We start from the raw sequence: 72,089 nt of genomic DNA on the forward strand, positions 1-72,089 counted from the left end.
CTAGTCCTTTTTGAATTTCTGTCCTGTAGGGTCGGAGTATGCATAATGGAACTAGTATCCATCTGTTTCTCCATATCTATTAAGGTGTTTTCCAACCACTCTGGTTGGTTGGCATATTTTTCAATGTCTAGCCTGGACTCATGCATAAAAGGGCTCAATTTAAACTTGAGTCTTAGTTTATTTATGACTCCTAAAGAATCATACTACCATTTGAAATTATTACTGAATTTCATTTCCTGCAAACATTTTGCTGCTTCTTCTCCAGCCTCCCTATTATTGTAGATAAAAGGACCAAGTTGGTTTTTGGTTTTAAATTATGTTTTCTTCCTAGCTGATATAAAATTCACATCATCTAAATTTATAATCTGCCTGATATACTCTAATGCAAATATCCTCATGGGGAGATATTTGGGCAGGTTATATGGAGTGAGCTGGCATCCATAGACCCTTATATCAGTGTGGTCCCGGTATAAATACTAGTCTCCTATTCTACTGTGTTTGGATAAATGTAAAACTTTCTTTATCTCATCACTGATCTTGGGTTGATTGCTACTGCTTAGCATGTTAACCACTAGGTGAAAAAATGAATCAATGAACTCCTTGTAGCTGAAAATAGTGGAATATTTTTGGATTAAGGGTGTTTGAAAGATAATAGACCTAAGATTTCCCTTAGTGTCTAGCTTTTGGATGTTAACTGGAAACCTGTCTGATTGGAAATATAGGAACATATGGAACAATACTGAAGAGTATTTGAATACTCTTTCATCTGGCAATCTGATCAATTGATCATGGATTCTGTCTGCTAAGAACTGGGCAAAATTGAAAACTGTAGCTGGAGGCTTGCCTGGGAAAAAAATAGAAAGGAAAGCAAGTATAGGCTCATCTACATGCTCATCAATGGTATATCCTAGAATACAAGACAACATGGTTACAATCTGTCTGGCCCTCTCAGAGAAAATGGTGGCAGAGTATGGAGGACTGTCTATAGGGATATGAGCCTCTTCTAGGATGAAAGTCTGAAAAATTTGAGATCTCTTGGGAAGGTCTAGCTTTAGGTACAACTCAAGTAGGTTTTCAATAGAAAATGGGGTTTCATTGGGCTTTGGCTGGATATGTAACATCTCATTTATTGACTCTGCAGTGATTGTGAATAAAACCTGCTGGTTAGGAGAGACTATGGCTCTTTGACTTGGGATATAGAAGAGTTGGCATAGGTGGATGATTTAAGGGAACTGGTATACCTGTGGGAACAAGTATTTGGGTAAATTTGATTCCAATAGATGAACGTAATCATTCTAGTTGAGGAATTTGTCTTTACTCCAACAATGGAGTTTCAATAGATAGCTAGGGAAGGCTGTGTCTTTGATTTGGAAATATTTGTTGGCCAATGGGAGGTGGTCAATGTCCAGGTGAGGGGTTTGTAGGGGTTTTGCATTCAAAATGCTCTAGGAAGCCATAGTTCTGTTTATTTTATTGAATTAATTACTATCTGGCTTAAGGAGTAAGCTTAGGACCTCTGGAATAGTGTGAAAGGTGAATACAGTTTGCAGAAAAGGGTTTTTTGGATGCACAGTGGGTTTCTTTAGTTTGGAAAGGTTTTTAATTAGTTCAATTGATTAACCTATTATAAATATTGTGCAAAGCTTTAAGTACAGGGCCTTTCTGGTACTTTCAGGAATACTTGGAAAACGAAGATTTGGTATACAGACAAGTTCTCTGGGGGTAGTGGAGACTTTCTAAGGCTTCAATAGTCTTTATGCTACTTCAAATTGGAGTCTTCAACGTCTTTTGGTCGTAAATGGGGTTAAAATAGTTGAGCAGAGTTTTTGGGGTTTAGAATTGGTCGGCAGAGGTTCTTGGCAACAGAATAACAGTGAAAAGGGTAAAAAGGGTGGCTTTTTGGTTTTTAACCAACAATGGTTAACCTTTGGGCGCGGGATTAATGTTTGAACAGTTGGTGGTTTCATCTTATGCGGGGAGGTAGTATTTTGGCTTATTGCACTGCTTTTGAGTGTAGGGTGGTAATTTTTCAAAGGACGTGATATAACGTGGGGCTGCCACATAGCAAAAAGGCGATCGAGCAAAACCGCGAATCTCACGTGCTTTTGAGATATTAACAGTCGGACGATCGGAGCGTGCAATATGGGTATGGGCCGTTGGATCTGGAGGTGGGTGATCGGAGGGTTATCATGTGGCGGAGTTGTGAGGGTTGAGGGTGTGGGGTCGGGTTTTAATTAAAATGTAAAGGGAAGTAATATATACAATGGGTATTAATAAAATCCGGGATACGGGAAGAAATATACTAGGGATATAAGTTAAAAGGGTATCAGGGAGGGTTTTTCAATGGGGCCCGATACATTATTTAAACTTAGGATAAGGGGGTTTTAGTGGGTTTAAATAGAAAAGGGAAATTGATAAGGGGAGAATTATTTTTAAAGGGAAATGTCTAGGGAAAGGTGTGAAATAAAGGGAAAAAGGGTTAAAATGAAGGAAAGGGTTTTTACAATGGAAATGTGTAAGAATAAGAGGAAATGAAAAGGGAAGGGTCCTTTGGAATCAAGAAGGGGAAATTAGTGAATGAAAAGTAATGAAGGGGTAATGAAGGGAAATTAATAAATTAGACATGTAAGGGGTTTAGTGAAATGAGAGGAAATTAGTGAATGAGCTTTAGTATTCAGGCTTAAAACTATATAGAACATTTTAGGGTAAATACCCAAAGTAATATACAACTTTTGTGAATGTCATTTTTCTTTGATAATTCCTCCTGCACATGAAACATAGGATTAAGCATGATGAAGGTGCATTTGATCTAGCAACCTTATGCACTCCAAAGCCTCTTTCTTGTACTTCCCCTTTATTTACCCTAGCATTTTCTCTTCATTTATTGGGTGCATTTGATCTTTTTGACCCTTTATTTCTTTTCATTTGATAAGCAAACTATCTAATTCTAATCTTATAACTTCCAATGGCTCAGCTTAAACCGATGAGCTCATTATTATTCTCTACCTAACTACTGATATGCGAAGATTAAACAGCTTGGCTATATCTTTCTTCTCTATCTATTAGCATGAAATTTAAAGCATGAATGAATCAAGATTAAACTTTTTGACCATCATGGATTGTGGAATTTTTGACAAGCTGCACACAATCTTATTTTGCAAGGCAAAGTAAAAAGTAGTGGCATTTTAATTTGCATCACTTTCAGAATCTATTTTTTATCTCTTTTTGGTGGGGTTCATATTTTATTTTCTTTTTTGATCCTTTCCTTTTAGATATTTTGATTTTTCTTTTAGGACTTACCCTGTTTACATTTTTTATTTTTAATATGGGAAAACATTTTTCAAAAAGCAAAAGTATGTACAATATTACAAGACTAATCATAGCCAATTCAAAATTATGAATCCTATTATTATAGGACCCTAACAGATAGGTTGATAAGAATATTTATATGATGGAATCCTCGTTGCTGTCACAACCTTAGACCCCAAAAACAACCATCTTAGTGTTAACTTGGAAAATTTTATCTTAATTGGTTAATTTACATCGAGCTATGTCAAGGGAAAAGGTGCTATTGCAACTTTGGTTTCCCCCAAATTTCGTCAATCATTAGTATATGAGGAATTTATCCCACTTAAATACTTGTTTATACTTTGTTGAATTTGGGTTGTTGTATCCTTAGCCTACTCACGTCTTTACAATAAAAAATGTAGATGAATGATCCATCTTTCATAGATGGATTATTGATGAATTGTTGAAATCCCATTGATTAATATATGGGGATTTCATCAATATATGGTTTATTAAAGGAAAATCATGGAATGCACTTTCTACTAGGGTTTCTGAACGAAAACCTTGACATCTCTGCAATAGATTCACAACTGCGGTGCTATCACCCACTTGCACACACTACATCCTCACGCATTGATGTAAGAAATGAGTGCACCTGATGGGAGGTGAGAGCTCCCCTCCTTCCGGAACGTTGTGGTTGGAGAAACAAGTATTGAAGGCATAATGACTGCTGGTAACCAGAGCAGAAATGGGAAAAATCCCTCTGATTCTTGGCACCCTGTGGTAAGCTCACATGCAAGGTCAATGCCTCCCGCGGGCAGGTAAAAAACCAAGATTCGTAATACTCAGGAATAAATTGGAGACCTACAAGAAGTACATGAATGATCATGTATTAATATGCAAATTTAGCGGGGTATGGCCAACTGAGAGGGACTTTCTAAAGTGGATACAACACAAATGACAACCAAGAGGACATATAGAGTTGAAGTTGGTAGCTAAAGGTTTCTTTACAGTAATTTTCACCAATCTAGAGTATAAGGAAAGGGTTTCCGAAAATGGGCCTTACTTATTCAACAATGGGGGTCTCTTCATGAGGCAATGGGAAGAGTATTATAACCCTGACTAGGAGAAATTCCTGGCAGCACCAGTTTGGGTCAGACTATTTTCCCTACTGGTAGATTTCTAGGATCCAGACATCCTGGAAGGAATTGGGAACTCCATTGGAAGCGCTGTTAAGGTTGTAGACTCCACGCGGTGGGGAAGGTACACCTCCTATGCTAGGATCTGTGTATACATGAATATAACAAAGCCTCTACTTGAATTCATTGAGCTAGAGTATCATGACAAGGTTTTCCAAAAGCCCGTTGACTACGAACATATTCCCTTTAGATGTCGTAGATGCCATGAGTATGGGTATCTATTTCGTGAGTGTTCGCTAAAATGGTTTGAATCCAAAGAGAATCTTAATGCCAATAGCCAGATCAAATCACGAGAGGATACAAAGGTATTTCAAGAAGTTCAAAGGAAGAAATAGAATAAGAATAACTTGCAAACCCGCTACAGCCACCACCAAGCAAAGGCCTGTGAAACAACAACAGATATGACATCCTTCAGGAGGAGGAAGATGTCACGGAAGTCCAAACTATGTCTCCAGGCCTTGAAAATCACCCAACCTTATAGAAAGGATGAAATAATACAAAGAGAAACACTGAAGAGGAACCATAAGACAAAGAAGTCACTACACAACCAGTAGATCAGGCTTACATGAAGATCAATAGCCAAAAATAGGATATAAGAACAGAGGAATAGGTCATAAGATGACTGTTGAATGAATGGAGGCATTTGGATGAACGATTCATACCGGAGGATCAGAAAGAACTATATAAAAAAACCTTTCAACAATATAAAGCTAAGCAAGGGATGATAGATACAGATCAACCTAAACAACTGGGATCTCAAATGAGCCAAGGTGAAAAACAAGGATCTCATGGAAAAGGAGGAAAGAAGCACGAGAGAAAGAATCTGAATGAGTCCATACAGATGATAGGCGAAATATTGGTGAATTCAGGAAGGGTGGTGTCGTTGTCGGTGGTCTTCCACAAACTTAACAAACCTCCTAAATGATTATTACATCCTGGAATGTAAGAGGCCTCAATAGAAGAGGAAAACAAAGATATCTGAAGAATAGGCTCAAAAGGGGTAAACCCAGTATCACAGTGGTCCAAGAAACTAATATATTAGAAGAAAAGTTAAAGGAAACCCAGTATCACAGTGGTCCAAGAAACTAATATATCAGAAGAAAAGTTAAAGGAAACTATGCAGAGTTTCAAGTCACAGTACGGGGTAGTTTCCCAGGATGCCAGGGGTAGTGCTGGAGGCCTTGCTATCCTCTGGAACCCTGCATAAATACTCTTCAAGGACTAGGTCAGCCTCCCAAGAATCCTCTTCGGAAAATTCTGCCACATTGGATCCAGAGATTGGGTTCTTCTGTTAGGAGTCTATAGGCCTCACATTCCAGGAGAAAAAGGGGTTTTCCTCCAAAACCTTGCAAAATTAAGAAAAGTGTATCCAGAAGATCTCTGGATAGTAGGTGGGGACTTTAACATGATCTCGTCGTTGGACAGAGGCAAACATGGAAGAATTCAGCGACCTAATTGCTGATCTACACCTTGTGGACCTACCAACGAACAATGGAGTCTATACTTGGAAAAATAGGAGGGGGGGGGAGTACACTGAATTGCATCACGCTTGGAATGGTTTCTGACTTTGGAGCAGGTAATCAGTCGTGATATTTTCATTGAGGCTTCGGTCCTCCCATGCATGGGATCATGCCATTGGCCAATCTGACTAGAGATGTATCTAAAAATTGGACCCAAGAACCATCACATTTGAATCCTTCTAGATAAGGAATCCCAATCTCATGAAGAAAGTGGAGAGCTGGTGGAAAGGAAGCGAAATGAAAGGAAGAAACCACATGCATACCTTCCAACAGAAGCTAAAGGAGCTCAAGAAAAAGATCAAGAAATGGAACCAGGAAGAGTCTGGGCATATCATGAAAGACCAACATCAGCTGACCAACAAAATGCAGGAACTCTAATAGAAGGTCATCAATAAGGGTAGATCTGAGGACATAGTATAAGAGGAAGGGCGACTAATCAACCACCTGGAGGAAATAAGGAAACAATAAGATATATTATGGAAGCAAAAATCTCATGTCAAATGGCTTCATTAAGAAGAATGCAATACACGGTTCTTCCACAAATCCATGATTCAGCATCACCGACACAACAAGATCTACTCACAAAAGGACGAAGCAAGGAATAGACTGGTCCAACATGAGGAAATGGAGGACCTGGTAGTTAGCCACTTCCAATCCCTCCTCTCCGAACCGACTTAGGATAGGTCAGAGGCCATTCAAAGAATCACTTGAAACATCCCTCATCTTATCTCAAGGGATCAGAACCTCACCCTTATGATGGTTGTTATATTAGAATAAATTGAGGAGGTTATCAAATGAATGGTGCAAAACAAAGCCCCTGGTCCAGACAGCTTCACGAAAGAATTTTTCCAAGCAACCTGGGGATTTATAGGACAAGATATCCTAGAGGTCGTGGAGGAATCTCGTTGCAACCAAAAGGTATGTCCATGTCAAAATCCTACTTTCATTGCTTTAATTCCTAAAACATCTAAGTCTGAAGACCCCCAAGGGTTTAGACCTATTGCGCTTTGCAATGTCATCTACAAGATCATAACAATAGTCATTGTCAAGTGCCTCAAGCCCCTGCTCCTGAATCTTATCTCCCTTGAGAAAATGGGTTTTGTTGAAGGTCGCTAGATCCTTGACGACTTTGTCACTTCCAAAGAGATAATGCACTCACTGAAGCATCATAAACTCCCCGGAATGATGATCAAACTAGATCTTTCCAAAGCTTATGATCATCTAAATTGGGATTTCCTCACTAGCATCCTTAAGTATTTTGGTTTCGACAAGAAATGGATCAATTGGGTCCTCACCATGGTTTCCTCCCCATGTGCATTCCATTTTTCTCAATGCCCCCCCACTAGAACCTTTAACCCCTTGCACAGCCTGTGACAAGGAGATCCTATCTCTGACTTCCCTTTCATCCTGGTAGCTAAAGGTATGGGTCGTTACCTAAAGTCGGATGCTAGGGCTTCACAGATCAATGGTATGAGATTGTGGGGCAATGACCTCCCTGTCACGGACCAAAAATTCATGGATAAAATTATGCTTTTCTGTCATGTATCTTTGCGCGAAGCTCGACACATAAAAGACATCCTAAGAGCCTTTATGGATGCATCAGGGACAATGATAAATAACAACAAATCTTGCATCTTCTTTTTCAACACCCTAGTGAACATTCAGACCTTCCTGGCCCGAGTGTTGGGTTTCAACATTATTTTCTCTCCCCTCCAAGTATCTTGGTATGCCTCTCGTTGTCGTTCTATATTTTTGAGGTTGAGGGAGTAAAAACATAGGACAACATTAAAACCACTTTGGAAGCTGAAATCTAGCCTTGCCAGCTTCAGAGAGGGATTTCTTTGTAAAATTTAACTTTGTTTTATGTAAAATTTAGGCTAGTTATGATTGCACTGATTGTTTTGATTTGAATTGTTTGGTTGATTAAACTGTCATAATTCCATTGGGCTATGGAGTCTATAGATTAAATTGGACTTTGCATCAATTTTTAGAGGAGTTTTCACAAGGAAAGCTAGGTTGCACTATTTGGATATTTTCAGAAATTAAATGGATGGTGAAATAGAAGAAGTGTAAGGTTCAATAGAAATCAAGGAGAAATTAATAATTCCTTGATTTGACTTTAGTGGAAAACATTAAAATTACAACAGCCAAAATAGGGTGTTCCAAATAACAAATCCTATTTATCCAAGTTTCTGATGAATATTTCAGAGTTTTAGAATAACAGAGAAAGAAAAACAATGTTTAAACAAATAAACAGAAGGAACACGTCACCATTTAGTACACCACATGAATCCTGTGAAAGGTCCTTATATTATTTATGCTCCAGTACTTCGAAAATTACAATATGCAGAAGGAAATTACATTCAGAAATCAACCCTTAATACTTCAAAAAGTGAAGTATTTATACCGATTTTTACAAAATTCCTTTACAAAATCACTGTCAAACCGACAATGTATTATTAGCCTAATTACACACAATATGATTTAATCCTGGCAGAAAAATAGGCCACATAGACAGCTGAAAAAAAGGTGGCCCTGTTTTGATGGTTTCATTTGCTGAGTCAACTCGAAACTGTGTTGTGTCCCTGAACTGACTGTCGTGCTGGCCGTTGTCTTACTGCTCCCAAATTACCTTTTTAATCCAGTAAATCGACCAGTTCTTCCCATCTCTTTTCATTTGGTCTGGTCAATTTTGTTACCCTACGGTAAATTTCATCTACCTTTGTGTATTTGGAAAAAGTTGGCTTCACGGTAAAAATGTGTTTTGCCTCATTCTATATGTAGAAATCATTTGGCATGGTTTCAAAAAACACCATTGATTTCATACTACCCTTTATTCCACTGACCTTGATACTGCTTCTGGCCATTTCTTTCATCTTCAGGACATAGTCTTATTCAATGATTAATTTGTCGTTTATTTTATAAATAGTGGGTAGTCCTTTCTCGATCAATGCTTCAATTCTGTTAGTGAACCTGTTTACTTGCAACTCCAAGGTTTTACATATTTCTTCCAACTGATCAATAAGGTTCCTCTTTGTCAAGACTTTCTTGACTTCCAAAATAGTAGCAGTTCTATCACTGATTCCTACTTCTTCAAGTTCATATTTTGACTTAGAATTTAGGAACATAATAATGTTGGAAGCTTCTATGGGCATCTCTTAAGCTTCTCTCTTCCCTCCACAATAGTTTCTATAGCCTTTTCTATCAACTCTTTCTGCTCAAAGATGATTTGGATAGAAGGCCAAATCTCATTCATAGAGTCTGCTATATTCATCCAAATGGTTTCCTTGGCTTGGGCTAAGGTCTAACCAATTGAAGTGTCCCTTTCCACCTTCTACAACTTCTCCAACAATCTCTATGATTTTTTCATTTCAGTGACATGAGCATCTTCAACTTTGGCCTTTTGTACTTCTAAAGCTTTGAGCTGATCTTGAAAAGTCTTGATTTATTTTGACTGGAGTGACATGTTCTCCACTGTCTTGGTCGCCTGTTCAGCAATTGCAGTATGAATAGAATAAGTGGTTGCAGTGGTTGTTGCTATAGCTGGAAGCTGAGAATTGGGTATGGCATCCAGGGGAATAATGGCCATCTTCTGACTTTCTTCTTTCTCCTTTATCATTTTCTCCATCTATGCCTCCATCTGCCTAATATGTATTTTCTTCTCTATGATCAACTTCATCATGTCAGCCTTCTACGCTTTATTTTCTTCAATGTCCTTAGTCAATGGATCCTCTGTGGCTGGAAGATTGAGCTTCTTTCTCAAGGCTGCAATGTCTAGATTCTTCTTTTTAATAATCTCCTCAGCAACATTGACATCTTTAGGGTCATACCCTATCTTTAGCACCAAATATTTCAAATATTTGATCCTGTTATCTTTTTCCAAGGAGGACACTTTCTCCATTTTCAACTGTGACTGAACATTGGCAAACGAAACTTGCAATTTAGATAGTGACATAGCAGTGTTAGTCAATGTGGAAGATATGATCTCACCAGTTTTCTTTTGCGTCTCCATTTGATCAATGGGATGAATGTCTTTAATGCTAAACTCAAATGTGGTGCTCTTATAGTCTGTTGTTGTTTTTGGCTGTGGAACTTGGGCCTCAAGGAAGGCCATCTGCATGTTTCCATGATTTGTGTTTGTTGACAGGTATAGGGACTGAAAACAACCTACTCTGTGAGTTGTAGGTCTATGTCCAAAATTGAATATAAGTATCGTTTTTTAGAATCTCATTTATGAGCTTAATCTCCTTGTACTTGTCAAAAATTGTCTTCTCTTTTTATGTTTGTACATTCTTTGGCTCTAACTTAGTTTCCTTCTAACCTTGTGATGATGAAGGTCTAGTAGGAGATGTTGTGAATTTGTTTGTTGTAGGTGGTGAAACTGTGATTATGATGGCAACCTTCTCTTCTATTTCTTTGTCCACCTCTACTATAGGAGTCAACTTTGTCCTCTTCCCGTAACTGATTATGAACTCTTTGGCTTCACTTCCAGTTGTTGATGAAGATCCTTCCTCCCTCTGTCTTTTGCTTGATTTTTCTTGGGGAGTGGGATTCTGCAAACTGAAAATGGAACAGAGTTGTTCTTCAGCTTCTTGTAAGGTGTTTTATGTCCATTCCAGTTGATTGGCATACTGCTCTATTTTAGGCCTTGAAGTATGAATGTAAGGAGTGCTTTTATTCTCCACTCTAATCTTTGAAATAATGCCACATGGGTCATATGACCATGTAAAGCTCAGATTGAACTTCATTTCTTTAAGCATTCTTTCTGCTTCTTCATGTGTTGTCCTGGTTTTACATACAAATGGGCCCACCTGTGTCTTTATTCTGAATTGTGATTTTTTCTTGGCCACTACAAAATGGATGTCATCCGAATTCAACATTTTTCTAATATACTCCAGGGAAAAATCCTCATTGGGAGGTATTTAGGGAGTTTGTAGGGTGCCAATTCACAACCATACACCCTAATCTCTGTGTAATTTTGATATAAATACCAATTCCTAGTCTTTGCTTGATTTGTTAGGAGCAAAATTCTCTTGACTTCTTCATCGATTCTGGGCTGAATTGCAATGTTAAGGATGTTCATGGCAAGATGAAAAAAATCTTCAATGAATTGCTTATAAGAAATCTCTTGCCGTTCTTTCATGACCAATGATGTCCAAAAGATCACTGGCTGCTGATTTCCTGCATCATCAAGTTTCTGCACTGCAAAATTGAATTTGTCTGCCTGATAGTAAAGGAACATATAGATCAAAATGGAGGTGTAATTAAACACATGTTCTGTGGGAAACTTTATGAATTGTTCATGAATACTGTCAGCCAAGAATTGACTGAAATTGAACACAATGGAAGGCTTGTTGTCTGTGGAAAATATGGAGAGGAATCCTAAAATGGGCTCATCTACCCACTAATCAGAATAATAACATAAAATGTAGGAAATCATGGATATAATTTGTTTGGCATGACCAGGGAAGATGGAGGAAGGATATGGAGGATTATTTTTAGGTAATTAGGCATTCTTGGGAAAGAATATTTCGAAAATTTTAGCTCTGGTAGCAAAATCTAGCTTCTGATAAAGTTGGGTGAGGGCTTCTAAAGAGAAAGGAGTATTATTTTCCACAGTGGGAGCCAACATCATTTTGTCAATGGACTGTGCAGTAATTGTGAAGAGAATGTCACGTGAAGGGGCCATGATAGCTCTTTGAGCAGGGACATAACATGCCTGACACTTTATGGTAAACTCAGGGGTTTGGAATGTCAAGGGGAAAATGTAATGGGGAAGGTTGGACTCCCAGAGCCTAATTTCATCGGCTTTATCTGCATGTTTTTCTTCTAACCAACATTATAATTCAAGAAAATCACAGTCACAATGGGTTTCATTAATCCTGTAATCCCTGTTGTCTAGAGGGATATGATTTAAGTCTATAGAAGGGGGAATCAAAGGATTAACATATTTGTCTTGGGTTTTGGTCTTCGGAGGCATGACTGTAACAATGTGAAGAAAAAGAGGAGTTGATAGAAGATCTTACTGAGGAAAGTGTTTGGGTAACGAACTGTCAGGTGAAAGAAACAGGGAATTGTTAGTTTCAATGTTGGTCTGGTTGCGAAATAGCTCTGAGAGTGATCGCAGTGCAAATCTGTCAGTTTATAGAGAATCAGGAGTGAAAAGGGAGGAGAGCGATGCGTTTAGAAGATTTTTAAACAATTCACTGAGAGATCTGTTGGAATGGTGCGGGACCATTAGTTTTCGAACAGTTACTTAGGAAAACGAAATTAATGTTGAACGGTTATTTCTTTACTGGGAATGCATGTAATTGGATAACGGTTATGTGACGTGGTAGGAAGAGAGTGGTAGAGGAATCGTGGTGGGAAGCAATAGAGTGGGCGAGGGAAAGGTGATTTTCGGAGGGGGTAGGAAGTGGTAAGTGGGATTGGCCCGGGGGGGGGGGGGGGGTGGTGCGTGCAAAATCATGAGAGGGTGACACGTAGGGAATGGGGCCCGACGGGAGAAACAACTTTTTAGACCCCCCCCAGCGTTAAAGGCAGGATGGAGAGGGGGGGCTGAAGGTGAATGAGGTTCGTATATTGTGAGCGAGAGCGGATCCCGATGCTTCAACAATGCAACCCTTTAACCACATACGACAGATAGAGTTTGTCGCCATGCGCTTTATGTTTTTTCTTTTTGGACTTAGGATAAGGATTAGAAATAAAACATAAAAAACACTTTATCCCATGACACATATTTTGGCCTTTTTTCCATATGATTAAAACTTAGGATAAAAATCACATATGCATATATTTGCAAAATCATCTAATTCACCTACCCATAACTAAACTAGCATTTTTAGTTTTTCTAAAGGGTGCACTTAGACTAGCAAACCTACTTTATTTTCTTTTATATAGAATGAAAAAATATCTAGCCTATCCCTTATTTCTCCTATTGATTCATATTAAATAGTTGAATCAATTTCATTTTCAAACTAACTACTGATTTACCTAGATTAAACTATTGGGAAAATCTTTATTCACTAACCTAATTTACAGAAATGTTTAATCATGATTACATTGTATGATTAAATGAAAAGATAGTGATTGTGGCATTTTGAACAAGCTTCACACAACCTTTATTTTTCAATGATGAAGCAAAACTATCTATGAGTAGTGGCATTTAGACTTGTAACACTTTTAGTATTATTCTTTTTTTATTTTTCTTTCTTTTGGTGGGGTTTTATCTTTTCTTCTTTTTCAATATTCTTGTTTTTGTTTTTTGTTTTGTTTTGTTTTTTTTTTTTTCTTATTTATACCCTCTTTTCATTTTTTATTCTATTTTTTCTTTTATTTGGAAATCATTGATAGATTGACAAGTATTTACAAAATAAGATTCCTTAGATACAATACTCAATTACCTTGAGATCCTATGTTATAGGACCCTAAAAGTGGCTCTAGTTGGGGATGTCACTCTCCATGTGAGGTTCCAAGAACATTTGATCAGTAGCCTTTAGTGTTCTATTTCAACAATATCTACCTCCGATTCCTTTTGTTGTAGTACTTATGGTAACATATCAAAGGAATCTTAGGGCCTTCTCTGCGGGATTCAACTTTTGTTAATAGGTCACCCAATCCAAATAATAAATACAATAATGATAAATCCTAGAAAAACTTCTATTGCTCAGATAAATAGTGTTTGACCATCCTGCCATTGACAGGTCCACCAGGTAATTCTGTCCCATCTAAGTTTATGAGAAAGAATGCATTATTCCCTTTGAAATCATAAATGACATAAGGTCCCATCCATAAATTGTCAAATTTTCCATGTTTCCCTTTGTCTTCTCTTCTGGAATCCCACTTTAAAACTTTATCACCCAAGGTGAAATCATCTGCTTTTGTTCTTCTGTCAAAAAACTTCTTAATATTCTCATGGATGACCTAAGCCTTATTATAAACTTCTTCCTTGGATTGCTGCAACTGGATTGTTTGATCAATTATCCTTTGAATGTCATTTGGCTCAACCTGCAATTCCTGAATTAACTTCATGACTAGAACTCCAAAAGAAGAAGGAAAAACAACATCCATTCCATAAACCAATTGGTATGGTGACATGCAAATTGAATTCTTTTTTGTGAGCCTATCAGCCCAAAGTACATTTATCAGCTTGTTGTGCCATGACTTTTTGTTGTCTTCTAACAACTTCTTAATAATATTTACCAGACTCTTATTTGAAGATTTAGCCAACCCATTACCTTGTGGGTAATAAGCAGTTGAATGTCCCAAAGTGATATGGTATTTGTTACAGAAATATATCATTTTCTTAGATCTAAAAGCTGCAACATTGTCTGTAATAAGCTTATTTGGACAACCAAATCTAGACAGGATATTGGTTTCTAAGAATTTGATGATAACAACATCCGTGGCTAGTCTAGAAGGAGTGGCCTCAATCCATTTGGTGAAGTAGTTAGTAGCGGTAAGGATCCATTTATGTTGAGCAGAGGATGGTGGATGGATTTCTCCAATGAAATCCAATCCCCATTGTTGGAAAGGGCTTTCAACAAATATGGGCTTCAAAGGTAGAGGCAAAATCTTTCTTTTTCCCTCAAAGATTTGAAATTTGTGGCAAGAGGTTACCTTCTTATGAACATCTGGGAAAAGTGTAGGCCAGTAAAAACAGCTTTGAGGATCTTATTAGCAGTGGTTTTCCAGTATATATGGCCACCACAGTCACCTTCATGGAATTCTTGCATTGTTCTTTCTGCATCATCTCTCAATAGACACTTTAGTAGAATACCACCAGCATCTTTCCAATATAAAACATTTTCTATGATGCAAAATTTAACTGCTTTTAGCTTCAAAAATCTAGCCTTTGTCTTAGTTAGACCAGGAGGAGAATTTAAATTAAATAAAACATAAATAAGGTCTACATACCAGGGTGAGGTCATGAAAGCCTCATCTAGTTGTGGAGTCGCCTGTTCCTCTTGATCATCCAATTCAGCTACAAAGTTGATGTCCAAAGCATTAAAGTTAGATTCAACCATCAATTTGGCTAATCCTTGTCCATTGATAAGTTTGGTTGGCTTGATTTCCATATCATATTCAAGAATGATGGCAATCCATTTGCCTCTTTTTCCATCTGGTCCATTATGTGTCAAAATATCCTTAACTATAGAATTTGGTACATAAGAAATTATGTGAGAATGAAAGATATATACTCTGAAATCTTTAGTTGCTTTTATCAATGCAAAAGCCTGTTTTTCCATTATATTATATTTGAGTGCAGCATCCCTTAAAGCCTTGCTAAAGAAAGCAATGGTTTGTTCAAATCCTTAATGTTTTTTTTTGTAAAAGGACATCTACAACAGTATGTTCAGAAGCAAATGAAAAAATTATGAAATCCTTAGTAAAATCTGGACTGATAAGGACTAGTGCTTTTTTCAATGCTTGTTTAGCTTGATCAAACGATTTCCTAGATTCAATGTTCCATCTGATTTTTGAATCTCTTTTTAGCATGTTTGTTATGTTTATGAGAAGTTCTACAAGGTTAGGGATAAATCTTCTTAGGAAGTTTATTCTACCAATAAATTATTGAAGTACCTTAATGTTTCTTGGATGATTTATTTTCAGAATAGCTTCAATCCTTTTAGGATCAATTTTAATACCTTCCTTAGATATGATATGACCAAGAAGTTTTCCCTCTTCAAGGCCAAACACTATTTTCTTAGGATTTAGTGAAATCCCAAACCTTCTACATTTTCAAATACTCTTCTTAGATGTGACAAATGTTCTTCATAAGTTTTAGAATATACAGTGATGTCATCTAAATAGATCACAATAAATTTGCCAATTTCATTAGCAAAAGCAATATCCATTGCTCTTTGAAATGTGGCTCTAGCATTCATTGACCCAAAAGGAATCTTCAAAGACATGAAGTTACCCCATGGAGTAGTAAAGGTTGTTTTATCTTGATCCTCTGGATGGACTAAAACCTGATTATAACCTGAGAAACCATCTAATAAATAAATCCTAGAAGATCCAACTACCTTTTGCAGAATATGATCCATTTTAGGTAAAGGATAGTTGTCCTTTAGGGAGACTTTATTAAGGTTCCTAAAATCTATGCACAATCTGATTTCACCTGTTTTCTTCCTAGTTGGCACAATATTGGAAACCCATTTAGAGTACCTAATAGGAACTATGATTTTAGAGTCATACATTCTTTTAATTTCCTTCTCAATTAAAGGCATCAGAACTAGATTTATTCTTCGAAGCTTTTGTTTAAATGGTTTTTGATCTTCTTTAATTGGAATTTTGTGTTGTATAATCTATGTATCATATGTTTTAAGATCTTCATAGCTCCAGGAAAAAACATCACTAAATTCCTTGAATAAAGCAATGTATTTTTGTTTTTCAGTAGTAGGGAGTGATTTAGATAGCTTTATGATCTTGGGGTCTTTTTCATTGCCTATATTACAGTCTTCTACTGCTGCTCTTGTGGGCTCAATCTTAGGCTTTTTAGCCACATCATTGAAATCAAATAACTCTTCTAGTGGAACTAGACTTCTAGGTAAAACATTATCTTTTAGCTGAAGTGTTTCAAGCTCTTCTTTTTCTGGGTCTATTTCGAGCAATTCTAATTTATTTACAACTTTATTTATGGGTATATTTACATCTGAATTTTCTGACTACCTTTATAAACTAGAATGTACAACTTCCTGATTTTCTAATTCAGATTCCAAATCTATACTATCATCTTGAAATTCATCTTTAGATTGCAGAAAACTTTCAATCTGTTTATCATTTCCAAACACCTGCCAGCACCTCATGTTATCTGGTACAATTTGTCGATGTTTCACCCCAAATACATATTCTTGATTAGGATAAGGCATTTTACAGGAGCTGGTTGAAAAGGCCAGATTGCTTGGAATGATATTTTGTTTTCTAGGAATTGCAAAAAGGTCATATTCAAGAAAACTTTCTAGAAAATCAAGCACAACATTTCTGTATGCTCTCATCCTAGGGTGTTTAGTTGAATAGTCTCCTTTAATCTATTTTATAATTAATTCAACATCCCCTTGTGTTATCACTTAGAACTGCAGTCACATGTATATAAGTCGAGTCCAAAGTTTCATTGTTAAAAATGGATGTCAAATGGTTGTTATGCTATGTTTACCACTTAGGGGTCATGTTTTTCAATGATATTGATGAGAATCATTTTCAAAACCGTTAGTCATCCTCCATCATGATTGATTAAGACATGTCTTATCTTGTATATGTCATTTGTCCTTTTCGCAGTTTCGCAGCGCATTTTGATTGGTTGATTTTGAAGCGAAATAATGTTTTAGCCTTTTCGTAGCGCCAGCCATTTCGCAGCACATGTCGCTAAGTTATAACTGTCTGCGCTACAAAATCGCGGATTCGGGGATTTTGCAGCGCAGATCCTAAAATGTCATGTCCGGGGATGAGTCATTGTGTCCGGTCGGTTGTTGTCAGTTAGTGTACCTTCCAAGCACTTACGAGCCATCATTCCACCAATAGGTTCATAGTCATGTGCATTTAGTCCATTCAAATGTTTTTGTCATGCATAGTTGTGTCATGATGTTCTATTAACATTACATGAAGTGGCCAGCTTATATGTTAAGATATTTGAATTGAAATGAACCCGAGTTTCTTCTTCAAAGGAGCTGCATTTCAAGCGAGCCTGCATTCTAAAATTTGAACTTGCTTTTTGAGTTGAGGCTGCCGGTGTTTCTCTGTGCAAAAGATTTCAAAGCGTAATGGAGAAGAAGGAGCATTGGTCTGGAAGGTGTCAGAGGGCAGAGCCCGAAGGATTGGACCTGGCATTGAGGGATGAAGGTGTTAAAAAGGCCTTTAAAGACGCTGGTTGCTGGAGTTTCTGTGAAAAGCTGAAGGGAGGTCACACTCAGGTAACAAAAGAGTTTGCCTTGAATTTTACAGGCTTAAGTTCCAAGGTATCTATGTTAGAATTCCCAGTATCTCCAGAGGCTATTGCTAGTGTAACTGAGATTCCCAGAGGGGGGCAGGAGTGGTTTAAAAAGTTCAAATTTGATATGAGCCCCTGTAAAGAATTCTTGAAGGAAGCCTATGTGAATGAAGATTTAACCAAAGCTATGCCTAGAAGTTATGTTAAGGAGAGTTATGCTATGCTTCTTACTTGTATTCAAAAGTATTTAACTTGTGAGGGTAGATATAACAAAGTTTATTCCTATCATTTCAAGTTGTTGCTGCATTTTACGGGTAAAGCATCTATAGACCTCCCATTTTACTTGTTTCGTAGCCTCAGCAAGATGTGTGATAAAATCCAATTGAGGAAGGATGATTGTGAGACATCATTGTTTCACCATGGCCTAGTTAAGCTGTTAGTGCTGGATGGTTTGCAGAAGATTGGTAGGGATTGGAATTCTTTCATCTATATGGCCGGTTTCCAGAGTAAGACAGGCCTCACCCCACAGCCACTTAGAGAAAGAGGAGAATCAGTGGAGGAACCTACTATTGCTGAGCTTAGAAAGGAGGCTAGGGAGAAAAATAAGGTTAAATCTCAGTTGAACAAACCAGTCAAGCCCTTGGTTATTAAAGAGCCACCTCAGCCACCTCAGTCATCATCAAAGGAAAAGGTCAAGCACAAGAAAGAGGTACCTGGATCAGCTGGGTCTGAAAGTGTATCAAGAGTTAAAACAAGAGGTCAATTAAGCAAAGAGAAGGGAAAATCAGTAGCTGTGGAGGAAAGTCCAATTTCAAAGACCAGCCTAAGTGATTTACTTGAGGCTATTGAATTTGAGCAGGAAGAACTAGTGCATCTTGAACCCATGCATATTGATTTGACCCAATCTTCTCCCGAGAGCACTAAGAAATCAAAAGCTTCAAAGAGATTAAGGTTTGATGAGCCTTGTGAGGAGTTTATGTTCAAACCAAGAAGGCCAGTTACAAGGAAACAAATTAGAGAAGCTGAGAAAGTGCATAAAGGAGAAGAAGCTGTAAAGGAGAAAGTGAATAAAGGAGAGAAAGCTGTAAAGTCACCCAGAACAGAGGTAATTGAAGTATTGACCAAAACAGTGGAGGCAGTCAAACATAAAGACAAGAACAGAAAGGTTATCATCACCCAAGGAGGAAATGTGATTGCCATAAAGAATCAAGTGGGAGCAGCCAAAGAGGAAATTGTCAAAGAAAAGAATGTGATTAAGGAGCGTGCAGTTAGGTTTGCCAACTATAGAAAAGCTGTGTTAAAGGGTAGCAGAAGCCTAGTGAGTCATGTAGATTCAGTGGCTGATGTATATACCTGGACGGTTCCAGCCCTCAAACAAGCTAAACATGTCAGGAAAATGAACATGACCCTGAGAGCTAAAAACAAAGCTTTGAAGAAGGAGATTGCAAATTTGAAGACACGGCTAGGTCAACTAGCTCACTGATTTGAGGAAAAGGTGATATTCTTAGTTTTGGTCAATTTTGTTTAAGTTCCACTATTTTGAGATTACTTAAGTCTTTGACACCTGTAGAAGAAGTTTGAAAAGTCATAAGTTCAAACAAAAGACACTTTAATGTAAATGTACTCTGTTTTAGCAGAAACAGCAGTTTCGTAGCGCGCTACGAAACTGCTGTAGGTGCTGTTTTATAAGAAAAACAAAGAGTTTAATGATGAGGTCAGCAAATTTTTGAAGGAAATGCCTCAAGAACATAAGGGAGACCATAAAAGACTCTCTTAGCTATTCAAAGAATGACAGATGTACATTTTGGGAAAGGTGAAATATTTTGTTTTTAGCTAAAGCTTCATTAAAGGTACTTTATGACCAAATTGTTAGGGTTATGGTTAAGGTTACCAGAGATTTTGGTTTGTACACCTGTTCAGTTCACAAGGTTTCCAGCTCATTGGGGAGTATGGTGATATGCGTTGTTTTTGAAGAATTAAAGAGAGGGGAACATGTTCTTTAAGTAGTGAAGAATGATGGGAGACAAGGACCGTGAAAACAGGGCACTTATCTTGATTGATTAATGAGCCATCTACGCAGCCAGTATCCAAAGCCAGCTTGTTCAGTGTATTCTCCTCCAAGATATCTCGACCAAAACAGAAAGAAGACATGTGTCAAAGAGTCAAGAAGGAAGCATGATACGAGGAGGACAGATTTTGAGTTTTGAATAAATTAGGACCCTTTGTAGTTACAGTTCAGCAATTATGTAATTAATGAATTAGTTACACAGTAGATAGGGATAATTAATAGCAGCCTTCGATGCTCCCCTCATGCTGGAGGAGGAAGCTCGAGGTGGTTAAGCATGTATTCCTATATATGGATCATACTTGGATGTAATTGGGGTTGGATGTTTTGATAAAAGACAAGACTATTTTGGTTTATGTATAGCAGATTTCAGTAATGCAAATGACTGTTGTTTCTTCTCAGGATTCACAATAGATCTAATGGTTCAAATGTATGATGGTTTATTCTCTTTAGTGTTCTTTTACAATTTTGTTACTGCATAATCACTCAGAACTCATGTGTCATGCTCTGACTTCTTGTATGCCTTGGCAAACTGTGTTTTATGTAAGTTATGTTTGAACATTAGATGTAAAGTGCCCTGATTTCCATGAAAGGATAGTGTTTTTTGTTTGCTGAGATGTGTGAGACTCCATAAGCCCAATGGGAATCACTTTGATATTTGTCCAGCCAGCTTATTTTTCATGTGTTTTAAGAGTTAGCCATCTTTCCTTGTCATTAGTCAATATTCATAGTCTGTGAGAGAGCCCTCTCTGACTAAGGAGGCTAAGCCTTAGTCTAAAGCCTGGTTTGAAATAATTACACAGAATCTTGCTGATTGGCAGCCTTCAGTACCTGATTTTGTGATAACACCTTGAATGGAGATCCTCTTTGAAACTAACTTTTTTAGCAACTTCAATCCTAATATAAGGGCTTCATACGCTGCTATATTGTTGGTACATTGGAAGTTTAGCTTGTATGAGTGACACTCAGCATGATTGTTTCCTATTTTTACCACCCATATTCCTGCTCTAGAACCATGTTTGGTACAAGAGCCATCAAAGCTCATGTTCTAGAGATGTTCAGGAAGAGTATTTAGTTCTGTTGTTTATGTTCGGGTAGGGTTTGTTTTAGAAATTTCAGTTTCAACATTGATCACCTGAGTGTTGATATCTCCATCATTGTAAAGAATGAGAGAATTCAAATCTGAGTGAAAAAAATAAAGAGGATAGTTGTGAGGTTTCTCTTGACTACTCACCATGAATTTCATCAAGGTTTCCCTATATAATCTTCTTTGCTTCCCAAAAGCTGGTATGGTGGCAAAGGTCATATCCATCGGGTTCCTTGTAATTTTTCTCCCCATGAGCATGACAATAACAAGCCATACTTAGGGGGAATATCTGCAACCACTGTATCCATTACCATAATTTTAGTTAGGATTTGTCCTAAATTAACACACAGGTCTTTGATGAGACCTAGACATCTTACTTTACTGGAATTAAAGGAGTATAAGTCTTTATAAGGTCTGGTAATGTCAAGTCCTAATTTTTCCATTACATCTTTAGGCATTAAGTTGTGGGAGGCTCCTGAATCTAACATAGCATTATGGAGGATCTTATCAAGAATATCTAGGCTATCATGTAATGGAAGAACACCCCCTTCTTGTGGTTTTCCCTCAACTTTTGGTCCAAATAAGAGTTCAGGCTAGTCATCATTTAGATTTACAGAGTTTGTGTTTTCCCCTATGTTTAAAACTTCCATTACTTGGGGTTTTTACATGTTTTTGTTCATCAACTTTGTGAGAGGAATATGGATTTTAAATTTTGCTAATTCATTCTCAATATTGAACGATGTTTGAATCTTAATCAAGTTGGGAAGTTCAAATTTATCTGTGATTTGTTTTGTTATAGGCCCTTTTTGTTGACTAGTGGTTGGGATATTTGTTTGAGTAGTTTTAGAAACACTATCAACTATCTTCTTGACAAGAATTTCTACTTTCTTCTTACCAGAATTATCCATAGTTTCTTAGGAAGACTGTCTTTGGTTTTCCTAGGATCAATTTTAGAGGATTTTTTAGCAGGATTATCAGAGTTTTTGGTGTTGAGAGAGTCTGAATATTTTTTCTCCTAAGGTCATATTTCCTATGTACTTCCATGATGGCTTTTTCAAAATCTTATTTATATTCGTCTGATTCTTTAGAATCCAGTTCAATTTGAGCTAGGAGAAAAAGTTCTTTCTCCTTGAGTGAGGAAAAATGTTTCATCATCATTTATTCCTAGAAAATTTATTTGGTTATCATCCAACTCTTCAATAATATTACCCTCATCATCAGTGTAGTTTTCTTGAAAAGGAGGTCGAACCTACTGGTTTGGACCCTTTTGTTCTCTTTGTTTTTTTTGGGGAACATTTCTCCTGAAGTTTTTGTTTCTATTTTGAGGAAAATTTTGGTTCTCTCTCACTTGAGTTTGGTCATTTATGTTTACTATTTCCATCATTTGATTCACTACTCTCACTAGTTTATCAATTTTATGATCAACAACAAAAGTGGAAGGCTCTTCTTTAATGGTAACGCTGTGTTCAGATTTTAGTTTGGCCTTCTTGGCTAAGATGTTAGTTTCACATTTGATAGCATTAGTTTGCATTTCTTCCAAAGTTGTCGGGTCTCGCTCTCTAAGTTGATATTCCGTGTATACATCAAAACCATCAAGAAAATAAATTAAAGCTAGGCTAGGGGAGGGCTTGATTTCTTGTGGAATGGAATTGTAAACAATATTAAACCATTCACAGTATTCTCCCACACTTTCCTTTGGATTTCTTTTCAGTATTTTATATTCATTTAGGAGTTGAAGTGGATTTTTCTTGATCTCCCATCTAGATAAGAAAGTTTGATGGAATGCATCAAGGTTGGCTATACTTCCTGCAAGTTAACTCATAGCCATTTTTTGACATCACCTCCTAAGCTTTGAGCAAACAATCTCATTTTAACATCGGCTTCATCTACTTATTGAAGGTCAAAACATCATTCATTCTATCCACATGCTGATGAGTAGTATGAGAACCAATGTTACCAAAGGTCACAATTTTAGATTGGTAGTCTCCATGCATAGCATTTAGTTGGCCTAGTAACACCAAAGGTGCATACCTACCTGCCATAACTAGTCTGGAAGACTGACTAGAAGATGGACCTGATGTAGGTGTAGTTGTGATAACTACAAGGATAGTTAGAATAACAGTTTGAGATATCACATGTGAGGAAGTTGAGACTATGTAATGAGTAGGACTGGGAGGTTATAGATGAACAGACTGGGAATATTGGGTGGACGAAGAGGCTGTTGCAACTGTTAAAGCAGAAAATTCAACAGATTGTTGAATATAAGCTTCTTCAATAGCTTGGTCCAAAACTGAAACTAGGGATTTTATCAAATTGTTGTAGGAATTTTAGATTAGTATCGGTTTTAAGAAGTTGGGTTTGGGGTATATATGGATGTAGTAGGGTTTTATCAATTACAGTCTGATCTACAAAAGTCTCATATTTTGATATAAACAAACTATGATGGAAAGGCAAATCAAACTCTATATCCTGAATAGTTTAAAATTTCTCTGGAAGAGAGTTAGACCTTGAAAAAGGACTATTCTTAGGAAGAGAATTGAATCTGGACAAAGGACTATTACTACCCTGACTTTTTGTAAGACTTTTCTTTCTCACACATTTCTCTGGGTTATCTACAATTTCAGCAGGGCTGGGATCAGGGTGAGCTCTAGTGAAAATTCTTTTGGGAGCTAGGTCTATTAAAAATCAAAATATTTGACACACAAAAATATTTACAAAAGAACAACCTCAGATCATGTATTTCATAATTATATATAAATTCTAATTTATAGAAATACTGATTAAATACTAGGGAATAAAATATTTACAATTTAAAGAGTTTTCTTCCCCCTTATGGTCGCCACTATGTTGTCGTTCTATATTTTTAAGGTTGAGGGAGTAACACATAAGACATCATCAAAACCACTTTGGAAGTTGGGATCTAGCCCTTCCAGCTTCAGAGAGGATCTCTCTATAAAATTTAACTTTGTTTTATGTAAATTTTAGGCTTGTTATGATTGCAATGATTGTTTTGATTTGAATGGTTTGGTTGATTAAACTGTCATAATTCCATTGGGCTACGGAGTCTATATATTAAACTAAATTTTGCATAAATTTTTATAGGATTTCTCACAGGGCAAGCTAGGTTTCACTATTTGGATCTTTTTAGAAATTAAATGGATGGTGAAATAGCAGAAGTGTAAGGTTCAGTAGAAATCAAGGAGCAATTAAGAATTCCTTGATTTGACTTCAGTGGAAAACATTAAAATTACCAAAAACCAAAATATGGTGCTCTAAATAACAAATCCTATTTATCACAGTTTCTGTTGAATAATTTATATTTTTAGAATAATAGAGAAAGACAAACAATGTTTAAACAAATAAACAGAAGGAACACATCATCATTTAGTACACCACATGAATCTTGTGAAAGGTCCTTGTATTATTGACACTAGTACTTTGAAAACTACAATATGCATAAGGAAAATACATTCGGAAATCAACCCTTAATACTTCAAACAATGAAGTATTTATACTGATAATTACAAAAATCCTTTACAAAATCGCTGTAAAACCGACAATGTATTATTAGCCTAATTACAAACAATATGATCTAATCCTGGCAGACAAATAGGCCACATAGACAGATGAAAAGAAAGGTGGCCTTGTTTTTATGGTTTCGGTTGTTGAGTCAACCCGAAACTGTGAAGCATCGTTGAACTGACTGTCATGCTAGCTGATGTGCTGGCCGCTGTCTTACTGCTCCCAAATTACCTTTTTAATCTAGTAAATCGATCAGTTCTTCCCATCTCTTTTCATCTGGTATGGTCAATTTTGTTAACCTGTAGTAAATTTCATCTACCTCTATGTATTTGGAAAAAGTTGGATTCACAGTAAAAATGTGTTTGACCTCATTCTGTATGTAGAAATCATTTGACATGGTTTCCAAAAATTCCATTGATGTCATACTACCCTTTATTCCACTGGCCTTGATACTGCTTTTGGATATTTCTTTCATCTTCAGGGCATAGTATTCCTGAGTGATTAATTTGTCATTTATTACAGAAATGCTGGGCAATCCTTTCTGGATCAATGCTTCAATTCAGTTAGTGAACCTGTTTACTTGCAACTCCAAGGTTTCACATCTTTCTTCCAACTGATCAATAAGGTTCCTCTTTGTCAAGACTTTCTTGACTTAAAAAATATTAGCATTTCTATTGCTCATTCCTACTTCTTCAAGTTCATATTTGGACTTAGAATTCATGAACTTGATAATGTTGGAAGCTTCTGTGGGCATCTCTCCAAACTTTTTTCTTCCCTGCACAATAGTTTCTATAGCTTTTTCTATCAACTCTTTTTGCTCAAAGATGATTTGGATAGAAGGCCAAATCTCATTCATAGAGTCTAGTATATTCATCCAAATGGTTTCCTTGGCTTGGGCCAAGGTCTGACCAATTGAAGTGTCCCTTTCCACCTTCTACAAATTCTCCAACAATCTTTGTGATTTTTGCATTTTAGTGACACAAGTAGCTTAAGCTTTGGCCTTTTGTACTTCTAAAGATTTGAGCTGATCTTGCAAAGTCTTGATTTCTTTTGACTGGAGTGACATGTTCTCCAGTGTCTTTGTCACTTGTTCAACACTTGTAGTATTATTAGAAGAAGTGGGTGCAGTGGATGTTCCTGTAGCTGGAAGCTGAGAAATGGGTATGGCATCCAAGGGAATAATGACCTTCTTCTGACTTTCTTGTTTCTCCTTTATCATTTTCTCCATCTCTACCTCCATCTGCCTAATTTGTATATTCTACTTTATGATCAGCTTCATCATGTCAACCTTCTATGATTCATTTTCTTCAATGTACTTGGTCAGTGGATCCTTTGTGGTTGGTGCTAGAGTCGGTCTGGTCAGCCCTCCGTCAGAGATCAAAACTCTTTGTGCATTTCAATTTTAGATGTCCCACTCCATTCACTCAGTTGCATTTTTCTAGGGAAATGCCATGATCTGACGCAGAAAGTCATGCTAGTCATTTTCCCTCATGTCTGGCCACAGCTGGCTCAGGTCTTTGTCCATAATCACCAAAGCCCATGATAGTCCAGGTCTGGTCCTTTACAGGACAAAGTCATTTTTTATGTTTGGGTCTAGGAATTCATCAATTTGGTCTTTGAAAACATGTCCAGAACAAGCCATGCATGCCAGAGGGAGGCCTAACATAGCTATGGTTCAGAAAGCTTCATCATCACCTGGAGAGACATCGACTCTTCTTCAAAACTCTATTTTGAAGAAAAGTCAAACAAGGTCAATTATGACAAAATTTTACCAAAAAATCACCAGTTGACTTTTCAAATGCAGTTATGATTTACATGGCCCAATGCTCTGTCGTACAGTCCCTGCAAAGAGGTGCCGAAAGTTTCATCATTTGAGCCAAAATGTCAAAGGGAAAGTGAAAATCAGTGTGTCTAAAGGTCAATGAAAAAGTGTAAAACTCAACATTAGAAAAGGGGTTTTCAAAGAGACAAAAATCAAACCCATCTCCTCCAAGGCTATAAATACATGTTTTGACCCAAATCAAAAGCATTGTGCTCTTGCAAGACTTGGAGAAAGCATTTCAAAGATGTGAAGGTGAGATTGGAGAGTTTGAGTGATTGCAGGCAAGTTTTGGGAGCAAGCGACGCATATAACCAGGGGCGCGGTGCACTCACCGGGGGCGATGCACTCATCGGGCGTGGTGCACACGCAGTCAGCCCGCCTTTGAAATATTGCATAGGTGCGACGCATACAAGGCGCGCGGCACACTGGGAATTGTGCGCGGCACACACAATTCAACGGCCACGAAACGGTGCCAAACCACTTCAAACTTCGGGGAAGGCTATCAAATCGATAGGTAAGCCTTATGAAATCGCCTGCTCATCATGTTTTGTGAAGGATATGGTGTTTGTGAAGAGGTTTGAAGGTCACCCAAAATAAATAATGTCAAGCATGTGAAACTTACCAGGAAAACGATGGATGGGTTTGCAAATTTGTGTTGATATTGCTAAGGTTTCACTCTATTCACTTATTCCCCTCATCTATCTTTTTTCCCCATCCTTCCTTGTCATTTTTCCTAAACCCCTACCCTAAGTCACTACCAAATCATCTCCCTATTCCCCCACTATTTGGTTAACTCAAGGTCACCACGAAATCAGCTCATTGTGCAAGCCAAGCTGTGGAAGAGGGTGCATGGTCAAAGGGTTAAAGAGTCAAAACAATTAAGAAGAAATTAAGGTGTTTTCATAGCGCGCGGCGCACACACCAAAGAGCTTGGTGCACTCATGGTGCACAGCGCACACAAGGCCTGCCCACTGTGTAAACATAACACTGGCGCGGTGCATACCCGGCGCGCGACGCACTTGGCAGAGCGCGTGGCGCACAGAAATACAAGGCCCAGAAACTATCCCATCTACCTAAAAACTTGTGGGATGCTCACCAATTTGAAGGGTAGGCCACCAACATCCATCCTTTCACAAAAATTGAAAGGGATAGCATGATTATAGGGGTAGGAATCAAATGCAAAATTTTATTGTAAAGCAAACAAAAGGGAAACAAAGAAATCATTGATCCTAGGGTTTATGCTACAGTGACAACGCTGTCAATATATTTCAAACCATACCCCATCAACCCATACCCAAACTACCCCTAAATCCCTGATAAATCTCTCCCTTTAAACCCCTATCCCTATTTCATCATTCCCCTCCTAATACTCCTTGTTTTATTGTCCCCTTGGTGGTAGATTTTCAGGGCAACTACCAGCTTCATTAGAATTCAAGGGCAGCATAAAATTCAGGGTACAAACAATAGTAATGGCATCAGAAGTTTCATCAGAGTATGAGGAGGAGACCCACAGTGACACAGCTTCGGGAGAAAGGGCCCAAAGGAGACATCACCGGAGTGGCAGACATCTTAGAGATGAGCCAAACACCCTCACCGAGTTGCAGGCATGCCCTCTTGCTATGTCTTGCTTCCAGCACTTAGCATGTTTCAAATTTTGTCAGAGGGTGGCAAATGTCAGAGTTCATCATGAGTTGGCCCGACTTTTTGCACTTCACCTACACAGAGGACATTCTATCTTGGCTGGGGTCACTTTCACATTGACACCCGAGACCATATCAGTGGCGACAGGCATGCCCAACATTAGAGAGTAGTGGCACAAAAAGAAAAAGGTGGAGAGGCATCATTATGAGACTTACATCAAAGACAGCTGTTTGAGCCAACTCACGAGAGTTTTTCTGTTCAGATTTATGAAAGATGAGTATGCCCCGCTCATGAAATTGATCATGAAATACTTCAGTTGCGATGGGAGGTTTTCTCACCTCTATGCCTATCACATTAGGTTGCTCATGCACTTTACTAGGGTGCGGATGATGAACCTCCCATTTTTCATCTGCGGGAACATAGAGAGGATGAGGAACTTCATGTAGCACAAGACCCCTCGACAACAGCTCAACAATGTGTATCACTTTGCCCTTATCTGGATTTTGGTAGACCATCAGTTGGGATTGCAGGGTATTGCTTGGGAGGACTTCATCTCCCGTGACTTTTTCAGTGCTCCACAGGTAGTTTCAGAGGCAAAGCATGAGGTAGGGGGCCCATCTCATCAGTATGAGCGACATGAGACTGCCACTATGCCAGTGTACATTACCTATACCTATCAGAAAGGCAGTAGACCTTTATTTGCAGCGGCAAAGCGAGTGTTATCTCCACTCGGGGTGGAAGGGGCCTCGCTTCCAACATCAGCGCCACAGGAGTAGGGTAAGGGTAAGGGTAAGGGTAAGGAGCCAGTGTAGGAGGAAGGACCATCAGGTGAGCGAGAGACCGAGTTTGTTCTCCTCCAGGATGATGAGACAGATGCAAAACCAACAAATGAGGAGCTCACAGAGATCATACAGGAGCAACAGTCAGTGATTTACTCCTTGTCCCTTGACCTGGAGAGGGCCAAATGGAACATGAACTACCTGGAGTAGAGAAACAAGCAGCTGGAGGACCAGCAGATGATTATGGAGCTTCAAAACATTCATGAGCATCGCCAAGCTGCTCAAAGGAGAAGAGTTCAGCCCACATCACTGGAGCAGGTGATCAATGAATATCGGGAGGCCTATCTCGAGATCAGGAACATGCAGTTGGAGATGCTGCTAGACAAATCCAACCAGGACCTTTCTCTATTAAGACATATGGCTTTCCGTTACAGGGTGCGAAACATGAGTGCACAGGCCCAGGTAAGGAATTTAAAGGCAAAATTGAGGAAAGCAACAAGAAGGGAAAAACGGGAAAAAGAGTAAGATATGATTAGAATCTTGGCTGAGGCTTCCTTGGCTCAGCATGGCACCCCATAGAGAACTTCCAGCCTAGATTTCAAAAAATTTGGGCAAATTTTGGTCACAGGGAAATTTTTTGGGCAAAAAAACAGGGATTTTCTCCCTGTGCATCGCGCCACTGGCGCGACACTAAAATTCTAGGGCTCCAATTGAGAAATGGTTTGCAGATTTGGATAGCATAAAAAATTACGACTACTGGTGTCCGGGAAAGATATTTGGGCAAGATCTGGGTCTCCTAAAGGTCAAAAAACACCCAAAAATGGCCTCTCTGCCACGTTTTTGACACATAGAAAGCAGTCTTGGGAGAATGAAGATTTGGAGGGACAAATGAACACCAAATTCAAAAATTCCAGTGGGGTTAGAAATTAGACAGGACAGGCTTTCCAAAAATCCCACTTGGGAACATTTTGGACACTTGAAAGTGCCCCAAAACAGGCCCCAACGTAGCGCGATGCACAGAGAAAATGGCGCGGCGCACAGAGGAAAAATTGCCAATTTTCTTCCGTTTTGCGAAATTTCGGTTCGCGACTTCTCCAAGTGGGCCCGGTCATCTACGCTTCGGTTGTTTGGAACCAAAGGCAGAATTTAAAGAGTTTTTTCTCTAGATTGGCTTATATCCAAGTGGTGAAGGAAGGCAAACAGTCACCCCAATGCCAAATGTCATTTTTGCAGCACTGCACCTGTAGCTGATGGTTGGCTCTCCATCTCCATTTTGTAATGATTCAAGTAACTTCCCAACCCCTGGGCGTTCTATCTCTTCCTCACACATTCTATATATTGTATGCAAGTTATTTGAAAAGGGTTGGTTGGCTTGTAACTTCTGGGAGACTATGGGAAAGAAACTTTGTTTCTCCACTGTGTATTTTTGACAGAGAATTAATGAAAGGCAGCGGCTCTGTTTCATGAGATTCTTGTGGTTGTGAGTGTAGAAAATGTATTCTTATGTGTTCATATGTATTTATTTATGTTTCATAATTCATTTCCAGTGAAATTTTCTGAGTGAGATTAGGTAGAATCCAATTTTTATTGCTCTGCCTGCGGGAAAATTTCATGTTTCAGTGTTATTCTTCTGTTGAAAAGGGTTCATGTCACTATGCCCTTTTCACTTTCTTCAGCAATATATTCATGCCGCGGTACCTCAAAATAAATTGTTACATTTTCCGCTTACCTTGCCTCACGGAATAATCTGTGCCTTTGTATTAAATTCTCTGTTCTTTGCTGAGCGCCAGTCCCATAACATCCTAGAAGCTCGGTCATTTCATAAAATTGTTTCCAGAATCCCTATTCACTTACTAGCGTAAGGTAAATATTGCATTGTAAGTCATCTCAGACCATTCTTGATCATCTATTCACTGAGAGTGACTTGGAGAGATCCCTCTCTTGCTCTGGTAGGGCTAGCTACCAGATTGAGCGTGGTTTGTTGTTACCCTAATTTTTGCCTTCCTTCAGCCTAAGGAAAATTTAGGTGCTAACATAGTGGTGACTCCGCTGGGGAACTAATTTGAAATCAAATCCCCTTGTTTCATAATAATTCTAGGCTTCCGGATGATGAGCTTAGGATTGGAAAGGCTGAGTAAGTTGGTCGTGTCCTATGATTTCTCTCAATAGCACGCTGGCTTCGAGGTGATATACCAGAGCCAATCCAGACCCGGATCCTCCTCATATTTACGAAAACCCCAATTTGATCCCAAGACTCCTTTGTCAAGAAAGCACCATAACTCCCGTGTTCAAATCCCATTCATGTCTCGACATTTTTGAGTATCTTGAAGAGCTTGAGTTTGACGAACGATTTGAGATATCACTGTTTGAGTCTAAATCCGAAAGGGCTGTTGATTATACCGTCCCCAATCCGCAATTTCTTGTAGACCTTGAAACAGAAAGAGCTAATAGATTAATTGATAATTACATTGCAACACAACCCCAAACCCCAACTGCAAGCCCCTTGCAAACTGTGCACACTCCTCCAACACCTCCAAGGCCAAACCCACCAAGAATGATGGCTGCCCATTTTGCTCCCCTTGTTCTGCCCCAAGTCCTAGATGACATGTCAACGGATTATCAAAGTAAAATCCCATTTTTTGACGGCACTCCTAACAACATTACTGCTCAACAACATGTAGACAAAATGGCAGACTTTTATGAACTTCATGAGATTGACGTAGAGAACGTGGCAATTAGGCTCTTTGTTCATTTGCAGGTGATGTGAGGAAATGGTTCAAAGGTTTGACGGCTGCAAGTATCACTACCTTGGCTGAACTACAAAGGCCATTTTTGAACCGGTGGGAAGTGAAAAAGAATCCCCTTCAAATTCTGGCCGAGTATGAACAAATCAAACGAAATGCCAGTGAGTCGGTCCAAGATTATTGTGTTAGATTTAATGCAGTCTACAACGAAATTCCAGACCATCTAAAGCCACCTGTGGGACTAGTGATGATGAAGTTTTCAGATGGTTTTGATGCTGACATGGCATACCAATTAAGAGAGAGAACCGACTACAATGGAAGACATGCAGAAAATTGCGGTCAGCATTGAGGAAAATCTGCTGTCCAAAAGAGCTAGAGCGAAAGCAGTGAAGAAAAACACTGTGAAAGAAGAATCTTCTTCAATGGATCAACTTCTCAAAAAGGTAGAACAGATGCTTGAAAGGGTAAAACTTGACAAGCCAGAGCCACAAGTTAGGAATCCTAACATTCATGGCCAACAGCGGCCACAATATATAATAAGACAAAGAGATCAGCAAACTCAAGAGTAGACAGCACAACAGCTGGTACAAACACCTTTGCAGCAGAATTTTGTGCATGGACCGGAGTCAGATGAGGACGGGAATGTAATAGGTGAAGAAAACCATCTCTTCACTCCAGATGAGCTGCCTACTTACATTACCGAAGAGGAAGAATGTGCAGTGAATTCAGCTGCACATCAAGACACTGATTTTATTCTAGCTAGCGACACCGTGTTGGAAGAAGAATCAGAAGAATATCAAAGGGGGTATATGAATGCTCTGTCTGCACAACAGTAGCAATATTCTCTTAGAAACAGAGATGTGCCGGCCAAACCAATTCAGAAAAAGAAGGAGGGTGAAACAACAAAAAATGATTCATCAGCTACACAAAGAAAAGGAAAGGAGGCGGTTGGTCCGGAGAGCAGCAAATCAAAATCAGCAGAACAATCACAACAACCAGCCACATCAAAAGAGAAGGAAAGGAAAGAGATCCCAGTCAAAGAGGTAGAAAAGACTCCCACTTTTAGCCTAGAGAATGAGATTTCCAGGTTAAAGGTATCCATCCCCTTGACTGAAATAATGAAGAACAACAATTATAGAGGACAGATTTCTAAAATGTTGAACTTGGACCCAATGTCCGACATGGTAAATGTAGAAGATGATCAGCCTGAAAGGATTTTTGGACTAGCAACAAATGGTGAGTCTCCCGATAGCGATGTGCCACCCTTCTATATCAGTTTACGATTGCATGATTTTGTGTTACACAATGCCATGTTCGATTCTGGAGCCTCTCACAATCTCATGCCCAAGGCTATCATGGATAAGCTTGGTCTAGACATCACTCGGCAATATCATGATATCTATTCATTCGATTCCAGCAGAGTAAGGTGTATAGGACTCATCAAAGACTTAGTTGTGAGTTTGGATCAACTTCCTATGAAAAATGTTTTGATGGATGTGGTGGTAGTAGATATTCCTCCAAGGTTTGGCATGCTTCTTTCCAGGTCTTGGGTAGCGAAATTGAAAGGGATACTCTAGCTGGATTTCTCCTATGCAACAATCCCGATGTTTGGACAAATGAGGAAGTTATATCAGGAACAAAAAATGAAATATATGATCACAAGCAAGGAGAAACCTATAAATCATCCTATTAATTCTGTACATACAGATTTAGAGTCTTTTGTTTTGTTTTCAAATAGTTTAAATGAGATAGATAGTTAGATAGTAGAAGCAGATGAAATTCCGGAAATAACAGAAAATTTCAGAGAAATTTTGATGAAAGAAAGACAAGAAAAGCAGGAAAACGTTGGGCAATCAGCTAAAAGTGATGGATAACAAGCAGACAAGGCACGACAAATAGATTTCCAGCACTTACAAGAGGAGAAAGAAGGCTTGTGGACCATGGATTTCGATGGAGCAGTAGGGAATGATGGCAATGGTATTGGAATTTGGGTACGCAGTCCCTTCTCCGCCCCAAACAAAGTGCCTAACAGCGTGAGAGTTTGCTCTTACAAGCTGGCCTTTGAATGTTCAAATAATGAAGTTGAGTATGAAGCTCTGATTGCTGGCCTGAAGATTCTTAGAAAGTTGAATGCAAAGAGGATTTCGGTATATGGCGACTCCGAGTTGGTAATAAAACAGGTCAGAGGTGAGTATCAAGAAAAACATCCTAGGATGCGGGCCTATCGTAGTGTAGTTTTAGACATCTTGAAATTATTTTTAGAATACACCTTGACATGTGTGCCCCGTATACAAATAGTATTGCTGATGCTCTTGCCAAGGCATCGAGCAGCCTGAAAATTCCCATGAACTCCAGCAATAAATTTGAAATCCATGTCAAGCATCGTCCAACCATTCCTGACAATTAGCGATATTGGAAAATGTTTCAAGATGATGAGGAGATTAAGGGTTTTCTGCTCAACAAAGGCAAGTTCAAAGAAACCTCAATTGATGTAGAGAACGATGAAGGCAAATGGAATGGTATAGATGAAGTGCAAATCAATCGAATGGACGTATTGCAGCTGAAGAATAACATCATTCCTAAAGGCTTGATACCTCTAGAGGAACATTTTGATCAGGATGATGTAACCCGCAAGCCAACATTGCAGCCGACAGAGAAGGGTGTAGAAGAAGTCAACATCGGTACAGCTACCAATCCAAAGTTGGTAAAATTGTCCAAAGAATTACCGCCAAAGATCAAGGACAAATACATCAGTTTGATGGCTTCATTTGCAGATGTATTTGCTTGGGATTATTCTGATTTAAAGACCTATGATACAAATATTATTCAGCACACAATACCTATCAAGCCCAATCAAAAACCATTTAGACAAAAGCTGAGAAGGATAAATCCAAAGTTGTTGCCATCTATTGAAAAGGAGGTAAATAGGTTGTACAAGTCAGGTATCATTGTGCCTATCAGATTTTTAGATTGGATATCTAACTTAGTACCTGTACACAAGAAGACTGGTGAGATCTGCCTATGCATTGATTTCAGAAATCTCAACAAGGTCTCATTGAAGGACAACTATCCATTGTCCAAGATGGACCATATACTTCAGCGAGTAGTGGGGGCATCTCGTATGTCACTGCTTGATGGTTATTCCAAATATAACCAAATTTCCGTCCATGAAGATGATAGAGACAAGACAACATTCACCACTCCATGGGGAACCTTTCACTATGCCAAAATTCCCTTCGGTTTAAAGAATGTAGGTGCCAAATTTCAGCGGGCAATGGACTTGGCGTTTGCAAATGAGAAGGATGTGTTTTTGGTGGTGTACTTGGATGATTTGACGGTATTTTCCAAATCTGATGAAGAACACATGCATCACCTAAAAATTGCATTTCAAAAATGCAGGAAATATGGTCTATCGCTGAATCCTAAGAAGAGCTTGTTCGCCATGGTGGAAGGAAAATTACTTGGGCACATCATTTCAAAGGATGGCATTTGTATAGACCCAGCACGTGTGCAAGAAATTCAGCAAATCGATCTGCCCAGGAACAAAAAGGAAATACAATCATTCAATGGTAAAATGAATTTTCTGCGTCGTTTTGTGCCTAATCTTGCAGAACACTTAAGAGAAATGACCAACATGCTCAAGAAGGACAACTAGGTGAAATGGACAGAGGAGACAGTAAAATATTTCAACTTGGTCAAATTGGCCCTTTCTTCAGCTCCAGTTCTAGTCAGCCCGGACTACACTCAGGATTTCATCTTGTTTTCATTTGCTTCTGAGCACACTATGGCAGCGGTATTATTGCAGAAGAGAGATTATCATGAAAGACCCATTGCATTCTTCAGCAGGGCTATAAGGGATGCAGCTTTAAAGTACAATATCATTGAGAAGCAAGCCCTGGCATTGGTGAAGGAATTGAAGGATTTCCGGGTGTATATCCTACATTCTCACATTCTGGCCTAAGTTCCTAATACTGCTGTAAAAGATGTTTTAGTGCAGACCGATCCAGAAGGGAGAAGAGGCAAATGGATTGCAGCCTTGCTAGAATATGATGTGGAGATAAAGCCTACAAAGTTGGTCAAAGGACAAGGGTTGGAGAAGCTAATGGCTGAATCAAACTTGCATGCATTGAACATAAATCTGATCGCTGCCATGTCCGATGAGAATAAGGGAGGAACGTCAATTCAGGTATCCGAAATGTTTGCCTTGTCCCCATGGTATTCAGATATAATATATGTGCTGAAAAATCTATCACCACCGCCTGGCATGACTAGAAACAAAGTGAGAAAACTCAAATTGAAGGCTTCCAAGTTTTGTATTTTGAATTCTGCACTGTATAGGAAAGATACCAGTGGAATTTTGTTAAATTTTCTTGTGGAAGAGGAGGCAAAGAAAGTCATGGAGGATTTCCACGGAGGAGAGTGTGGTGGTCATCTTTTTTGGAAGTCAACAGCTAACAAAATTTTGAGAGCAGGGTACTACTGGCCTACTTTGTTTACTGATGTGCATAAGATGGTCAAGCGTTGTCATAAATGTCAAAAATTTCGAAGGAAAATAGAAATTATAGCCTTTTCCACTTAAGCCTATTGAAGTGAGCGCTCCCTTCCAGCAGTGGGGGTTGGATTTCATTGGGGAAATTCATCCCGCCTCTTCCGGACAACATAGATGGATCCTTACAGCGATAGACTATTTCACAAAATGGATTGAGGTAGCCCCTACCAGACAAGCCACGAACACGGTAATCATTTCATTTCTCGAAAATAACATCTTGTCTCGCTTTGGTTGTCCAAACAAATTAATCACTGATAATGCAGCAACTTTCAAATAAAAAAGGATGGTAGAATTTTGTCATAAGTATCACATAATTTTGGGTCATTCAACTACCTATCATCCGCAAGGCAATGGATTGGCGGAATCTTTGAATAAATCTTTGGTCAACATCAGCAAGAAGCTGCTGGAAATAAATAAGAAGAGCTAGAACAAGAGGTTGGTCCATGCGCTTTGGGCAGATCAGATTAGTCTAGAAAAAGTCTAGTGGTATGTCACCGTTTGAGCTTGTTTATGGAGTTGACACAATATTCCCTGCCTCTCTTGCTGCCCTGGTGCTCAGACTTCTTCAGGAGGCCGGCAGTGAAGAAGATCCCATGCAGAGAAGGCTGAATCAAATGATCCACTTGCAGCAAACTAGAGAAGAAGTTTTCAAGAATACATCCAGGTTGCAGGAGAAGATAAAGAAAATCATGTGCTGTTTATCGAAATGATGACTCCATAGCCCAATTGAAAAAAGGCACTGTCTAGCTCCTCCAGAGATCTGCTGTTCTTGGCACCTCCAAGGAGCTACCATCCCCCATTGGAGCCAATGTTAGAGTCGGTCTGGTCAGCCCTCTGTCAGAGATAAAAACTCTTTGTGCATTTCGATTTTAGATGTCCCGCTCCATTCACTCAGCTACATTTTGCTAGGGACATGCCATGATCTGAGGGAGAAAGTCATGCTAGTCATTTTCCCTCATGTTTGGCCCCGACTGGCTCAAGTCTTTGTCCATAATCACCAAAGCCCATGACAGTCCAGGTCTGGTCCTTTACAGGACAAAGTCATTTTTTATGTTTGGGTCTAGGAATTCATCAATTTGGTCTTTGAAAACATGTCCAGAACAAGCCATGCAGGCTAGAGGGAGGCCTAACACAGCTATGGTTCAGAAAGCTTCATCATCACCTGGAGAGACATCGACTCTTCTTCAAAACTCTGTTTTGAAGAAAAGTCAAACAAGGTCAATTATGACAAATTTTTTCCAAAAAAATCACCAGTTGACTTTTCAAATGCAGTTATGATTTACATGGCCCAATGCTCTGTTGTACAGTCCCTACAAAGAGGTGCCGAAAATTTCATCATTTGAGCCAAAATGTCAAAGGGAAAGTGAAAATCAGTGTGTCTAAAGGTCAATGAAAAAGTGAAAAACTAAACATTAGAAAAGGGGTTTTCAAAGAGACAAAAATCATACCCATCTCCTCCAAGGCTATAAATACATGTTTTGACCCAAATCAAAAGCATTGTGCTCTTGCAAGACTTGGAAAGCATTTCAAAGATGTGAAGGTGAGATTGGAGAGTTTGAGTGATTGGAGGCAGTTTTTGGGAGTGCGCGGTGCATATAACCAGGGGCGTAGCGCACTCACCAGGCGCGGCGCACACGTAGCCAGCCCGCCGTTGAAATATTGCACAGGTGCGGCGCATACAAGGCACGCGACGCACTGGGGATTGTGCGTGGTGCACACAGTCCAGCGGCCAAGAAACGGTGCCAAACCACTTCAAACTTCGGGGAAGGCTATCAAAACGAGAGGTAAGCCTTATGACATCTCCTGATCAACATGTTTTGTGAAGGATATGGTGTTTGTGAAGAGGTTTGAAGGTCACCCAAAATACATAATGTCAACCATGTGAAACTTACTAAGAAAACGATGGATGGGTTTGCAAATTTGTGTTGATATTGTGAAGGTTTCACTCCATTCACTTATTCCCCTCACCTATCATTTTTCCCCATCCTTCCTTGTCATTTTTCCTAAACCCCTACCCTAAGTCACTACCAAACCATCTCCCTATTCCCCCACTATTTGGTTAACTCAAGGTCACCACGAAATCAGCTCATTGTGCAAGCCAAGTTGTGGAAGAGGGTGCATGGTCAAAGGGTTAAAGAGTCAAAACAATTAAGAAGAAATTAAGGTGTTTTCATAGTGCGCGACGCACACACCAAAGAGTGCGGTGCACTCATGGTGCACGACGCACACAGGGCCTGCCCACTGTGTAAACATAACACTGGCGCGACGCATACCCGACGCGCAACGCACTGGGCAGAGCGCGCGACGCACAGAAATACAAGGCCCAGAAACTATCCCATCTGCCTAAAAACTTGTGGATGCTCACCAATTTTGAAGGGTAGGCCACCAACATCCATCCTTGCACCAAAATTGAAAGGGATAGCATGATTATAGGGGTAGGAATCAAATGCAAATTTTTTTTGTAAAGCAAACAAAAGGGAAACAAAGAAATCATTGATCCTAGGCTTTATGCTACAGTGACAAAGTTGCCAATATATTTCAAACCATACCCCATCAACCCATACCCAAACTACCCCTAAATCCCTGATAAATCTCTCCCTTTAAACCCCTATCCCTATTTCATCATTCCCCTCCTAATACTCCTTGTTTTATTGTCCCCTTGGTGGCAGATTTTCAAGGCAACAACCAGCTTCATTGGAATTCAAGGGCAACATAAAATTCAGGGTACAAACAGCAGTAATGGCATCAGAAGTTTCATCAGAGTATGAGGAGGAGACCCACAGTGACACAGCTTCGGGAGAAAGAGCCCAAAGGAGACATCACCAGAGTGGCAGACATCTTAGAGACGAGCCAAACACCCTCACCAAGTTGCAGGCATACCCTCTTGCCATTTCTTGCTTCGAGCACTTAGCATGTTTCGAATTTTGTCAGAGGGTGGCAAATGTCAAAGTTCATCATGAGTTGGCCTGACTTTTTGCACTTCACCTACATGGAGGACAGTCTATCTTGGCTGGGGTCACTTTCACATTGACACCCGAGACCATATCAGTGGCGACAGGCATACCCAACATTGGAGAGTAGTGGCACAAAAATAAAAAGGTGGAGAGGAATCATTATGAGCCTTACATCAAAGACATCTGTTTGAGCCAACTCACGAGAGTTTTTCCGTTCAGATTTTTGAAAGATGAATATGCCCCGCTCATGAAATTGATCATGAAATACTTCAGTTGCAATGGCAGGTTTTCTCGCCTCTATGCCTATCACATCAGGTTGCTCATGCACTTTACCAGGGTGTGGATGATGAACCTCCCATTTTTCATCTGCAGGAACATAGAGAGGATGAGGAACTTCATGCAACACAAGACCCCTCGATAGCAGCTCAACAGTGTGTATCACTTTGCCCTTATCCGGATTTTGGTAGACCATCAGTTGGGATTGCAGGGTATTGCTTGGGAGGACTTCATCTCCCGTGACTTTTTCAGCGCTCCACAGGTAGTTTCAGAGGCAGAGCATGAGGTAGGGGGCCCATCTCATCAGTATGAGCGACATGAGACTGCCACTATGCCAGTGTACATCACCTATCAGAAAGGCAGTAGACCTTTATTAGCAGTAGCAAAGCGAGTGTTATCTCCACCCGGGGTGGAAGGGGCCTCGCTTCCAACATTAGTGCCAGAGGAGCAGGGTAAGGGTAAGGAGCCAGTGTAGGGGGAAGGACCATGAGGTGAGCGAGAGACTGAGTTTTTTCTCCTCCAGGATGATGAGACAGATGCTGAACCAACAAATGAGGAGCTCACAGAGATCATACAGGAGCAGCATTCAGTGATTGACTCCTTGTCCCTCGACTTGGAGAGGGCCAAATGGAACATGAACTACTTGGAGTAGAGAAAAAAGCAGCTGGAGGACCAGCAGACGATTATGGAGCTTCAAAACATTCGTGAGCATCGCCAAGCTGCCCAAAGGAGAAGTGTTCAACCCACGTGATTGGAGCAAGTGATCAATGAAGATCGGGAGGCCTATCTCGAGATTAGGAACATGCAGTTGAAGAGGCTGCTGGACAAAGCCGACCAGGACCTTGCTCTATTAAGACATATAACTTTCCGTTATAGGGTGCGAAACATGAGTGCACATGCCCGGATAAGGAGTTTAAAGGAAAAATTGAGGAAAGCAACAAGAAGGGCAAAACAGGAAAAAGAGCAAGATAGGCTTAGAATCTTGGCTGAGGCTTCCTTGGCTTAGCATGGCACCCCATAGAGAACTTCCAGCCCAAATTTCAAAAAATTTGGGCAAATTTTGGTCACAGGGAAATTTTTTGGGCAAAAAACAGGGATTTTCTCCCTGTGCGCCGCGCCACTGGCGCGACGCTAAAATTCTAGGGCTCCAATTGAGAAATGGCTTGTAGATTTGGATTCAGCATCAAAAATTACGACTACTGGTGTCTGGGCAAGAGATTTGGGCAAGATCTGGGTCTCCTAAAGGTCAAAAAACACCCAAAAATGGCCTCTCTACCACTTTTTTGACACACAGAAAGCAGTCTTGGGAGAATGAAGATTTGGAGGGGAAAATGAGCACCAAATTCAAAAATTCCAGTGGGGTTAGAAAGTAGACAGGACAGGCTTTCAAAAAAGCCTACTTGGGCACATTTTGGACACCTGCAAGTGCCCCAAAATATGCCCCAAAGTAGCACGACGCACAGAGAAAATGGCACGGCGCACAGAGGAAAAATTGCCAATTTTCTTCCGTTTCGTGAAATTTTGGTTCGCGACTTCTCCAAGTGGGCCCAGTCATCTACACTTCGGTTTTTTTGGCACCTAAGGCGGCATTTAAAGATTTTTTTCTCCAGATTGGATTCTATCCAAGTGGCGAAGGAAAGCAAACGGTAACCCCAATGCCAAATGTCATGTTTGCAGCGCTGCACCTGTAGCTGATGGTTGGCTATCCATCTCCATTTTGTAATGATTCGAGTAACTTCCCAACCCCTGGGTGTTCTATATCTTCCTCACACATTCTATATATTGTATGCAATTTATTTGCAAAGGGTTGGTTGGCTTGTAACTTTTGGGAGACTGTGGGAAAGAAACTTTGTTTCTCCACTGTGTATTTTTGACAGAGAATTAATGAAAGGCAACAGCTCTGTTTCATGAGATTCTTGTGGTTGTGAGTGTAGAAAATGTATTTCTTATGTGTTCATATGTATTTAGTTATGTTTCATAATTCATTTCATGCTCATTTCCAGTGAAATTTTCTGAGTGAGATTAGGTAGAATCCAATTTTTATTGCTCTGCCTGTGGGAAAATTTCATGTTTCAGTGTTATTCTTCTGTTGAAAAGGATTCATGTCACTATGGCCTTTTCACTTTCTTCAGCAATCTATTCATGCCGCGGTACCTCAAACTAAATTGTTACATTTTCTACCTACCTTTCTTCAGAGAATAATTTGTGCCTTTGTATTAAATTCTCTGTTCTTTGCTGAGTGCCAGTCCCATAACATCCCAGAAGCTCAGTCATTTCATAAAATTGTTTCCAGAATCCCTATTCACTTACTAGCCTAAGGTAAATATTGCATTGTAAGTCATCTCAGACCATTCTCGATCATCTATTCACTGAGAGTGACTTGGAGAGAGCCCTCTCTTGCTCTGGTAGGGCTAGCTACCAGACTGAGCGTGGTTTTTGGTTACCCTAATTTTTGCCTTGCTTCAGCCTAAGGCAAATTTAGGTGCTAACAGTTGGTACCTTGAGCTACTTTCTCAAGGATGAAATGTCCAAATTCTTATTTTTAATACTCTCCTTAGGAACATTAACATCTTTAGGGTCATACCCTATCTTTAGCACCAAATCTTCCAAAGATTTGATCCTGTTATCTTTTGCCAAGGAGGAAACTTTCTCCATTTTCAATTGTGATTGAACATTAGCAAATGAAAAATGCAATTTAGATAGTGACATAGTAGTGTTAGTCAATGTGGAAGTTATCTTCTCACCAGTTTGCTTGTGCATCTCCATTTGATCAATGGGATGAACGTCTTTAGTGCTGAAATCAAATGTGGTGATCTTGTAGTTTGCTGCTTTTTTTGGCTGTGGAACTTGGGCCTCAAGGAAGGCCATTTGCATTTTTCCATGGTCTATGTCAAAGACTGACAACAACCTACTCTGTGAGCTGGAGGTTTTCTTCCAAAACTGATTATAAGTATTGTCTTTTAGAATCTGATTTCTAAGCTTAATCTCCCTGTAATTGTCAAAAACTATCTTCTCTTTTTCTATTTAGACATTTTGTGACTCTAGCTCAATTTCTCCTGACCTTGTGATGATGAAGGTCCAGTAGGAGATGTTGTGAATTTGTTGGTTGCAGGTGGTGAATATGTGATTATGATGGCAACCTGCTGTTCTGTTTCTTTGTTCATCTCTACTTTAGGAGTCAACTTTGTCCTCTTCCTGTAACTGATCCTGAACTCTTTGGCTTCACTCCCAGTTGTTGATGAAGATCCTTCCTCCCTTTGTCTTTTGCTTGATTTTTCTTGGGGAGTGGGAGTCTACAAACTAGAAGTGGAAAAGAGATGTTCTTAAGCTTCCTGTGAGGTGTTTTCTGTCCATTCCAGTTGATTGGCATACTGCTCTATTTCAGGCCTTGAAGTATGAATGTAAGGAGTGCTTTTATTCTCCACTCTGAGCTTTGAAATAATGCCACAGGGGTCATAAGACCATGTAAAGCTCAGACTGAACTTCATTTCTTTAAGCATTCCATCTGCTTCTTCACTTGTTGTCCCGGTGCTACATACAAATGGTCCCACCTATGTCTTTATTCTGGAATGTGATTTCTTCTTGGCCACTACAAAATTGACATCATCCGAATTCAACATCTGTCTAATATACTCTAGGGAAAAAATCCTCATTGGGAGGTATTTAGGGAGTTCGTAGGGTGCCAATTCACGACCATACACCCTAATATCTGTGTAATTTTGGTATAAATACCAATCCTAGTCTTTGCTTGATATGTTAGGTGAAAAATTCTCTTGACTTCTTCACTGATTCTAGGCTGAATTGTAGCGTTAAGGATGTCCATGGCAGGATGAAAAAAATCTTCAATGAATTGCTTATAAGAAATCTCCTGTTGTTCTTTCATGACCAATGATGTCCAAAAGATCAATAGCTGCTGATTTCCTGCATCAAGTTCTTGCACTGCAAAATTGAATTTGTATGCCTGATAGTAAAGGAACAAATAGATCAAAATGGAGGTGTAATTAAACATCTCTTCTATGGGAAACTTTATGAATTGTTCATGAATACTATCATCCAAGAATTGATTGAAATTGAACACAATGGAAGGCTTGCTGTTTTTGGAAAATATGGAGAGGAATCCTAAAATGGGCTCATCTACCCACTGAGAATAATAACCTAAAATGTAGGAAATCATGGATATAATTTGTTTGGCCTCATCAAGAAGATGGAGGAAGGATATGGAGGATTCTTTTTAGGTAACTAGGCATTCTTAGGCAAGAATATTTCAAAATTTTTAGCTCAGGTAGCGAAATCCAACTTCTGATAAAGTTGGGTGAGGGCTTCTAAAGAGAAAGGAGTATTATTTTCTATAGTGTGAGCCATCATCATTTGGTCTATGGATTGGGTAGTAATTATGAAGAGAATGTCACTTGAAGGGGATATGATATCTCTTTGAGTAGGGACATAACATGCATGACACTTTCTGGTAAACTTGGGGGTTTGGAATATCAAGGGGAAAATGTAATGGGGAAGGTTGGACTCCCAGAGCCCAACTTCATCGGTTTTATCTGCATGTTTTTCTTCTATCCAGCAGTATAATTCAAGAAAATCATAGTCACATTGGGTTTCATTAATCCTATAATCCTTGTTAGCCAGAGGGATATGATTTAAGTCTACAGAAGGGGGAATCAAAGGATTAACAGATTTGTCTTGGGTTTTAGTCTTCGGAGGTATGACTATAACAATGTGAAGAATAAGAGGAATTTATAGAAGAGCTTACCGTGTTTGTGTAATGAATTCTCAAGTGAAAGAAACATGGAATTGTCAGTTTCGGTGTTGGTCTGGTTGTGGAATAGCTCTAAGAGTGATCAAAGTGCAAAGCTATCAGTTTACAGAGAATCAAGACTGAAAAGGGAGGATAGCGATGGGTTCAGAATATTTTTAAATAGTTTAATGACAGCCCCGTTGGAATGGCATGGGATGTTAGCTTTCGAATGGTTACTTGTGAAAATGAAATTAATGTCAAACGGTTATTTCTTTGTCGGGAATGCATTTAATTGGCTAACGGTTATGTGATGTGGCAGGAGAAGAGTGGCAGAGGAATCGTGGTGAGACGCGAGAGAGTGGGTGAGGGAAAGGTGACTTTCGGAGGGGGTAGGAAGTGGTAAGCAGGATTGGCCCCAGGGGGGTACAGTGCGAAATCATGAGAAGGTGACACGTAGGGAATGGGGCCCGGCGGGAGAAACGAATTTTCGGACCTCCTCGGTAAAGGTAGTATGGAGAGGGGGGGCGAAGGTGGATGAGGGCCATATATTATGAGTGGGAGCGGATCCCGATGCTTCGATAGTGCAACCCTTTAACCACATATGCCAGATAGAGTTTGTCGCCATGCGCTTTATGTTTTTTATTTTTGGACTTAGGATAATGGTTAGAAATAAAACATAAAAAAACACTTTATCCCATGGTGCATATTTTGGCCTTTTTTCCATATGATTAAAACTTAGTATAAAAATCACATATGCATATATTTGCAAAATCATCTAATTTACTTACCCATAACTAATCTAGCATTTTAATTTTTTCTAAAGGGCGCACTTATACTAGCAAACCCACTTTATTTTCTTTTATACAGAATGAAAAACTATCTCGCCTATCCCTTATTTCTCCTATTGATTTAGATTAAATAGTTGAATCAATGTCATTTTCAACCTAACTACTAATCTACCCAGATTAAATTGTTGGGCAAATCTTTATTCGCTAACCTAATTTACAGAAATTGAAAGGAGTTTAGTCATGATTACATTGTTTGATTAAACCAAAAGCTAGTGATTGTGGCATTTTGAACAAGCTGCACACAACCTTTATTTTTCAATGATGAAGAAAAACTATCTATGAGTAGTGGCATTTAGACTTGCAACACTTTCAATATTATTCATTTTTTATTTTTCTTTCTTTTGGTGGGTTTCAATCTTTTCTTATTTTTCAATATTCTTATTTTTTCTCTTATTTTTCTTATTTTTACCCTCTTTTTAGTTTTTATTCTATTTTTTATTTTATTTGGAAATCATTTGCAGATTGACAAGTATTTACAAAACAAGATTCCTAAGATACAATACTCAATTACCTTGAGATCCTATAAATTGAAGGACCCTAACACCTCTATCTTTGAATTCCTTAAAAACCACATGTTGGCAATCATTTTTTCAAAAAATCCAATCGAACTTCAGTAACTAGCCCTTCAGATTCCTAAATCTTGCTAGCTGCACTGTCCTTCTTAAAGTTGTTCTTCAATCCATACCGATCTACCAACTCTCGAGGATGGAAACCCCAAAAACCTCTTGTGCAAATATGGTGGAAACCTTTAAAAAATTCTTATGGGGAGGAGCTCAGCAGGTGAAGAAATGGGCATTGGTCTCGTGGCCTAACCTAACAAAGCCTAAGATGGAAGGGGGATTGGGTCTCTGGGACCCCTACACTCTGAATCAAATAATGGGAGCCAAATTATGGTGGCATTGGATAAGAGAAGGATCCGACCTTTGGAAACAAATCTGGACCCGCAAATATGGCATGCCAATTAGCACTGAAGATATCCTCAGATATCGTGACCCTCCCAAAGGATCAACAATATGGAACCTGGTGGTCCAGAACAGTGACCTCATCCAGCAACATGTTTTTTGGGAGATTAGAAATGGGAAAACATATTTGTTCTGGTAGGACTTATGGCGATAGAGAGAAAAACTATTTAGGAGACAAGATCTGAGTGACCTCTTTTCTATACATGACTGGAAAGAACTTCTATTCGGTGGATCAATATTGGAAATATGTCGTGACTAATGATGAATGGAGGAAATGGAAGGAATGACATGATTAGCCTCAGCCTCCTTAATCAAACCAATGGAAACAACTAGACAGAGAGTTAGAATCCAAGAATCTCTCAGTCCAAAATGGACCAGACATTCTTTGATGGGGATATACTACAAAGGGAACCTTCACCATCAAGGAGGCTTATAGTCTAAAGGTAGGATGGGAGCAGGGGCATCACCATCCCATTTGGAAGAAGATATGGAAAGGAGGGTGGTGGCCGAAAGTTACCTACTTTCTTTGGCTAGTTTGTAGGGGTAGAATACTCACCTGGGGTCAATTACAAAAAAGGGGTACCTATGGACCCTCGTATTGTATCCTTTGTGGCCATCATAATGAGGATCTGGAACACCTGTTAAACTCTTGTCCTTTTGCAGTTAAAAAATGGCGCTAGGTGGAAGACCTCTTTGGAATAATGGATAGAGACCACCAGAGCATTAGAGAAACCATCCTTCTATGGTGGGTAGGCCTATTCTCTAGCCTGGTCCTTAACCAAGCTTGGGGACTAGTCCTGGGTGCTACGCTTTGGGCTATATGGAAAGAAAGGAACCGTGTGATTTTTAAGAATAACCATCTATATTAGGAAGAAAAATGGGAAGGGATCATGCAGAACATCTGGTAAACAATCTTGGCAGAGAAATGACATCTAGAAGACTGGCAAGTTGCTCCCCAAGAGGCTAGAATCCTCCACCGTCTAAACCTTTCACCTTCAATCATTGCTTCGAACTCTTGGAAACTTATCACAATTGGTGTGGATTAAATGCAACACTTCACTGTACCTCTGGAGGGGTTCATCAAGTTGAGCTTTAATGGAGCCTCGAAATGCAACCCGGGTCCTGCTGGCTTGGGAGGGATATTTCGAGACTCTGGGGTGAAATCTCATCTAATATATGTTGACCACCGTGGCTATGTGAGTAACAATGAAGAATAATTTGTAGCAAATTGGGGTACAAGAATATAGTGGTGGAAGGAGATTCTAGATTAGTAATTAACACAGTTAAAAAATTGAGTCAAGGGGATAAATGTGACAAGCTTAGCCTTAGATGAAGAACTGCTAGATTGGTGCAAGAGATAGGTGATCTTCTCCAAAATTTTGACTATATCAGAACTAACCATGTCAAAAGAGATGGAAATAGAGTAGCGAATTTCCTAGCTAATTGGGGCTGCTCGCATCGAAGCGACCCTCTCGAGTTAACTTGACCAACTCAATCTACGGAAATTAGGTTTAACTCCCTGGAAGAGATCTTGGAACAAGATAGGAGATGCAACTTATAGAGTCTCCAAAACTCTGATTAGACCCCAAATCAAAGTGTGAGCTGGACAACACTCCCATCATGGCAGTTTAATGACAATGGCCTTGGGGTAGAAACCCACCACCCTTCACATGCTTGAGGTGATTGGTGTGGTGGCTCCAATCAAAATGAGTCTTGGGTTTTAAATTTTGCTAAACAATTTAAGAGAGAATACATTATGTGTTCTGTTCATGGTAAAGGAGTGAGGAAGGGTGGTTCTGAGCATAGTGGAACGACGTGGATCCAGGAAAGGTGGAGGGCTAATCTTCTCTTTGCGAGGGTAAAATAGTATGTGAACTGTCATACCTTTCTCTCCTCTATGCAACAAATTATATGTTTAAGGGCTTTTGGATTTCATGGTGTTGATTTTCCAGGGTTTGTGAGAAAGCGAGGTTCTATGAAGCTACATGCGCATGTCTCCCTAATGCAGCAGGTCCTTTTGCCCAACATGGTCTTTGTGTCTGTTCAGTTCAAAATTATCATATCTAGGATGGGGTTATATGAGGTTTGTATCTCATTGGTTGGCCCCTAGGACTTTCTTCTAGTTCAGCCTGACATTACAGGGTCCCAGGGATGGGTTGTCAACTGTGCCTCCCCTGGGTTCTGTCTTATTGTATTCTCTGGGAAAGGTCCAGGTTTTTTCTCTGTCTGTTCTAGAGTTGAATTGTTTGTGTTAGAGCCAATTTCCATGACATTCACCCTAATGGGAGTCTTTTCGGGTGTATAATTGTGGCTTTGCTATGGTATGGGTACTGGGTTAGTTCTTATGGTATAAGCCCTGTTGTTTTTGTCAAATATTTTTCTTATTGTTATGTTAATGAGCTTTGCGTTGTGGAGGTTGTTTCTCTGTTTGGGTCGGATGGTAAGGATGACATGCATTGGAAGAGAAGGGAGGAAGTCCCTCAAATTCTGTATTGGAAATCATTGTTTCATGCTTCTCCCTTGGCAGGTGTGCGGGGTGGTAGTGTCACCTGGAAGTGGGAAGCTTATGGACTCAGGCTACCTCTTGTGCAAGCAATTCTCCCTACCCTTATCTCCACTGCACATTGCAAGTACACAACAACGGCTCAGATGATGACTACAAGAGGATATGGTAGGAAAACCAGGGGGATAATGAAGGCAGAGCAACCCAACTCCTCTGGGGGAAAATCGAGGGGTCGCAAACTAGTTTCCAACATCATAAATGATGTGGCCACAACATACCGTGAAGGAATAAGCAAGGAAATTTGGCAGTTAATTGAGGAATGGGTAGCCAACATGAACCGACAGGCTGGTTCGATGGAAATTGAGGTTGAGGGTTCGCGAGCTATGGTGTTAGACCCAAGGCACACCCGTGGTTGTGCTACTCAGTTCAAATAGACCTTGTACCTGTACTGGTCCATGAAGAGTATCTTGGGAAAGGCCTTGGAGCAGGTCTATATGAGCATGGAAACAATGGTGCAAGACTTCCCTAACTATAAACAAGATTTTGAGAAGCTCGAGTTTTAGATGCAAAAACAAGATGGTCGCCTTCGTCGAATTGAAGATTATCTCCCTTACATTCTCTCACAGACAGAGCTTCCGGGCTCCAATGCTAAGAAGTCGACTCTGGTGGAGTCTACGTCTGTTGAGGGAGAAGAGTAGTCTGCTAGCTGGTTTCTTAGTTTTTCGTTTTCTTTGTATGTGGGAAGCTTTTAATTTTCATAATGTTGCTCCTTTTGTTTATAGGAAAGTAGTATGTCAGCAATGAAAAGACATACAAACTTATCTAGCTTGCTTAGAAAGACTAATTATTTTTTGTTATTGGAAGACATATCACATTGTTAAGTGGCCAACAAACTTGGTTTCCCTGAGGGAAATTTGAGGCCACCTAACTATTTGTTATGTGGATGTAACTTGCTTTTATATTAATGAAAATGGAAGGATCTATATATATGGGGATTTCAATATGATTGTTTCACATGAAGATAAGGAAGGTGTACTACCTATAAGAGTGCCATAATTGGAAAAGTACTTGCCTCAAACCTAAGCTTGGGCTTATGATCCTGATAAGTTTAGGTTAAAAAACTCCAATAACTTATGTTTTGTATGGTAAAAATACTAGAAATACACTTAAAAAGTTCTAAAGACATTGGATCATGCATTTTTGTATGCGTAGGATACTTTATATTTTGATTATAAAGGTAGAAAAATCATGTAAGTGATAGGTGAGGTCACTCTGATGGATCTTTTACCTATATATATATTTTTAAAATGGGACTGTATAAAATGAAAATGCATAAGAACATATATATTTTATTATTCCCCTTGAAAAATAAAAAGTTGCATCACTATATTAATAGGATTTAAAAAATCTTGACAGAGCTAAGGGGTGACAAAAGGGTAGATTACCTAGTGGGAAGAAATCATGGGAGGAACAATTTCCTTCTTTAGGGAATATAGAAAATAGTTTAATTCTATTCACCAAAAGTGCCATGTAGTTGTTAAAGAGATGCCATAACAAACTATCTAGAGATTGTTGGCAGTGCTAGGCCCACCATCATTGAGGGGATCTCCCTGATATGAAGTCCCAATTATACCTCACACAATTTGGTGTAGGAGTCCCATCCAGAATACGTCTCGATTGCCAATGTAGTAGGTTTTAATGACGTGGCTTGGCTGTAATAACACATAGAGTGGCATATGGTGACCTTGGTGGGAACAAGTGTGTGACTTTGCGGAAGGTCAAGTTAAATGCATGAAGGTTCTAACATACTAAGAGAAAATGAGTGAGTCCTAAAGAAGCCTATAATAGTACGCATTTTGGAAAGAACACACGACAATAAAGACATCACAAGCTAAATAATGAAATAGTTCACAATTTAATAGTGATGGAATAATACAAAAACACACATTCAATAAGATTCATACCAATGCAAACAAAATAGTTCATAAGCATAAGCGTAACTTAAATAACATACATTGCAAACATAACAAGAATATTCATACTATATTCACAACGTATTCATGAAAATGTGATGGCTCTAAGCTTTTATTAAGTGAAAGTTCCAATCATACATATACCATTGACGAACCACTAGCCCCAATAGTGGAACATGAAGTCAACATCTGCTCCTCCAAAGAAAGATACTCCCTCTATGCTATGGAGAAGCCAAGGCTCTCACAAAATCCCAAGCTCCTGATTCTAAGCTAAAAGCATAGCTACAAGTTTGGCTCCTCAAAATCCCTTTATATTAGTTATGAGGGTATATTTATAACAAAAGGGGTGACTATTCACTTGACCTTGTGACTCTTGGACTTCCCTCATGACTCTTCAACTTCTTTACAAAATGACTCTTTACATTCATTACATCATAAATCTTCGCATTCCAGTATAGACGCTTGGAATTTCACTTACAAATTAATTACAAAAGAATATTATAATACACTCGTACCCATATAAGACAAAATTGGGTATATCCAACTAGATAACCTAATAATACAAAATAGTTAATATTGAGTTTTGGGAAACTATAACTCAAAAATTTCCACTTGATGTTTCTCGGTTATGTAATGGTGCCAAGCTTTATACGGTTTGATGACATCCCCAAATTGAGCGATGGTGTCAGGCTAGAAGCAGACTCTAGCCTCCATGGCATCTGGGTACACTGACTTGGAGCTGGTTTGTGCTTCCTTCTTGAGCATTAGAAACATTGTGTTGATTTGGATAGGGCCACCAATATACTTCTGCATATTCTCTTTGTTTACTTCAATATCTTATTTGATGGCTATTTGTCTCAACTGTTTCAAGTATTCTTCAATCTCCTACCTCACCTGATTCTTGCGCTTGATCTCCGTGAGTGAGCCGACTGATGGGATCCCGTGCGATTTCACCAAGAAGTCCAGGTTGTTGTACAATTGTGCATATGAGGCCTAAGTGTTGGCAATGAACGAGGCAAGTTTTTTGTTATTTTGGATAAGCATCTGAACCTTTTCCTTCTCTATCTCTATGTCTTGCCTTGTCTTCTTTCCCAATTCAAGTGTTTCCCATTTGTATTGCATTGACCATTCATGCACGAAAACAATAGTTGATTGCACAACCTTGAGAGTTTTGACATAATATTTACACTTTTTCTGCAACCCATGCAAGTGGAAAACTGCCTTATGCACGGTAAAAATCTCCTCATAAAGACTCTGCATGGTCTCTCCCAGTGTTGATACTTCAACGAGTATCGTTGCTGTCAGTTCTTCCAGATAGAATTGTGCGGGATCTATGTTCTGTAACTCTACTCAGAGTTGTTCAACCTATTGCATAGCAAATTGCAAGTTCTTTGCCAACTGTTTGTTCTCGGCCATTAGGTAGTCCATGTTTCACTTTGTAGCACCTATGAAGGCCAAGTTGGATTTAACAATGTCACCTGTATTTCTTCTAGTGTTTGTCATGATCACCCTTTCTCTGATGAATGCAGGAGATGCGAGGTTGTTCGGGAAATGTTTCTTCCTCACTTGTATAATATTTACCTGAAGCTCATCATAAGTCAAGTTGTACGTGTCCATAACCAGACTATCATCAAGAGGAATAATTTCCTCTTCCTCGCTTGGAACTTGCTTATCTAGAGGATAGGCAGACTGAATGGTGACCTACTGTGTACTTGGCATCAGGTCAACATCTTGATTTTGTGGCTTTGTTTCCTCCTCCATGTCTTGGATATTGATCAACTCTTTAATCTCTTGAGCGATCTCCTTATCATGCATCTATTTTCTCTCCTCTTTTAGTTGCTGATTTTGTTCTTGTTCTTCAACTTGTCTTTGCGTTGTTTCTTCTGATATTAATTTTCACCTTTCTTCTTATACCTGCTTCTGTCTTTCTTCCTACAATATCTTATTCTACCGTTCTTCCCTTTTCTTTTGTTCTGCTTCATGTACCCTCCATTTCCTCTTCTTCTCCATTGTTATGGCTACTTTAAGTATAACTGGGTCTGATTTCATCTTGCGGCTTCACTATCCCCCTAGATTGTGCACAACTTTCCTCTTTCCCTTCTTGCACACTGGGTTGTGCTCTTCAATTCTTGCTACCTCTGGAGTGATTTCCTTCTATGGAGCAACTTGTGAATTTCCTACAAAATAGATTGACTCGCAGGACTTGGAGAGAATGGAAACATTGTAACAATTCTTCCATGGTTCCTCCTCTGACCAGTGAAAGGTCCCACTTAGCCATTGGAAATGAATCCCCGCACAGTAGTATTTGAAAACATTTTGGGGATAGTTTAGATTGAAGTCTAGGGTACCAAATGCAAAATTTTCTATCGCCTTTCCTTCAATATCCATGAATTTCAGATTCTTGATCTCGTACAATCCGATTTGCATAGGAAGAGTTGGCCAAGGTGCTTTCTTCTTCATGTGCAAAGGCACTGACAATCCTGTGGAGAGATGATATGCAACTTCTTGCATGACTAACTTATTGGTGGCATACCTTGGTAAAATATGCAGAGACTTTTTTCCATCGAACACCATGAGGAAAGTGTGATGCAGGAGCATTCAGCTCAGCAAGTTCATTATATTCTAGTTAACTTAGGGGGTCTTGTGTTTTCAAGGAAGTTGGATTCCTATGTATCAAGTTAATGTAATTATTAATGTTTTGAGTGATTGGAATAGGAATTAATTAGATATTGTGAGGATATTTGTAAATGCTCTTGAATGTAGAAGAACATGAGTGATGATGAGTGATTAGTGAGGATTGAGAGAGTTGAGAATCAATTGTAAGTCTTAGATTAGGAATTGGTTTCATGATTTGTGGGATTAAAGAGGATTCTTAGGGATTACTGGAGTCAAAAGTGGACTTAGAGGATATTCAGGAATTAGTTCAATAGATTAAAGATATGAAAGAGAATTGGTTAACGAAAGATTTTGTATAAATGTAAGACTAAAAGGCATAGAGTCAGTCAAAGTCAGTAGCGAGTCAGTCAAGAGTCAGAGAGTTAGTCATTTAGGCCTACGAGTAGGAAAGGAAAGGCCACTGATATTGAAAATCAGGCCAAGGAAAAAATTCCTATGTAAATGGTTGTTTATTAATACAGATAACTCGATTCTGAGTTTGTGTGATGTGTATTTGAATTATAAGTTGTGTGTGAACTTGAGTAATTCTATGTAACATAGGTTGCAGGTGTGCAGAATTAGAGAAGAAGTGTAGAGAGGAGTGTTATGGTTTTACACATAGACAGTATTGGAGAAAGCCTTTAATGTTACAGCGAAGGTGAAGGAAGCATAAAGGCGCGAGCGGAGATCGAGATCAGAACAAGTGAAGATCGTGAGGCGAGGCAAATACACAGGTAGGAAGCCAAATGGGTGATTACACATTAAGAACCAATAGAATGGAACAATGTTCATGAACTGTTGGATCCATCATATCAATGGACAAGATTGTGTGCGATAGACGGATAAGATTAAGTCGCGTGAAATAAAGTCAAGAAGAAGAATGGCGGAGATTAACACCACGTGTTAGTAGAAGGACGAAGTGGTCTTCGCAAGGGGTAAGCAATTTCTCGCACGCCCTAAAGGTGGTAAGTGATCTTTCTAAATTCTACGCGATTACCTTTAGTGGTTGACACGTAGCACACGGTGGAAAGAGAAAACCACTTTTCTCGCATGCTCTTGACCTGATATCAGTCGTGCACGATTCCACGCAAGATTGCGCAATAGTTGTTGGATCAAGTGGGATTTATCAACAATGGAGATCAGCGAAGCTGGTTGGCGATTAGGTGACGCGACAGCTGTTGGATTGGGAGGAGCATATCAATGGTAGAGATTGTCCGGGTTAGTTGATGATCGAGTGACGTGATAACCATTGAATCGAGGAACGAGATCGACGACGAAGATTTAACGTGCTAAGGAGAGAATCAATGTATGTTCAAAGGTTTGTGGAATGGCAGAAAGGTAAATTTTTAAGCGTGGTTATGAAATATTTCTATTATATGGGAATTATAATAGAAATAAGCGGGATTAATGTATTATGGGTTAAGTTTCAGTTTTAACCAAAGTCTGAAGACCATGGTATGGTTGACATGTGTGGTTAATAAAATCAATCGAAGGGTTGAGTTATAAGGATTAAGAGAGAACTGAATATATTTCCGCTTAAAGACTTAAACTTTGATAAAGTGGGTTTTCACCATTGATATTGGTGTTTATCTTGGGACACACATAGTGTGACATGCAATCTTAATTTGCATATTGTGGGTATATGCGGCTTAGGCTGCATCATTATGGTATAATGTGGCTTAGGAAAACATCATTTGGTATCAGAGCAGAACAAAGAAATTATGTGTGTAAGAATTCTTTGAAAAAAAACTTGGAACAAAGTTATGTTTTGAAGGTGTGTATGAAGGCAAGAGGAGATCAAATTTTAAATCTGATAAACAGTAGGCACACAGAGATAAAGTGTAGCAAAATTTGAAGATGCAAAGGAAACAGAGAACAATTCATTCAAAGTGCAGGTGAATGGTAGAACAAGATCATACAAAGGTCTTGAAGGTAGTGACATAAGAAGGTGAGAAGATTGCAACAACCTAGAGCAAGGAGTTTGTCAGTGTTGGTATCTTCATCCCTTCGTCAGAGATCAAATCCTCTTGTTGCATTGCATATTAGGTGTCCCACCCAGTCAGCTGCATTCCATTAGGAAACATCGATCATCTGACGGAAGTGGTTTCTCCTATAGTTTCCCTCATGTCCTGTACCTGTTGGCTCATGTTTATTCTTCCAAATCATATACAGTCACCTTTTTGTCTTTAAAGTTTGCAAAAGTCTTTTCTAGGGTTTCATTGTCATTCAAGTCTAGGGTTTCATTAGTGTTTCATCAAAAAGGGTTTCAAAATGTCCAATAATATCCAAAAGGCACATGAGGAGGTTCCAGTACCAATAAAGTTCATAATCAAGTGCTTAGAAATGTATTTTTCCTCAAAACTCTGTTTTGAGGAAAAACAGAGTATTTCAGATTTTATTGTATAAATTCATGTAATTTTATTTCCTTCATATGTAAATCACTCCACCTGCAACCTTGGTCACTTTCCCTAGCCTCAATAGCTCCAATCCCTTGCAAAGCAAACATAAAACAATTTATTCAGTTCATCACAAGCTCAAATAAAGTGAAAAAGCTCAAAAACAGTGTTAAAAGTCAAGTCATATTCCAAACATTATAAAAGTGGGTTTTTATGAATCAAAAATTAAAATCTCCTTGTATATATTATCTCCCTCAAATCACAGCGCAATGGGCAAGTGGCACGGCGCACATAGCAGGCGCAGTGCATAGGGCCGCGATTTCCAGTGTTAAAGTGAACGGGCGCGATGCATATACAGGGCACGACGCATAGAGCTGCCAAGCCTGAATTCTTCAGCAACTCACTCCAAATCGCCCAAAACGCTTGGATCTTCATTTGTGCAAGTAGGTTGAGCCTTTATCACCGCTAGTAAAATAGTTTTTTCATACAATTTATGGTGGTTGTCTTATGGTGGTTTTCTAAAAGAAAATCAAACCCTACCCTCTTGTTATTTCCCAAGAAACTGCTGCCTAGGGTTTGCATTGGTTATTGTGGCTGCCAAGTACATTCTCCCATTCTTTCACCTTTCACTCCTTCACTCATTTTTCACCTGATTCCCCTATTCCCTAAACTCACATATTCCTAAAACATCATCTATTTCTATCCCAATTCCCATTTCCCAACTCCTAAATACAAATTCCCAAACCCTAGTGCTATACCCAAAACTCCCAAATTACTCCCTAATCCCATGTTTCCTTAACTAAACCCTATCCCAACAGTCCCAAAAATCCATCATTGTTTCCTCCCTCCATAGTCCCTCACATATTTTTCCTTTGCCAGCAGAAAGAAAAAACATCATAAATCACCTACTTCTCATCAACACAGCTCACCCACTAGTAGAGATGGAATCTGATCCCTCATATGATTATGAAGAGGAGACACATAGTGACTCACCTACAGAGGTACATGCACCCAGGAGGCCTCATAGAGGTGGCAAACATATTCAAGAAGAACCTACTACTCTTGCTGAGTTACAGGCCTGCCCTCTCGCCATGTCATGTTTCCAACACCAGTCCTGCTATGAATTTTGTGAGCTAGTTTCTAGAATTCAGTTTCATCATGAGTTGGCTCATTTGTTTGTGCTTCATTTACATGATGGTCAAGCCACTCTAGCTGGTGTCACATTCACTTTAACACCAAAATCCATTTCACTAGCAACTAGTATTCCTAATATTGGAGAGCAATGGAACAAGAGGCGTCAAATTGAAAGGCAACATTATGAACCATACATCAAGCCCGGTTATTTGAGACAACTCAGCAGAGTTTTTCCTTTTCGGTACCTTAAATATTCTTATGCTCCTTTGATGAAATTGGTAATGAAGTATTTCAGCTGTGAGGGCTGGTTTTCCCGTTTATATGCTTATCATATTAGGCTGCTGATGCATTTTACCAGGGTGAGGATGATGAACCTCCCCTACTTCATGTGCCAAAACATTGAGAAGATGACCACCCTAGTATAGCACAAGACTCCTCAGTAGCAGTTCAACAGTATATATCATTTTGCTCTCATTAAAATTGTGATCATCCATCAGCTTGGCTTACAGGGCATCACTTGGAGGACTTCATTTCTCATGAGTTTTTCGCAGCTCCTCAGGGACCTTCAGAGACTTTGCATGAGATAGGTGGACCTTCTTATCAGCATGAGGGTCATGAGACGTAGATCTCTAGTATGCTGGTGTTTATCACTTATCAGAAGGGCACTAGACGGTTGTTCCCAACAGCTAAGCGAGTATTATCTCCACCTGGGGTGGAAGGGGTCTCGCTTCTGTCATCAGCACAATAGGTTTAGGACAAAGGCAAGAGGCCACTACAGGATGAAGGACCATTAGGTGAGCGGGAGACTGATTTCATTCTCATTGAGGGTGATGATACTGATATGGGCACGTAAAGCACAAATCTCAAAGAAGTCATTCAAGAGCAGCAGGCAGACATTAATGCCTTGTCCCTCAACTTGGAGAGGGATAAATGGAAAATAAAGTACCTGGAGCAAAGAAATAAGCAGCTTGAAGATTAGCAAGCGATTATGGAGTTGCAAAACATTTGGGAGAATCGCCATGCTGCCCAAAGGAGGAGGGTGGAGCTCACTTCACTTGAGCAAGAGGTCAACGTTGATCGGGAGTCATGGCTTCAAAGAGCCAATATCCACTTGGAGAGGAGGTTATAAAAAACCATCAATGAGAAGAATATGTTGAGAAACATCGCATATCATTATTTGTTAAGGAATATGGTATGCCAAGCTAGAATCAGGAGCTTGAAGGCAAAATTGAAGAGGGCATTAAGGAGGAAAAAGGAGCATGATAGACTTCAGATCTTGGCTGAGGCTTCCTTGGCCCAACATAGCACTTGATGGAGAAGACTCAGCCAAAATTCCAAAAAATTTGGGGCACCTTTTGCATTTTCGGAATTTTTTGCTCAAAAAACAGGTTTTTCCGCTCTGTGCGTCGCGCCATTTGGCGCTCGCTTTTGATAGGAGCCTCTAAAAGACAAAAACTCAGAATTTTTAGATTTGGCATGAAAAAATATGCTTTCCTACCAATGGCCAAGAAATTTTTACAGGTTTGGAGCCCTCAAAAAGGTCAAAAACACTCAAAAAATGACCTTATTACCCCTATTTTGACACATAGGAAGCAATGTTGAGAGAACTGAATTTTGGAGGGGAAAATGGAGGTCAAATTGGAAAATTTCACTTGGGTGGGAAAGTAGACAGGCAGACCTTTCCAACAAGCACACTTGGAGTGAATTTGGACACTAGGAAGGCCTCCAAAAGTGGATTCAAACAGGTGCTACACATAGAGAATCAGGGGCGACACATAGAGGAAATTTGGCCTAGTTTGACCAGGAATGCTCTGTTTTTCGCCTAGCTTTTGCCAGTTTGACTTTTTCACCTTCTTAGTGTCAAATTTGTGATGTAATTTAATGTACATTGATGGATCATGATGTAAATATGTCAAATTTTCACTTATGGAGGTAGATTCATCTGTTAAAAAGTTGTTTGAAACTGAATGAATCAGTTCCCTTGTTTCTAGAGGCACGTTGTTCCATTGCCTGATTTATAGTTCTCAATTTAGAATTAGTTGGAACAGATCCTAAACATGTGAGCTTGACCCCTAGAGGCTAGGATGAGCTATGGTTTGTCTATATTATGTGGTTTTTTAGTCATTAGCATGGTTGGACTTTTGAGAAAGCCTTGAGCTTCATTGTACACTCATATCAACATTTTGGCTAAGGAATTGAGACCAGGGTTTGCAACACTCTTTGGGATCCCTGTGGCATTTTATTTTGGTACAATGATTTCTTCTATATTTGTGAATTTACTTATGTGTTATGTATGACATTATCTATCTTATTTCTTCCTAAGTAAATCAAACAAGAGTGGAAGTAGAATCCATTGAAATTGCAGTGCTCTACTTGAGATTTGCTTTAGTTTCTTGATGTTTTCAGCTGTTTGGAGAGGATCCGTGGCTTGTCTTTCCCTCTTCAACTCCTCACTTGTCTAATCCCTCCATCTCATTCGATTTTGAAGTGCCAAAATCAGTTTCCTACCTTGCCCCATTGAGATCTCTGCAAGATTGAGCCTCATTCCCTGCACCCCAGATCTGCCTTTTCATTAGAGCCAACAAACACATCATTTTATTCAATCAAACTCTTTGCACTTATACGTAGCCTAAGATAAGTAGTTATATCAGTCATCTCAAGCCTTTAGCAATCAAATTTTGCTGAGATTGACTAGGAGAGAGCCCTCTCCCGACCTGGTAGGGCTATCTACCAGGTTAAGCGTGGTTTGATGTTGGTGTTGGATCCTACCTTTCTCAGCCTGAGGTAGATTTAGGTGCTAACAGAGTGCTCAATTGGTTCCAGAGGAGAGAACCAGACAGATGCCAAAATAGAGGAGAGAAGATTAGTGAGGCATGTGTAGCAAGAAGGAGACTTGTTACTGTAGAGGTTTTGTTGCATATCACGGAAAGATCATAAAGGCAATTCCACAAAGGATGTGGGTAGAATTTCTAAGGGATGAAGAAAGCTGGTAAGAATTTTTGAGTGAAAGAAGAGGTGGTCAGAACCTAGTATTTCATTGTGATTGAAATACAAGAGGACAATTGTGTTCTTAAAAGGTGCACATGAGTTGAAGCCTAGAAGGAGCAGAGAGAAGTTCTCAAAGAGGTTCGAGAGAATAGAGAACCAAGTTCTTACCAAAAGACCAAGTACAGAGGAAATCTTGGTGAGGTAAGTGGTAGTAGGGAGGACTTGCTGTTTCAGAGGCTTTAATGCAGCTCATAGTAAATGAGTGAGGAAATCATGAAGATAGAGAAGTATATGACTACTGATAGTCATAACAGAGATAACAGAGTTTCTAAGGAAGACCACAATAGAATAAAAGTGAAGAAGGAGGATGCCAAGATAAATTGCAAGAGAATGAGTCAAGAGGAGCGTGACAATGAGATTTCAGAGTTAAAATAACAACTTAATGTACTAAGGATGCTACTAGAGGAAAACCAAAGACAAGGTTGGGTCTTGAGGAAAAAGGCAGCGAAGTGGTCTAAATTACAAAGAAGGCTACAACAGAGGCAAGTGACGTGGCTGGTGGAAAAACTCAGAGAAGCTGAGTTGAGAATGGAAGTTTTCATTTGTGAAGAAAAACAGGGTGAAGTTTTGGTTAAAGATGAAGACTGGAGATTTGTGGAAGGTCTTATGAATTATTGTGAGAATTCAAGGCAATAAGGAGATATGATGATTGAAGCATCAAGTGAGACCACAAGGTATTATGTTTTTAAAACTGATAATTTGTGTATGATTGTAGGTATTGTAGGAGAAAAGCAACTTTGTAAAGATGTCTTCAAAATGGATGAAGATCTTCAAGTAAAATGTGACAAAGAAAATTTCTCAGAAGAAGAAGAATTTGACTGGTTACAACAAAAGAGTCTATGGATGAGTTACTTAATGAGAGAAGAAAGTCATTTGAAGTTGTCATAGAGATGGAAGATCAAGATCTTATTCTGATGAAGAATGAAGGAATATTGTCTCAGAGAGGTAATCTAATGAATTTGACTAATGTTATTGATGAAGAACAAATGCAGGAGAATATTAATGCAGATGATGGGGCAAGGATAGCTCTTGAAGAAGGTTTCCAGTGAAACAACAATGAAAAACGTATTGAAGAAGAAGGACATCTACTGAAAGATGTTAAGAAAGAAGAAGATTATGCAAAAGATTTAGCAAAGGGAGAAAGGACATCTGATGATTGGTCAATAACAAAGGAAGGTATGGAAAATTGTGTGAAATTTCCAAATTCTACTCCAATTGAAATTATTGAGTTATATGGGAAATTAGACTTTCAAAGGAGGGAGTTGGAAAAGTAGAGGATGTATACTTAGGATAAATTGTTGTAAAAGGAAAACAAAGAAACTGTCATGAATGACAATCATAAGGAAAAGAGAATGGTAATAAAAGTTTAGCGAATTGACATTACAGAAGGAGGAGTTCATTATTGTGAACCAGAACATAGAGATATCATTGAAACAGATGATATGGAGGAGAATTTAAATCAACATACTAATGTGTTGACAAAGGAATTGAAGGAAAACTCAGAGCAACATACTGAGATGTTACGAGAGAAGGAAAAGGTAACGAGGCCTTATATTTTTAATTCTAATAATTGTTTTATGATTACAGGATTTGATGAAAATGAGACAGACATGATTCAAGTTGAAGAGTCAGTTTTAGAACTGAAGAAGACTTGAAGTTTCCAGGTCAGACATGCTGATGAGGAAGATGTAAAGCATGAAGATACTGTGCTTGAAGAAGTTAAACTGATTGTCAGAATCACTCAAGGAAGTGAAGGAAAATTACTGAGGGTTGTCAAAGAAGAGGAAGGAAAGTATGTTGAAATTTATGAACAACATAGTGATGTATTTGAGAGGAATCAAGTACAAAGGGAATTGAAGGACAATTTACTTTTTGAAAGTAAATTTACAGATATTGAACAGAGGTTGTTTGGAAAGAAACAAGAGGGTAAGGATGAAAGGGCGGTAGTAAGAATCCAACAACTTCAAAGAGAAGACAGTAAACAACAGTTTGAAGATGAGTGGACAGAGTACAACAAAAAATGGCAAAGTAATTATCAGTTAGAAGATAAATTGGACATAGAGATTGAAAGAATAATAAGATTGATGATGAAGGTGCCTCAGAAGAAAGCAGTAGTAAGAAGGTCAAGCAGCAGAAAGAGAAAGACAACAACAGACTGTGAAAGCATAGCTAGTGGAGCAAAGCAACATAAAGTGTGGAAACCTGGAGAACAACAACAAACAACAACAACAACCAAAGACAAATTACATAACAAAGTATGGGATCTAGGAAGACAAAGGTCGGAAGCACATGATCAGGAGATAATGATTATTTTAACCTTGGGAGTCTGATGTAGAAACATTCAACTCAACAATTTCATTATATTCGAGTTAACTTAGGGGGTCTTGTGTTTTCAAGGAAGTTGGATTCCTATGTATCAAGTTAATGTAATTATTAATGTTTTGAGTGATTAAAATAGGAATTAATTAGATATTGTGAGGATATTTGTAAATTCTCTCGAATGTAGGAGAATATGAGTGATGATGAGTGACTATTGGGGATTGAGAGAGTTGAGAATCAATTGTAAGTCTTAGATTAGGACTTGGTTTCATGATTGTGGGATTAAAGAGGATTCTTAGGGATTACTGGTGTCAAAAGTGGACTTAGAGGATATTCAAGAATTAGTTCAGCAGATTAAGGATCTAAACCAGAATTTGTTAACAAAACCTTTTGTATAAATGTAAGCTTAAAAGGCATAGAGTCAGTCAGTCAGGAGTCAGAGAGTCAGTCATTTAGGCCTACGGGCAGGAAAGGAAAGGCCACTAATATTGAAAATCATTCTGAGGAAGAAATTCCTGTGTAAATGGTTGTTTGTTAATACAGATAACTCGATTCTGAGTTTGTGTGATGTGTATTTGAATTATAAGTTGTGTGTGAACTTGAGTAATTCTGCGTAACGTAGGTTGCAGGTGTGTAGAATCAGAGAAGAAACGTAGAGAGGAGTGTTATGGTTTTACACACAGACAGTATTGGAGAAAGCCTTTAGCGTTACAGTGAAGGTGAAGGAAGCATAAAGCCACGAGCAGAGATTGAGATCAGAATAAGTGAAGATCGTGAGGTGAGGATAAATACACAAGTAGGAAGCCGAATGGGTGATTACACATTAAGAACCAAAAGAACGTAACAATGTTTAGGAACCGTTGGATCCATTAGATCAATAGACGAGATTGTGTGTGATAGACGGATAAGATTTAAGTCGCGCGAAATAAATTCAAGAAGATGAATGGCAGAGATTAACACCACATGTTAGTAGAAGGATGGAGTCTTCTTTGCAAAGGGTAAGAAGTTTCTCGCGTGCCCTAAAGGTGGTAAGCGGTCTTTCTAAATTCTACGCGATTACCTTAAGAAACTGACACGTAGCACACGGTGGAAAGAGAAAACCACTTTTCTCACATGCTCTCGACTTTGTTAGCACTTGAAATTTCACCTCAGGCTGAGAAAGGTAAACCTCAAGGCAACATCAAACCATTTAGCCTCGTAGCTAGCCCTACGGGGCATGAGAAGGCTCTCTCCGGTCTATCTCGGTAAAATATTCAATAAATGAGATGACCAATAAGGTAACACTGATATTAGGCTAGTAAACTAATCAAAAAGGTTGATTTAGGGTTTTTAGGGTTTTTGGTGGCAAATTGAGGGAATGGCAATTTTGGGTGCGGGGATTGGACACAGTTTTTGAAGGGGGTTCTTTGGGGCGAGGTAGGAGACAGTATTGATGCCTTTGATTGAGGTGGATGATCAGGAATTAAAGGTGAAGAGCTAAAGAGAGAAAACAATAACTTTGAATTCTCTTTAGACAGTAGAAAACATTGAAATTAAACAAACTTAAAAGCAGAGCATGGCAGGCATGAATTCTTACTTTAACACTTCATTTGTTTAATGTGCAGAAGTAAAAGAAAGGAAATGAGTCACACAACAAGCTTACAAGTACATTGAGAAACACACCATCAACACATGAGTCCACAAGAATCCCAAAGAGGACTGCAAAACCCTGGTCTTCCTTAGCCAAAAATTGCAGAGATACAGTGAATAATACAATGATAGCTTCTCCCTCAAGAGTCCAACCTTCCAACCTCTGAAAATGACTAAGAGAATACATAATATAGGCAAGATAACACCTTTCCTTGCCTCTAGGGGTCGAGCTCATCCTTCTAGGAGCTGTTTCAACCAATTCTAAACTGAGTACTAAAATCTAGGCAGTCAAAACAACTTGCCTCTATAAACTAGGAAACCAATTCATTCATTTAATTTTCACCTTTTTCATGAATGAATATTCTAGAAGAGGTACATAAGTGTAATAGTGTCATAAAAGTACATTAATTACATCAAAGAGCATAATAATCCACCCCAAAAAGTCAAACAGGGTCAAACTGCGTTTTTCTGAGCTGTACACTGAAATTTGGAGAAATTTGCCTGACGGGTCGCGCGCCTTTGGGACCACTTTTTGGGAACTTCCAGGTGTCCAAATTGAGCAAACGTAGTCTTGTTGGAAAGATATATGAGTATAATTTCCAACCCAACTGGAATTTCTGAATTTGGTGGTCATTTGCCCCTCCAAAATTGCAATCTCCCAAGACTGCTTTCTGCAATTCAAAAAAGTGGCAGAAAGTCATTTTTTGCTAGTTTTTTGACTTTCTGGAGGCCCAAAACTTCACCAAATCTCAAGTCCATCCATGAGCATGTGTAAATTGGCATGAAAAATCTAGAAATTCTGAGTTTTTGCAAAATGGAGTTGCCATGATGAAGGGTCGCGCGGGGGGTGAGACCCGTTAATGGGAAAAACCTGCAAATTGCATAAAAAATTCACAAATGAAAAATTTTTCTCCAAATTTCTTGAAATTTGGGCTGGGAGTCCCCAATCAAGTACCATTCTCATTCAAAGAGGCTTTGGCCAAAATTTGGAGTGGATCGGGCGTTTTCCTTCGTTTTTGTGCTTTGGCCAACCGTCCTTGGAGCACCTTCGTTCTCGCCGATATTTTTGAAATTTATTTTAAAACCATGACACCTGTGAAAAAAAGTGAAGGAGGTGTTTCTTCCTTGGCATGTTGTGGACAAAAACCTCTCTCAGTTTTCCAAAATTCATCTTTTATTGCTCTGGAACATCATTTGAGTGTGACTTGTCCTGATGTGTGAAACAAGGAATTTTGTCGAAATGGAGCGAAATGAAGGGGATAGGGGGCTTCTAAATTCTTGAGGAAATTTAGGGGAGTAGGGAGGGATGTTAGGAAGCAGGGGAAAGTGGAATCTCAGAGATTGAGTAAGGGGAAGGGGTCCAAAAGGGAAAAACACAGGCCAAACCTAGAAAATTGCCAGGTTGTAGCTAGAAACTAGGGTTTGTGCAAAAATGAGGAATTTGGGGGATCTAAGGGATGGGAAGCATTTGATAGGGTATTTTAAGGATAGGGGAAGGTGTATGAACATCTGGATACAATTTTTTCCAATGATTTGACCGTTCAAGAGAAATTGGCTTTCAAAACCCTAGGAGAGGGAAATGACCTTGCCTAGGCACAACTGAAGCATGAACAAGATGTAAAATGACTCATTAGACACTGACATGATAATCAAAACCCTATGAATGATGATAGAATCAGCTGAATGGTGACATGGACCAACATTTGGACAACTTTAGAAGGAGTGAAAGCAAACCCTAGACCTGAGGCCTAGTGACCATTTTTGCTTGAAAACTCTTTGAAATGACAAAATTTGACTTGGAAACTCTGAGACCACTTTGTAAGAGCATATTTGATCACTGGAGGAAGGCTGGAAAGACTGACAGTAACAGACTTGATATCGGTCGTGCACCATTGCACGATAGCCATTGGATCAAGCAGAATTGGTCAACGGTGGAGATTAGCCAAGATGGTTGGTGAATGGGTGGTGTGACGACTATATGATTGGGTGGAGTAGATCAACGATAGAGATCGTCTGGGTTAGTTGATGATCGGGTGATGCGATAACCGTTGGATCAAAGAACGAGATCGACGGTAGAGATTTAACGTGCTAAGGAGAGCATCGATGTATGTGCAAAGGTTTGTGGAATGGTAGAAAGGTAAAGTTTTAAGTGTGGTTATGAAATATTTCTATTATATGGGAATTATAATAGAAATAAGAGGGATTAATGTATTATGGGTTAAGTTTGGGTTTTAAGAAAAGTCTCAAGACCATGGTATGGTTGACATGCATGGTTAATAAAATCAATCGAAGGGTTGAGTTATAAGGATTAAGAGAGAACCAAATATATTTCCGCTTAAAGAATTAAACTTTGATAAAGTGGGTTTTCACCATTGATATTGGTGTTTATCTTAGGACACACATAGTGTGACATGAAATCTTAATTTGCATACTGTGGGTATATGCAGCTTAGGCTACATCATTATGGTATAATGTGGCTTAGGATAGCATCAAAGTGTTATCGAGTGAGGCAAACCAATCTTCTATCTCATGTTAGAAAATCAGAAAGGAAAAAACATTTTCTTATTCTTGATAATTACTTGTGATGTTCCATATTATTACAATTTTTTTATATCTTCTTTCCTTTAGTTCATTAACAAATTACCAAAGCAGCGACACATAAGACAATAAACACAAGATCTAGGCACAATGTTAGGGCAAAACCCCCCTCGAGGGGAAAACCCAATCAAGAGATTCTTCCTTTCAATAGTATTCTTTGAGACTCTTCACCCTAAACTAAGAAATAACCTTCACTCCACACTAAGTCAGCCTCCCATAATTTCGACCCCTTTACAGTAACTTCGACTAGGCAACAACTTCTGGTAACTTGCGGCTTTTAGCAACAAAGAAACTTGGAATACTTCGATCTCCCAATCTAGAGCACAAAAGAGAGAGAGAGAGAGAGGTACCAAAATTTCAATTTTTCCTTTCTCCCTAGACATCCCCAAACTCGCATTCAGTTTAGCTTCCCAACAACATACTTCACACTTTTTCCCAGCTACAAGAAACATTCACACTTTTTCCCAGCTACAAGAGAACTTCACACTTTTTCCCAGCTACAAGAGATATCGAAATTGTGTGTGATAATGATGCTTCAAATGAATTCGATGAGCTTGTATTTATAGGCTCCATGTGAGGTCGAATAGGGTCCTTAGGCCAACTTGATCTTCTTCTACGCCGACATGGTGTGGAGGATACATAAATCATATTTGACTCAATACTTAACCTTTTTACATGATTCAAAAGCTGAAGAAGGGTATCTTTAAAAGTATAATGACTCTATTGACTTAGAATAAATCCTAGAAGTCGTCAATGAGGACTTTTACCTAAAAAAAGGTGACCCAAGCATGAAACCCATGCTTTAATAACTCACAATAATAATAATAATAATAATTCTTTTATTTATTCTTTTGACAAGTACATTACATGATGACTCAAGTACATTAATAAAGACCGAGCATAGTTCCATTTTCCAACAATCCCTCTTAACTAGGGAGGTATTCATAATGTACAAATATAATGGAAGATATCAAACTATGTGAACCGTGAAGAGAATTAGGCACCACAATGCCATGTACTAGATTCCTAACCAGGGCAATCTATCCAAGTGGTCCCTCAACAATTTAGGCACCACAATGCCAGAGACTAGATTCCATACTAGGAAAATCTATCCATGTGGGAATAATATGGACTCAAGCTTTCAACCTATCTAGGTACCATTAGGCTTACTTACTAGCCACCGACCCAAAAATCCAGGTGTGTATCCAAAACAGAGCTCAATAACCAACACCACCTTTCCAACTTTGGGACCTAGACATCAACAAAAAGTGTCGGCCAGATGTCCTTCAAGGTAATTCTTCACTCAAAAAGCCTCAACACCCCTTGATCCAACATATCAAGTATGACCAATCTCTCCCAATCAAATTGGTTGGTCACCAACATGCTATCAAAACCTTCAAGAGACTCACCTATACAAACACAACCCTAATCAATAATATACCTAGGAAGCACCTCTTTATTCAGACTCCCTCTTAATCTTAGGGAGATCTCTTCTATGAAGGATTCCTTAGGGAAATCAAATTATTCTTTTCATCATCAGAGAATATTTCGTGGCTTCCAACCATTTCATCAGATTTATCCTCATCATGCTTATCACATCAATGAGAATCTTAACTTAAATAGAAAGTAAAACCAAGTCTATAGAAGCATGAAGCTAGCCATATGAGAATCATGCAAGAATTTCAACTTTATACATATCATATACCCATACTTAATTACAAATAAGAGACATCTACTCTTCAACATCTTGTTGTGGACTTTATCATAACCCCGAGACTACTTCATAATAACTTTTATTCCATCTAGGGTTTCAACGTTTCTTCCAAAGGTATGACATACCTTACTTCAACATATAGAAAACCCTAGAGACAATTCAAAAAAGTATAAAACATCTAATAACATTTCAAAATTCATATGTTAGACTTCTCACTAGGGTTTCATACAAATCATAGATTTCATAAAAAATAATCAATCAGAGCCAATCACAACTTAGTCATTAAAATGACCAACTTCCACTAGGGTTAGTTGCAAGCCCTACATTTATGATCAACCATCAAATCCAACCAAAACTTAGATTTCAACAATCTTATACAAATCTCATATTATCATATTGTCATCATACATCAGAGATTTTACTTCTACTAACAGTCAACTCCAAAACCCTAGAATTCCATTTTCACAATCTAAAAATCATTAAATAAATAGATCTCATATTGTTATATCACACATACTATACAATTTAACTACTACTAGGGTTTAACTGAAAAACCCTAGATTTCCAAATATCATCATCCAAGAATCTCATGCAAGGACTTCCATTAAATCCTAAGAGTTATTACCATCAATAACTACATCAACACATATCTAAGAATTCATACATATCATACATAAGCATATCATATGTTCAATAACATTAATATATCCAACCTGGACCAAGCTAGGGTTTCAACCAAAAGGACATATCCATACATGCAGAGATTTCAACATCATGCAAATACATTTCATATCATGTGTTAGCCAAACCCAACTTCAAAAATATCAAATAAGAGTTAGACATATAACAAACTTGATTTGAATAGGTTTGATAAGACAAACACACACATACCAAGGACATCATTTCTAAGGCTTTATAAGGGTCTTTCTCACACATTCCACCAAACCCTAATGAGCTAGGATTTCAATGTAGAAACATAGAAAACCCAACATTACCAAAACTTTGAAGGTTCAGGATTTTAGACCTTATCATTCAACGCTATCAAGTTAGGTTTTTTTTTTATCACACCAAAATCCCAAACATGACATCATCAACATTTAACAATATCCCTAAGTAGTTTAGGGTTTCATACATTCCCATTAGCATACCCTTAAGTTAGGGTTTCCTAGAGAACTCGACTAAGGTTATATAAAATCAATTAATAATATGAATGGGGTGGGTAGATTGATCAAAGTGATGAATCACCAAAAACAAGATTTACTATTATTCAATATAACTAGACATAACAATGTTAGTAATATATTGTCAAATGAATAATCATTTCAATAAAAAGAAATCAATTTATTTAAAGCATGCCTTTGTTTCTTGGTAAACCTTGTATTGAGAGGTCCTCCTTCATACTTCTTGCAGTTGTTTTCGTAATCAAGACAATAGAGGGAGAATGGTGATTAGTATTTAATATAGTTAAAACTAAATTAATACATGAAACCAAAAACTGAAAGGAAATGAGATACTTATCTTAGGTAGTTGTTGGGGGGATCCCTCCAAAGCTTGAGGGATACCTACAAACTTATTAAAACAACAAAAAACGTCTTTTCCAAAATATGTTAAAAACCTATAAATTCTAAACATATAAAACAAGATATCTAAAGCTACAAGCAAAGGCTTAGTAGTGCAAGTCTGTAATGTCAGATTCTTTGGGCTTGTCTTTCTTTGAGTATCCTTCCTCAGCAAAGTTAGCATGATCTCTATCTCTCTTCTTATTCTTTGGATTGTCGAGACAATCACTCTTGTAGTGACCCTTCTTATGGAATTGATATCATTCTATCTTGGACATGTTAACTTTCTTCCTTGGTCCTTTCGATTTCTTTCCTTTATGCTGAGCAATGTAGGCATTTGATACTCCTTTAGGGTTGGAAACTAATGAGATCCTTAATTCTTCTTGACTGCAGGCAGTTCATAGTTCTTCAAAAGTGGGAGCTTCCTTCCAACTGTTAAGACCTACAAAAAATGCACCCCAAGAGGATGGCAATCCTAATAGAGCAGAGATCACAAGTTCTCTGTCTAGAACAATTTCATAAATATCCAAGAGATCATCCCTAATTCTATCTATCTTAACCAATGTTCTTAATAGTAAATATCTTTGACAAGGCTTCGTACATTTCCTAAGCATGATCAATGTTAGCTATGAATGTGACAAGGTTGTCCTTAATTCTTTCTACCATCAGAGTCATGACCACCAATTCTAATTCCCTGTATTTCACTTTGTCATGATCACTGTAATCCTTTGTAGGATTCTTTACTTTTCCTTTGACCAAGTCCAATACCTTGTTCTTTTCAAGAATTAGGTCAATACTTTTCTTCCAGGACCTGTAGTTAGAGGCCCTTAAATTTTGTTCTCTCCCTTGAATGTGTTAGACATCTTCCTTGAATATAGTAGACTCCTTCCTTGAGATAGTCCTTTTGAATGGTTCCTTGATCAAGTGCTTGAGACTGCCTTTTACCTCCTTATTCACCAAAGCTCTGATACCATGTTAGAAAATTAGAAAGGCATAAATATTTTCTTATTCTTGATAATTACTTGTGATGTTTATTATTATTACGATTTTTTTTATATCTTCTTTCCTTTAGTTCATCAAGCAGTTACCAAATCAGAAGCACATAAAACAATAGACATCAGATGTAGGCACTATGCCAGGGAAAAACCCCCCTCGAGGGGAAAACACAATCAAGAAATTCTTCCTTTTAATAGTATTCTTTGAGACTCTTCACCCTATACCAAGACAAGATCTTCCCTCCAAACCAAGTCAACCTCCCAAAATTTCAACCCCTTTCCAGCAACTTCGACTAGGAAGCAGCTTTTGAGAACTAGTAGCTTTCGACAATAGAGAAACTTGGAAGACATCGATATGCTAATATAGAGCATGAAATAGAGAGAGAGAGAGGCACCAAAATTTCAATTTTTCTTTTCTCCTTAGACTTCCACAAACTCACATTCACTTTAGCTTCCCGACAATAGACTTCACATATTTTCCCAGCTACAAGAGAATTTTGCACTTTTTCCCAACTACAAGATAACTTCACAGTTTTTCCCAGCTACAAGAGATATCGAACTTATGTGTGAGAATAATGTTTCAAATGAATTCGATGAGCTTGTATTTATAGGCTCCATTTTAGGTCGAATAGGGTCCTTAGGCCGACTTGATCTTCTTTTAGGCCTACATGGTGTGGAGGATACATAAATCATATTTGACTTCATACTTAACCTTTTTACATGATTCAAAATCCCAAGAGGAGTCCCTTTAAAAGTAAAATGACTCTATTGACTCATAATAAATCCTAGAAGTCCTCAGTGGGGACTTTGAATTAAAAAAGGTTAACCCAAGCATGAAACCCATGCTTTAATAAGTCACAATAATAATAATTAAAATTATTTATTTATTCTTTTGATAAGTACATTACATGATGAATCAAGTACATTAATCAAGGCTGAACATAGTTACATTTTCCAACATCTTTGACACTGCTTCCATTGCCCCGCGTGACATGTAAGGTGGTTCTTCCTCAATGATCAACTTGTACAATTGAATGAGGAAGTGATTAGTTAGATTCTCCATTACTCCTCTATGGTTGCACTCCGAAAGCAGCTTACAATAAACATACACGGTAAGCTCCCATGGTGTCCAAGTCCAATTCATGCCAGGGAATTAATTGTGCACATAGATTGCATCTAGTAGACATGCATACATGTAAAATATGGCTTGCCTACCCTTGGTGGGACTAAGGGCATTAGATACATGGATCTACAATGGCTAAGACAACACATCTAACCAATTGAATGGTTTACATTCATTCACAGCCTGGTTTGATAAGAATTCCCACCCTTCAAGAAAGGTCTTTGTGCTCTGTTGGTCGTAGATTCTGCAACATAAAACTATCAAGAGCTGATAAGCCCTCCTGAGATATTTTATCTTGTATGTGTTTGACTGAATTTTGTTGGCTCTTTTACCCAACATTTAATAATATCCTTGGTGCTCAAGTAATTGGTTTTCGCATAGAAGTACGAATACATGAGTGATTATGGATGAAGAAAATGGTACATGAGATGATAGTCTGCTGCTAGAAAAGAAGCAAGCCTTTGTCCGCTGGAGGTATTGAGAGTTATAGTCTTTGGATCTATATGGGATATTA

The sequence above is a fragment of the Pinus tabuliformis genome, chromosome 7 (genome assembly GCF_031772625.1).
Source record: "Pinus tabuliformis cultivar Carrire ecotype Pingquan chromosome 7, CPIR1, whole genome shotgun sequence".
In the NCBI taxonomy this organism is placed as follows: Eukaryota; Viridiplantae; Streptophyta; class Pinopsida; order Pinales; family Pinaceae; genus Pinus; species Pinus tabuliformis.